A 63,067-nucleotide genomic window follows, 5' to 3' on the forward strand; every position below is an offset into this window, starting at 1 on the left:
CTATAAATCTTCTTTAGAAAAAATAAATGATATTACTCAGAAAACACTCTTATTGCTTTTCCCTGAGTGACACTTTTTTTTATTTAATCTAAATGTTACTGATCGATATTTCAATTTCCCTTTCTTTTATTTCATTTTACTGTTATCTCGTTATTCTGAGTACACAATGAGACCTGTTGCCTTTCAAGCTCACACAATGGTAACCTTGAGATGCAACTATAACATTCAAACCATAGACAAGCGGAAAAATGTAGAGCAGGGTAAACAAAATGGTTTGCAGCAAGTCATCTTCAAGTCAAGTGTGGATGTTTAACATGATCTTATTATCAAGTCTTCAAAGAGCCTGAACGAACACGCGCATGTGCTGCTGTGACTAAAACCAGCAGGAGTTGTGATGCTTTTAGCCGCCACTGCTTCATGGTTTGTGTTCAATAGGAAGTCTAACACAAAGTGACATCATGGCTGCAGGTGAAGCTTAGACAGAGAGAGGACTTTGTGAGCAAAGTTAATCACATGAGCAGCGGCTCACACATCTGTCAGGTTAATGAGACAACGCCCGAGGAATGATGATGAGTTTACATGCAGCTGTAGGGAGGTTGTCTCCTGTTTTATAATCAACAGGGTTGTCGCATCTCCTGGCTAATTTTATGTTTGGGTAATGCCTTCATGATTAATACATTATTTGACAACACAAACAATGTGCTGTGTTTCTTTAAAGTTAGTTTGTATGTTGGTATCAAGAGACAAAGATCACACTTTGCATCACATCTAGAACTGCCAGGTTTCACGAGAAATGGAAAAAAAGGTGAAGGGAGAATAACTGATGATCCCATGTGGTGTTCCGATCGATACCCCGCATGGCCAGAAGACAGTGATGGACACTTAAGGATCTCCGCATATAGACCAATATGTGAAAAGGTGAGTCTACAGAGTCATTTTTATGTGATAACATCTCCAGGTTGGTCAATTCCCCTCCATTTAAATATAGCATTTGTGCTGTGAAAATCTGCTAAAGTGAGATTACTGTAAATATTTTCATGTCATCACATCTTCCCCCAGGAAGCCATGCATTTAGATGCATTTATAATTAGTGAAAGTGTAATCTGCGTGCTGTGAACTATAGTGAGATGTTTTAAAATGCCATTATGTTGCTTTAACTGGAAAAGTAATAAAAAAAAAAAATAAAAAAAAAACAAACAAACATATAAAACTCTTCATGTTGAAACCATTGCTTAAAATTAAAATGCCATTTTCATAATCATTTCTGGCAACTTGCTGCTGTGCCATCTTACCACTCCAATCTTCCCATTCACAAAGTAATAGGCAGACAATTTCTTCAGTAAATGTCAAAATTATCATTCAAGTACTGCAGGGAACTGGTTTTATGAGACATTAAGGAGATTTTTTTTTAATTAACATGAAAAATACAGTTTTTTCCCTCTGTACTAGTATAATAATCATAAAGTTTGTATATACATTTACTCCATCACAGGGATAAAAGAAAAGCCATACCTAAATATAGTGTTGGCATGGCAAAAAAAAAAAAAAAATTAAATTGAAGGGTTAAATAATCATTTGTTAACCCCAGACGGAGATTGCTGTGTTGTACTAGTACTGGTTTATTTTTATTATTATTATTAGGCCTTGGTGCTCGACTGGGGCAGTAGGATGGATGCTGACCCATGTCCAGTGACACAGCAGGGCATCCTGCCTGGCTCCCTGGGGCCTCTGCTCCATGACTGTGAGGTGCTCTTGCAAAGGCGTTCCTCTGCTGGGTAGATACATAGTCATCCCTGTGCTGGTCTGGCTGAAATTTGTGCTCTGGGGCAGCTTCTGGTTTCCACTTATCACCGATCACAATTATTCCTGAAATTTTACACCTTTATTGACTGAACTGCTGAGACAGTCACCATGTTGTCCTGTGGGTTTAATCAGTAATTAGAGTTCTTGGGGTTGTTTTCATTTTGTTTTTCTCATGCGCGCTGTTGTAGTGAGTGAAAATGTTCCCGCATGTCAGAGTTGTTTGAGGGGCCCCAATGATCGTTTGTTTTTCTTGCAGATACCAAAGGTCATTTTTCTGTTTCCATTTTGGTGTAGCCTCCAATTTCTTTTATTTTTCCGTAGTGTTTAAACAGCCAATGATGTTGCTTAACATCGGCAATCTCATTTTTCTTCTCATTTTGATTTTCTCCTTTGAAAAATGCCACTTTTTAAAATCTTCTGGTGTGGAAGCATAGAAAAAACTTCTAGCAGTAGCCCTATAGCATTGACAACACCTTTCTAGAAACTTGTTACATCCGTCTGCTAGTCTCAGACCTTTCATTTCTTCGGGTTAAGATTTTGTAAGTTTTCAAAGGTCATTTTATATTAGAAGATTTCCAAGTTTTTTCAGTGGTATATTTATGAAAATTTACAGCTGACCAATTTTTATACAACCATTCCTTTGTGGAGTCATCATTAGAGCGATCCATCGATATGTATGTGACCTGGCAGTATCTATATGAATCCATAAAGACTTATAAATATCCAGTTTCTTTGCAAAATATTCATGCAATGTTTCTACAAAATATAAATAAAACAAAAATTGTACACTGCATTAAGTACAATTTTAAGCCTATCAGCATACTCCACAGTAACTCGGAGCCCAAGCCCAGTTCTTGGAGAGCTACTATCCAGCTAGATGCATTCCTTCTCCAACATACCTGAATGAATTGAATGATTCATCACCAGACCTCTGTAGAGCTGAATGACATGCAGATGAGAGAATTCATCCCTTTGATTGGCTGGAGTTGGACAACCTGCTCAAACTCATCTCAAATTGTGGTTACTATGGTAACTAAATGTTCATCGAATTTTACTTTGTACCTTTTTTTTACCCCTTTTCTTTTTTTTGTAAATAGCTTACCTTGAAACAAATATTTTTTATTTTGTGAGAAGAGTAATAATGATGGTAAAATGTGTTTCTGGAGAGACAAATTTACAACAAATGACCTGTAGTGCTGTTAATCCTCTGCTGAAGAGCTGCACCACCACCAGACCTACAATCTGCTTAAAGAAAAAAAGAAAAAAAAAAAGTAATCAAACTTTTTTTTTTTTTAAATAAAACCCTAGGCGTGTAATGCACAAGCTAAAAAACTACTGGATGTTATCAATTCTCCAAAATAACACAAGAGCACACGATTTCCCAAATTAATCAGGGCTGCTGTAGGTGAGGTATATTAAACATCTCACACTGCTTCACATTTGGTTCCCTTGCGTGAAATTATATCACGATGACAAAGAGAAACATCATGCATTGAACGGAAATGTACCATTGTGTCAGTATCATATCTACTCATGGATAAGAATTTGATTCATGTAGTCACATATGGAGGAAAAAATAGTGTTAGAAAATTAAAGCTTAGGATTTTTTTTCTTTTGTCATATTCACATTCAAATTGATATCACCCTTCTGTGTGTGCAATGCTAATGAACATTGCAGCATTTACAAGTTCCAGATTGCAATACATTCCCCAAGGGGCAACAAAAGCCTCACAATAGTTACACTGGTGCATACAGATTCCCTCTGTACATCAGCTCCTGTATGAGACTCAGGATCAAATGTTACCATTAGGTCTCGGATTAAATTTCAAGCCCCTTCAGATAACATGCCATCCTTAATACCTCAGGTCCATGTAATGAGCACAGAAAGGGAATAGATCACACCAAAGTGAGCAAGCCAGTTCATGAGTAAAAAAAAATTGTAAATCCATCTTCAGATGCCCATGATCTTAAGAAAAGACAAGCTGTGTCAAATGCAGTCATGCTCTACCAAATATTAAATATCAATGGTCTCTTGCTGACAGCAGCCCAGCTGCACCCCGTTAGCCAGTTGCCTTATTATAGTGAAGAAATCCTCTCCATGTCAAGATCCATGCCTGGATTTAAAAAGCTCATTTATTTCCAGGTATGTACAGTTCTGATTCTCCAGTAATAAAATGTGTGTAAACGTATACAATTTAACAACATCCAGTCACTAATTTGCAAAAACATTTAAGGTTTACCTTCAGAGAATACATTCATATTCTTACAATTTAGAGCAAATGCTACAGTATCTAATTAGTATCTCTTAAAATGTGGAGGAAAAGGGGCGGTTACAGCTCTATACCCCCGTAGAGAGCAGCCTGTTGCCGTGCCACAACAGTAAAATAGATTCCTGACTTTTAAGCAGCGACTTTTTATTTATTTTATACAAATTATTAAGCAGAGGAGGCTCACAAGAGAAGCGAAGAAATATATCTTGACCATGTATGCTTTAAATAATTGCATTGGCACTATGTGTCAATTTTCCAAGACAGAGTACAAGACAGCTGTCCCGCAGCAGTTTTTTTTTAAATATTCATCCCCCCCGTTACCATTCATCTCTACTGCTGCCTGCGAATATAGTAACATTGTTTTTTAGCAGATTGGCATCACACAGACTAAACATGGGAGGCTAGAAAGGTGGAAACCTTGACTTATTTTAATGTTGATTCATAAAAAGTTGAACTCAAGCCTGCTAGGTTAAATTTACACCAGTAAAAAGGTGGATATGAAACAGAAACTTATAAAGATCCAACACAGAATATGTGCCAGCCCTAACCTCCACAGTGAGGGCCAACATTTCATTTTTTACATATATTACAACAGAGATCAGGCATCTCTAAAGTAACACTCCAGGTCGTCTGTCACTTCAGTCAAATGTTGGGAGGTGTTTGCCACTTCTGCCTCTCGAGCTGTGGTGGATCCTCTGGCAACAGAACTTTCTTGGACGTCTGTCTCTCGCTTTATGTCCTTGACTCCGCCCAAAACTTTCTGGCTCTCTATGAAGTACTGGTTGGGGTGGCTGAGTGAGAAGGAGACATCTTCAACCTGCTCAGGGAAATGAGAAACCACAGCAAATGAAGGTGAAGAGAGGATAATAACTGTCAGCTGTCAAAAATTTGCCAGGTTGATTAACTGATTGGATGTAATGTCACCTTTTATGAGATGATCATTTAACATTTCTGTCATACGCAATGATGAGGAATGGTTTGCTGAATTTTTCAAATTATGGTTTTTTTTATACTGACAAATGAATAAAAACCAATGAATCCATTAAGAGATTACAGATAAATGCTCTTTCTACTTTGTCTGACTTTGAGAAAGTTTTTTTTTAACATTTTATGATTAATAAGTTGTGAAGAACAGCAGCATCTTTCATGAAATAAACCAAGGTCAGTGAGAAAAGATCTATTGTAGTGTATGTTGTGCAGGAGCTTGACAGTAAGTAATACTTAAATAACACTGAAATGCTTCATTTGGATGCAATTTGTCTGATGGTTTGACTTCTACCTTATTGTCTTCTAGTGTAATAGTGCAGTGGCTCTGTAGGGGTGGCTTGGCTATTAATGAATTCTAACCACTTGATTGTTCATTTTTCCTGATGAAGACCTGGACTCTACATGCAGCATACTGTGCAAAATCATTGCCTGTCTCAGCAGTCAGCATAATAGAAACAAGGTCATTTCAATGTGCACATGTTCTAAGACCTAAAAAAAAATAATTTGCTTGGTTGGATTGCATGGAGTAAATTAATAACTGTAAGGAAATAAATGAACCACAAACTATTAGTTAGGGCTTAATATGCAGCCATCCAAGCAGCCCAGAGTTAAAACTATTTCTCAAAAGGGGACTTTAGCACAGATGTTAATACCAAGACAGACCATGCTCATGTCAGAATGACACCAGCTGTGTAAGAAATACATATCGAAAGGGCATTTCTGTTCTCTTACAAAAAGTTACTTTTACCAATCCAGCAATTTCTATTTCAAAACTTTTTGTCATTAATATTAATATACAAAAGTAGTAAATCTATCGAATCATTTCAGCTCATTCTGACACCCTAAAATCAAGCTGAGCAAATGGGATCAAGTGAAATCTGCTCACAGACCAGAAAATTCAAAAATGATTAGATGACAAATATCTGCATGCATTCAGGTGTGTGTACCACGCGACAGCGCATGGCTTGCATCTGCAGCAACTACAAGAAGAAATGACATTTTGTCAAATGGGATGATAATTTACGCATCGTAAGAAAAACTGATTCATTTGTTTATGTAATAGAGACTGGGATGCCACAGTAAACTTATAAAAATGTAGTATTTATGACAGGCAACTAATGATGGATGTAATGACAGGTGTGGGTCTCTCTTGAGCCTTCATGCATAAGTTGTAACCTCCTGCCTGTGGCACAGCAGCTCCAGCTCCAGTTCCAGTACCCCCACCTCCCACCCCTAAAGAAATGTACACTTACATTGTGAGTAAGCTCAAAGTATTTCTGGCATGCCAGCTGGTAGTGCATTCCTTTCACAAGCTCCAGGATCTGGAACAGAGGGTAGGAAATAGTACAAGCAAGTTCAACTGTTATAGTTTGACCTATTTACAGATGACTCCGACAGCAACTTGGGATGTAGCAAACATTTACTGAGAATTATTTTAACTAGAATGTGGTCAACTACCTTCAAATTGCACACTTCATAAATCATACCGACAGCAGAAAATATATTGGTGCGGAAACCTCTGGAAATGTAATGAAAACAGATGACATCTATCTTTAGGCTAATTTAAATATTAATACCAAGCATCAACACTTTGTATAATAACCCCACAGTTCATCTAAATTACAGGATTATTTACTTCTTTAAGATGTGTGGGGATGAATTGTTGAGGCTTTAGTTACTGCAACTCCTTGTGGAAGTCAACCCATCTTTCACACAGACAACAAAGTAGCATGTTTAGAGCAATTACACATCTGTGGTGTCTGCAGCTGCTCTTCGATGCATCTACAACCATTTTAACTGCAGCTTTCTGGATATTCAGAGTCATCAATCTGTTGAAAAACAAATCGTAAGTTTTCAATATTTATCAAACCAGAAACTCTAAGTCTGCTTTATGGTTTCTTTGTTCAGTGTCATAATATCACCAGTGTGCTCCACTGGCATAATATCGGAAACGAGCTATGCACCCTCTCAGGCAGATTTTCCAGTTTATATTCTAATATTTGTTTTTATTTGGTGGAAACTAGGAAAAAGATTCACATAACTTTTCAACAACAAGTCAGTATAATCTGAAATAAGTGAATAATTACAGTGTGCCCAATAAGAACAATGAGAAAAAAGACAAGTGGTTCAGGGACTGCATTCATATAGCTTTTATAGTCTTCGTGATCACTCAAGGTTGTTGTTGAATGTTATGTTTCCAGATTTTAATTACAATGCCTTTCCACTGTTATTGTTAGTCAATATTTGGCCCGACTTTTATTACCACCATATGAAGACGGCTTTGCTTTAAAAAAAAAAAAAACTGTTTTAACATTGTTAACAACCATTTGGCACAGATTTATTTAATATATAAGCAAATTGTCATGACTTTGAGGAATGCTGGACAAATATAAAATACATATACAGTCAGAAGCAGATAATGATGGTTAAAAGGATGTTTAACCACTGAACATCATCAGGGTTCCACCAACCTGGCTGATTCCAGCAGGAGACACTTTGTAGAACTGAAGCTTCTGCTTCAGCAGCTCTGGTTCACTGTGTCGGAACGGACATCCTACCAGAAGACATAACATTTGTAAAAAATAAATAAATAAAATAAAAAGACATTTGGGCTGCATGTAGCAGAAACTAATAAACTGACCAACAGATAATTGTTTCAGCATTTCCTAGCAAATACCTTTCAAACAAATCCACTCAATCCAACTGAGCCGTTTACATAGCTGCTTCCTCCAACAACAGTTAACTTACCATGATAGTCGCCTTGGCTCGGTGGGTTCGATAAAATCACTTTCATGCAACTGTAAGGTGTGTAGTCTGCTCGCTTGCCTTCTTTGCCAAACATGTGGCGGACGCCGTAGGCATATGCTTTGTCAAACTAAAGAGAGGAAGAAGGAGACACGGGAGGAGGCATTAGTGAGGGTGAGAGCATTAGAGGGACAAGGTTGGGGTGAAAAGAGACATCGTCATACATCATGTCACTTTTGACAGGGTGTTTTCCTCAATGACATATAGAGCTATTAGAGAGAACCTGCTGTAGAGGTGTCACCACACTTGATATGGCTGAATTACAGATACTTTAATAGGGCCATCCTTCTATGTGCTTTAGCCCTCTCATCCTGTGGAGTATTTTGACACAGCATAAAGAGTGTGTTTTAAATCAAGAAATAAATGCTGATCATCCTTACAAAATCCAACAGTTTCAAGGATTGTTGTTTCATTTCCTCTAAAATACTGCACTGTTCTTTAAATTTTAAAAGCCATTGAGAGATATTTTCAAATAATATGCAGTCAGTGATATTAAATTAATACAAGAGTTTGGATATTTAAAAAAGGCAACTTGGTGAGGAAAAAAACATGCATCATGGCAAAAAGTAGGGTAAGTAATCATACATAAAGTGGGTGGCTGATGCTTTTAAACTGATGTTATCAATGTTAAGGCAAGTTAATGGGAGGCCAGTCAAGTGCAGATTCATAGCCACCTTTTTTTGTTTTCTGAAAAACATTTTGAATTGTTCATCACCAAAACATTTATCAGTGTTAAGTTTCTTGTTTGATACGTGTGTCACATACAGTGATCTACAAGCACTGCATTATTTCTGAGTCAGTTATTGATCGCTACATTTCTAATACTGCACTTTAGTTCAGTCCATCTTTTATCTCCAAATTTGAGAGGCAACAAACTAGTTGGGTCACAGTAATAGCATTAGATACACAAGGCTTTTGCCTACAGATTTCATATCTTATCCTAATTCAGTGGTTTTATGTCACATATCTGAGTCTTCTATAATTAAAAAAAAATTTAAACCACAGATCAAGAAAACAGTGTTGGTATTAATACTGCTGCAAATGAGAATCTACTTACATAGAGTACAACTAGAAGCCTCTCTCGTGGCAACTCTTTAATGATTAGAATCAGAAGAACAAGAAGCAATCATTGTGTACATGGCTGCAGCAGGATGATAGTAGAGACAAAGCTCTACTGCAGCATCATGTAAACTAACCTGAAATTTATTTTAAAAATCTTTTGTGCATGCAAGCAAAAAAAGACACTAAATGAAAACTTGTGATTTTCTCCCATTTTCTTTTTTAAAAGAAACTCCTTTAAATTAGATGTGTTCTGTTTGTAGATGGATAACACTATGATCCAGCATTTTATGTTTTATTTTCTGCCTCTGGGCCAAGAATGCCTCCAATCACAGGTGTAAAAATGAATCCTAAATTATACCAGCAATCAATACCACTCAATTCTTGCATTGATTGGTAGTGTAATATGTTTGCTTGGATTTATACTAACCCATAAAAACACAAAAGTCGCACAACAAAAACACACAACTGATTGCAGCATTGCTTGACAATAACTGTACTGTAATGTTTAATAAAAAAAATAAATTAAAAAAAAGCCCATTTAATCCAAGGAGTAGGGAGAGATCACTAAACTTTAACTGTTTCAGTTTTATGTTTTAAAAGGCTGTGAAAATTGAAAAATATTTCAAATATACCATACCCACAGGGTGAGAGAAATACATTTACTGGCCAGTGCATTCCTCAATGTCTATGCTTGCAGTTCCGTCTGCTTCTTTAAACTGAGGATGTGCAGATCAGCATCAACACACATTATGGATTAAAACCCCAAAAAATTAAAACAATCTCTTCAATCTTGTTATTAAGAAATATTTATTATTTATTACATGGAGTAGAGCTGGGCTATTCTGGTCCTCAAGGGCTCCCATCCTGCAAATGGAGGGGTTTCCCTTACTGGAACACAGCTGACTCAAATCAATGGGTAATTAGCAGAGTTTGATGTTAATTAGCAGATTTGTTCAAAGCTGATGTGTGTCAGGTGTGTTACAGCGGGATAACTCCAATCACTTGCAGGACTGTGGCTCTCAAGGACAGAAGCTGCCCACCCTGACATAGGCTGACTTAATTTAAACCTCTATGTGAGACTCCTTACAATGACCAGCTGCGACGCAAAAACAACAAAGTCAATAATACAAGTGATTTCAAAGGATAAATTTACTGAACTAATCATCAAGCATTCAGAACCAAAAGTCACCTCATACTTTTTTTTTTTTTTTTTTAATGGGGGTCATTTTCAACATTTTAAGCAGCGAACAACTTTTATGATATAGTAATTCTGCGAGGTCATTAAAAAGTACTTTAGTGACCGTGCCTTTAAAAAATAAAAAAATACACCCAGACTGCTCCAACAGTGGCAGAACACACTCACCATGACTGCACCCACCATATCACATTAATGTTGCAATAAAACCCTTGAACTTGCTAATGGGACAAGCTGCGGTGGCAATTTAAAACCCCATCAAATCTTCTTTAAGGACAATAAATCAAATATTAATTATGTAGTGCTTCTAGGGATTCAAGAGGCCATTCCTTAATATAGGACCTCCTTACTCTATTAAAACAAAACATGGAACTCCACTGGCACTAAAGTGTTTTTAATATGTATTATGTGAAATAATGTGGACATAAAAGACATCCTAAAGTGATCCGAAGACAAAGATGATGGCATTAAACTTTCAACTCACCCAGGCGGTGCTAAGCTTTAAGCATTGTTATGAATAACAGATCTTGTCTACCTAATGTAACCCTTTTAAAAGACGTACTCATTCTTTTAATCAACTATATTTCAAATTGTACATTATAGATAATGCTGGATTTGCAAGTTGCCATAAAAAAACAAGTTCCCAAAAATCAGATTACAAACACTTGCACACACACGCACTAAGTATGCATTGAAGTGCCACAGATTAATCTCTTTGCTACACATCTTTTGTTCCAAAGGGTATATCTTTGCAGCACATACCAACACACGTGATATTCATTAAATCAGGGACAGAGACACAGGGAAATGGGACACAGTCCAGGATATGCATGCATGTGTGTGTGTGAACTTGGCATATCTTCTTGGGGTCTGTCCACATGGTGACTAATTCTCCAACAGATCTAACATGTAATACCATTTGAGAACTCTTTATAACAATATGACATGATACAATATGATGACAATAAAAAAACAGGAAACAAAGTTTTATGGCAAAAAATTTCTCTTGAAAACTTCTCTTGGTTAAAAGTTTGCTTTCTGTAATGAAATCCATTTTCACATTTCACAAATGGAAGAGCGCAGATGAAGATGAATTCAATTAACTTCCCTTTTGTGGTTGTGGTGTAGTTAGTGCTGCCTCACTGTCACACTGTCATGCATGACTGGGACACCCGACTTGCGAAGAGCAACAACGTTCATTTGCAACACCTGTGATTTCTTGCAATGCCACGAAACATCTGCTGTGCAAAAGGACTACTACAGCTCAATGAACACTGGATTTGTATGGATGCCACCAACAAATTAACTTTTAAATATATGTCATAACAAGTAACCCTTTTTTACAAATATGTTATCGAACCAAATGCAGCAAGGTTACTTGGATATTCAGCAAAAAAAGCCCTGAAAGTTAAACTTTTTGGTCAGATAATGATGTCATGACAGTATTGTATTAATTGCACCGAGACTAAGCAACACAACAACAAATTCACCTGTTTTATATCCAGAGCACCACTGGAGAAGTTGTGGGCTTTGCTTAACAAAAATATATACATAGCAGCATTAGGGAAAAAATAAAATAAAAAATAAATAAAAATCACTTGTAATTTGTGTCTAACAGGAGCATTAAAGTGTCACTGAATGACTTTATGGCTCTAGTTCTGTGAAAAATGGTGTCACTTAGTGGAAATTAATTAACCTAAAGTTAACATCTGTAAAACAAGTAGTTCAGCAGCAGTCCTACCCAAAGGCATAACACTTTGGCAATGTCTGACAAATACACATTCCTCCAAATGAATGAGCCAACTTCTATGGAAAGACAAATGAATGGATCAAGTTGATTTCATCAATTTTCTCTATTCCTCTCGTCTAATATTACATTGCTTCTTCCTTTGGGCCTCCCTTTTGGCATCGCTGCTTCCCATCTTCTTCCTCTGTGCCTGCCGCATACTAATGAGCAGGCTTTGTGCAGCATGCCACAAAGTGCAGTCCCTGACACAACACATATATCACTGTGAAAGCTGCGAGCTGGTCAGCCCCGTTCCGCTGCCTTTACTGCAGAACAAGAGCAGACTTTTCTGTAGAACCCATCACAATTTTTCTGGAAGCTTGTACACTAACTAAGACAACTCAGGAATGTGGCAAGATATAGGGATGTAACATCATAAACCACAGTTTTTATGAACTTTACTGAAGGCAAAAAAACAAAAACATAAATAATAACACTACAGTAGACGACATTGCATTATTTGTTACCAACACCCTTGTGACTTTTTTCTTTAATGCCTCTGTGATGGATTTTGTGCTGTAATAACGGTACAAAAGAATTTAAAATTTGAGAAACTACAAATACTTTAAATGTCAGTGCTGCCACAAGATAAATCACACACACAAAAAAAACAACAAATAAATAAAAAATGAAGGAAAGCATGACTCAAAAATAATTATCTGTCTTAGGTCTTTTCCTGCCATCAAAGCTGATGCAACAGCCAATATATATGACTTATATTTGTTTTCTTCCTATTCAGTAAAACAGTTGTGTGTTGGTTCAGGTTCCTTCACATCAAATTTCCTATTTATTTAGAAGTATTTGTCACTTACTTTACAGAATACAATATCAATACCACACCTGCTTCCTATGCATAATGGAGGCTTGTTCCCACCACATATGTGGCCAACCTTACAACTCGAGTTGAACCTATACTCATGTATTAGGTGTCTTGGCAGGACTTATCTGCACTTAACCTGAACCAATGGTGCTGATCCCTGGTCCTCGAGGCCTTCCAAATCTTAGATGTTTCCTTGATCCAACAGACCGGATTCAAATTAAATGGATCCACCAATATATCAAATTCAGCAATTGTTTTGGTGATGAACAGGGAAACATTTAAAACTTGCAGGATGAGGGCCATGGTTCCCCTAAACTGCCTTAGACCAAGCTAATATGGTATCCTTTGAAAAGTTGTGAAAACTGCAATGCAATGATGTCTGAGCCATAAATGGATATGCCCCTGCATCTAAAGTATGAACATTAAAACATGTATTTTGTCTATATGGCTGTGGGATAAAACAGCTTACTTTAAAATAAACTATTCCACTCTTGGTAGTGGAAAAGTGGACCAGTTTTACACTCACTGCAGTTTTGAAGAGTGCATGGGAGTTTGTCCAAGTGTACGTGTGCTTTGGAGACTCCAGGAAGTTGTATCCCTCAGTAAGTTCTGTGGGAGTAGGCTTGGAGTACCAGACCCCAGAGTTTTTGATCCATAAAATTTGGTGCAAAGTTTAGTTCATAATACTGGCAGTAAGTTGGACCACTTTTTGGTGGGGGCTGCACTCCGCTAAGGCTGCCCTTTGTCCCAGATTCGGTTCACAACTTTTATGGACAGAATTTATGGCACAGCCGGGTTATTGAGGGGGTCCAATTTGATGGCTCCATGACTTTTGCAGATGATGTGGTTCTATTGGCTTGATCTGACCATAGACTCCAGCTCTCACTGGAATGATTCGAAGCTGTGGTTCAAGTAGCTGGGATGAAAATCATCAGCTCAAAATCTGAAACAACAGGCTAGAAAAGGGTGGAGTTTCTTTTCCATATCTCACGGTCTTATATATTCCAAGTTCTATTGTTAAATCTATTCTAGGCCCTTGAATGACAGCAATAATATCACAGATCCTCAAAAGTCTATAATAAATATTATAAATTTAGCAGACCTCTTAATAATAGTGTCAGATCAGTAGTCTATCAGTAGATACCTAAACCCCAATCTGATGAAAATGGCTTGGGAGCATCCCGAGTATCAAATGAGATATACACAGCATTAAAGAGTTAAAAGCAAGCATTTTCTCATCCTTAGGACTAGGATTAGGTTTGTGCTTTTTGTTTTCAAGGTCAACAATTATTGAAAAGAAAAAAATAGACATGGTTTGCAATAACAATAATATAAAAAAAAAAACAAAAAAAAAAAAACAAAAACCTGTTCTACTGTTATGCTTTATAACTCAAAGACAATAAATGGTTGTTGTTAGCTCATGCACTTCATGGAACAATATAGCACATAATAGTTACAGTTCTGGTTAGTTCAAGCTTTTATTCAGTTGTGTATGATGGTTAAAGGCCCCAACAAGTCCAGTATTAATGGATAGACACTGCTTGGGGTTTAATGCAGGGGACAGTTTATTCAGGTCCATGTTTCCAGACAGATTACAGACAGGACCATTTTAAGTTACTTGACCTCCTGACTGAACTGCAGCTGTGGCAACAGCGGTCAGTGCAGGTTAATTTCCTCAGTCACATTGCCTGTTTCACAGCTGGGTTAAACTGAACTTCTGCAGTAACAGCTGTGTCATGAACCTCTAAAATATATTGTCAGAGAGATATCAAGGCATGGGATGTATTTTCAGCAGCACAGGCATTGATAAATTGATCACTGAAAGGAACACCACAGGAATATTACAAGCTATGGCTAAACTACTCTCCTCAGTTGAATTTAATTACAAAAGTGGATGGATTGTGTAATAGTTTGCATGATGATTTATTCATTTTAAAGATGAGCATGAATTGTTTTGATTGCGTTTTGGGACAGTTCTAGGCAAGTTCTGGGAGAATGGTGAAAATAGTTTGAAGCCCTGTATTTATAGGCTGTTTTATGCATCTGAAAGGAATTTCAACTATAGACACAGAGACAAAAACTGCCGAGGGTTGGTTTCTATGACCATTGCAGCTCTGGGTCTTTTGTTTTTCCACTTGTGTCTAAAGTACAAGGTAGATGTGGCAAATTAAATCTACCGGTATTGAGTTGTGATGCTATTCCCCAACGCTTGTGTACTGGTCATACACCAGCTCACAGCAATCATACCGGGAAGTGTAACTTAGCTTCATTCACTAAAAATATGGTCATGGTAAACATTTCTTCAGGTTACGGAAGTTCGTATCTGTGCCTTTGAAAAGGAAATCTGCAGTGGAACAGTATGGGATCAATGATTTATTGCCATGATTCAGTGTTTATATTTAAGGGGTCATTATTGCTGATCCCTCTTCTCATTTTTCATCTGAGCTGCTCCACCACAGCATCTAGCAGTGTATGTCATGTCCCTAGCTGAGTAAAGCAAGTTTTAATGTCAAAGTATGAACAGAGTGACACATTCCTCACATTCTGGGTGCTTTTACTAGGAAAATTATGCAAAACAAACTAATTACCATAAAATCATTTCCTCTTCTTTTGATAACTGGTCTCCTGTCCTTTAATTATAAAAAAAAAAAAAAGATAACTAATGCAAAAATGTCTAGAGGGGCCTTCACTGTAGTATTTACACTTCACATTTTAACTAACAACTATTGCTTTGTACAATTTGTGAACTTTAAATGTGACATCACTAAGACAGAAAGGCAGGAAAATGTCTTGATGACTGATTTGTGGCTGTATGAAGAATGAATTTACTTTCTAGAATTAAAAGTGCATATTAAACTTTAAAGAATGACTTATCAAAGATATAGTAACCTGACATGCTTTTCCGAAGTTGCAGCACTAAAATGTACTATAAATAAGGAACAAAAACAACTCAGACACAAATATGCAATAAAGTCTGAAACTCTAATCAAAAGATATGCAAAACGGTCTTTAGTGTATAGCATACTTCCAAAACAAAAGCCACTGCAATCAAATCATTTTCCATTTATCAAAAGGAAATCATTTTTATGGTGACATTTACAAGCTTAGACTTCTGATCTGTGGATGAGAGCAAAACTAGGAGAGACACATTTGAAGATATTAAATGACTGAATAGAGGAAATAAATCTTAATACTCTACTTATGGATGTGGAACATGCTGTCATTCTCAACAGGACTGATTATCTTATGAAAATGTCCAAGCTTGTTTCTATCTACTTTTTTTTTTTATTTATTTATTTTTTTTTATTTTATTTAAATGAGGTACTTCAAGAGTTAATATTATTCCTTCATAATAAACAGAGTATGAAACTATTCTCTTTACTATTCCATTACATTTCAATCACTTGTTACCACTGCCTCCATTTCATATGAATAGTGCTCATTTCTGTGAGGACTATTTTAATGTCTGTACTGTGTCTGTGTCCTGTTGGGAGACATAACATGTTAAGCTTTTACCACTGAGGTCTTAATTGGCCTCATATCAGAGCTGTGAGCACACAATGGCACTAATAAACGTTTTTTCAGGTAAATCAGATTTCATGGAGCTACTCAGTCACCAATTTTAAAAAAACAAAAAACAAAAAAAAAACTACCACCCACTCAAGATCTGAACAGCTTTTCGACATCAATGAATCATGAATGTCATTCAGACATAAGTAAAATGGTAAAGGTTACAAGCACTTTATGTAATTTTGTGTTTCGGGGTGTTTCAGCTTCAGTCTACATTACCTTGTCTGCATCCACTTTGCCTTTTACAAACTCCGACCTCCAGAACTGCAGTGCTTGCTCCAGAGAGAGGCCGATACCCTTGAGAAATAGACCATACTGCATCCGACCACCATGCCGTAGATGATGATTCTCTCTAAGAGACTGGTGGAGCTGCCTCATGCACAGTGGGAATGACTTTCCTGAAAGCTAAAAGTAAGCTGTAAATAACTAGTAATATATAATAAACATCATGAAAAACATTTAATTTAAAATACATATAAAATATACATTATCTGTACACTGGGTGACTCAAGTTACCATTTAATACTAATCACAATCTAAAATGTCATTGTAGCCAATATATCCAACAAGACATAAGTGCAACTTACTGAATCGATTTGTTCCAACGAGATTTTCCCCACATTCTTCTGGATGCTGTAATCTTGTCCCACATATGCGTGGCTGAAAGCAGATATGAAAGCATTAACACTGCTCTTTAGTAATTAACGCAGTTTTAAATGTAAATGGGATCTCAGTTAAATGGAAGCAATGTTTTAACAGGTCTCTGCTGATAATGTATTTGAACAATGAGAACAGAGTTCAACCTCTAATATCTCATGTCATGTTAAACTTTAGACCCACTAGTTGTTGACATGAGATTTCCAAGATGAATACAACTCACAGAGTCGCAAATGGCTGTGCTTTTCTTATGTTTCCCCTACCCACTGAGATGATTGACCTTCCACGGATGTCAACAATCTGCCCATTAATCCCCAGCAATAATCTGACATCACCACCTGGATCACCATGGACGTTTTCATATTCATGTCACGCAAATAACTCACATGCTGCTGAGTCACTATGCTCAGCTACTCAAGCTGAAATTAAGTTTCTATTATGCAACCCATCAAACCAAATAATTATTTATTTTCATGTTAAAATAAATAAACAGTTACAGTTTTCACAAATGTTGTGCCAATTAAGAGTAACATAAGAACAAATGTCTTTCTTATCCTATATCAGCTGCTTATATTGCAAGTCAAGGTGTGGCAACAATATAGAAAAACAAAAAGCTCCAGCTAACAATTACATTATTGATTTTTTTTCCATATCTAATCAGAGGCTAATTGTTCATTCAAATTTAAATCTGCAAATTTGCACAAGTGCTCGTATTTTATGAGCAGATACTGCTTATAACCTCCCTTACATTTAAATTCATCACCATGCGTCACTGAGCAATACAGTACCGTCTGATGTCCTGTGACTTTTGGGACTATCCAAATGTGTCCAGAGACACTAATTGGTATTTCTTGGAAATTAATAATAAACTAAGAGGCTGCAGAAAAATCTGCACTTCTGCATTCATCTAAGATGCAAAACTCATCCAAACCTTTGATTAATATTCAGTTTACTGTTGGAGGAAAAGCAAATATTTACAATTGAAAGACAACCTGTTTTTGCTCTTAGTATGTCAGGATCCTGAGTCGTTTCAGAGCACAGCGTACCACTTAGCATTATCTTCAACATGAGGGTAGTCCATCAGGCTTCAACAGCCAATTTAGACAGCTCTTTTTTTCTCTCATTGATTTCACATTCTTATTTATTTGCATTAAAGCTCCCCTACAAAGGCATATATACTGCCTTTTGTAATGGGGGAAAAAGACAAAAGGGTAAACACTTTTGCAAATCACTAAATTATCTCTAAGACGCTTTACTCATGACTTTGTTTTTGTAAAGGGAAAAAAAACTATAACAAAAAGAATTTTGCTCAAGCCTAATAACACAGGACATGAGCTCTAGTCTCACAACTGACAACTTGGGAACTTTTTTTTCTTTTTATTGCTCTGCCATCCATCTAACCTTCAAATACACACTTGAAGTTCTTTTCATCTCCACAGCCAACAAGATGGTAGCACAGAGTAATATGTACCCCAGATTGAAGACTGATGCTAAATACATACATTATATGAAAAATAAAAGGATTATTTCAAGAGTATTTCATGCCAGCATTATATTTGCAGGGTCACACAAAACGGTTCATTTTACTGTCACTTATGTTTTGGTTTCAATCATTTCAAACTTGGTCAATATGATAGCCCGATATTGTATTCAGCAAATGGTTTTCTTTAGTATAAATATTTGCCCCGTAAAATGCCTTAAAATTCAATTTTCAGTTCAGCAATAAAACCACCCACAAAAAACATTTTTTTTTATTTTTATTTTTTTAAAGATTTCAAATCAATGAAGAAGCTAGGTGGTGGCATTTCAAAGCCTCGTGAATCCTGTTTGAAATGACTAAATTAATGCCTTTGTAACGACTCTTAATCCCTCCTGTGTGGCACTCTAAAGAACGAAGCTTCCTCAGTAATTTACTCAAAGATAAAAGATTTAGAGGAAGACCCCTCATTCTGATTAGATCATTACAACATTATACCCTCTTAAAGCCAATTATAATAAATATACACTGAGAATGATCAGTAGGTGCATCATACATCTATTTTTTTTGTTCACATAATGGCCAAATAACGACATGAAAATTGTAGTAATTGAGAAACTTGTCGAATATTTTGCACAAAAATCATGTTAATCAGCTAAATTGATTAAAAGACTTAAACACATGGCAGTGCCACAGTGCTTCATTTTTATATCCCGATTATGAAAATGGAGCTTTGTTTGAACTTGGTTACTGCTAAGTAAAGCAAAGAGTATGATACTTAAAGTCTGAACATAAAGTAGTCTTGACTAGGTTGATTCTGAAAAATCATAATTCTTAAATGCTCTTTGATGCTAAAGCTTTTCTCTTTTTCAACGAGTGATTAGTCAGTGGCGGCAAAATTCTTTATCCTGCTGCTTACCTGAGGTGGTTAAGAAGCGGCTGCAGGCGTTTATCAGAATGCACTGCTGGCAGCGAGCGAGCTGTCAACTGCAGAAGAGATGGGCATCACATGAGTAACGGCACACAGTCATGGACAAAAGATTAGAACAATTTAACACTACAGGTCATGTGCAACCAAATCGCTTCCAGGAAAGCATTAATACAATCTTTTAGCTATCAATACAAATATTTTTGAGCAATTAATACAAATTATTGGAAGCATTTTACCAAAAAGGTTTGCAGCACAGTTACTTTTTAATTAACCTGATTATGAACAGACTTCAAACTCAAGAAAATTCTTGCTCAAGATGCCTCACCACCTTAAACACTTAAATGGCTGTAAAAGGATTTATAATCACAATATGTAGAAACACATAAAAGAACTGCACAAAGCAGACAATTGGCTTGGTGTTTGAAAGACTGAAAATACAGTAATTCAAGCATTGAACTCAAAAAGCTGGAAGGCAACATCCTAAAGCATTTACACCATATAAAACAGCTGTCATGTTAGACAACCCACATCTACTTCGGGCTTTGACTTCATTTCCTGTCTCAGTCTGAAATCTGCATGTCAAATCTAAAGATGAATATACACAAAAGATTTGTCGCTTTGTAAATGTGAGTAAAAGAACTCAGACCCCTTCGAGGTCTGCTTTACAAATTTACTATCTCAGTTCCAATGAAGTTGGGATGCTGTGTGAAACAAATATAAAAAATAAAAGTGGATTTTCAAATCCTTTTTAAATGTACATTCAGTTGAATACAGCAAATACAAGACATTTATTGATAAAACTAATCAACCTTTGTTTTGTTTTTTAAATATTCATTTTGGATTTGATATCTGAAATGTGTTGCAAAGAAGATGGGACAGGTTTACCACAGTGTTTCATCACCTTTCCTTTTAAACAGCCCTCGATTAGCGTTCAGGGATTGACGACAGAAACTGCTGAAGATTTGTAGGTTAAACTCTTTCCCATTCTTGCTTGTACAACTTAAGTTTTCTAGGGGGTCTCCGTTATGATAATTTGCACTTTATGATCCGCCAAATATTTTCAATAGAAAACAGGTCTGGACAGCAGACCAACCAGTCTAGTCCCAGCACTCTTTTACGATGAAACCACACTGTTGTAATGTACAGAAAGAGTCATGGCATTGTCCATGATAAAATATGTCCCTTAGATGGCAGCATATGTTGCTCCAAACCTTTATGTACCCTTCAGTATTAATAAAGCCTTAACAGATGTGTAAGGTACCCATGCCTCATGTCATGGGTACTAACACATCCCCACACCCAATCACAGATGCAGACTTTTTAGATTCACACCAATAGCAATCCAGATAGTCCTTTAACTCTTGGCCTGGAGGATATGACATGATTTAAAAAAAATAATAATAATAATAATTTGAAATGTCAACTCATCAGACCACATCCCTCCCTTACTGTCTTTAGTGAATGAAAAACAATCACAGTAACACAATGGCACAGTTAAAAAAAAAAAAAAAGTTTTATAAAAATGATTCCATCCAGTTGGTGGTCCAGATAATTACCTTGAAATGTGAGAACAGAACAACAGGACCAAGTTGTCATTTTTATTCTGTTGTCCCTTTTAATTTGGACAAGCTGGTCTTTTTAGTACCATGACAAAAGATGCACATTTAGACTCAAGCTAATCATATGTACCAGGCGTGCTATGCTAACGTTAGTGCAGATCCGACTGCACTACCACACAGTGTGTCAAACCATGACTGTAGTGTAGGGTGGATTCTACATCTAGATTTGATAAAAGAAGCAGACTCAGTCTGTCTACAATTGCAGGTCTCGCTCTGTTTCGAGTTAATCAAATACAAGAAGCGAACTACAAAAAAAAAAAAAAAAAAAAGTCACTACTTGCATTTATTATTGCATTGTGGGTAAATGCATAGCAATCACATTAAGGGTCCTCTGCCCCATCTGTAGTTCAGACTGCGGCTATTGTTGCAGTGTATTTCTGCAATATACCTGCATTAGACAAGAAAAAAAAAAAACAAAAAAAAAAAACAAAGAAATGTTTAGCTCAAGTAGAGGAAACGGTTTTCTTCTTCCTGCAGGTCTTGTTCTGTCTTTTGCTAAATACCAGTTCAGCGCCACCTTTGGTGAGAATGGGAATATATTATTCTAATGGTTTGGCTCATTTGACCAAAGTGCAGCATGAACGCAATCTCAGCCCGCATGGATACACCCCCCTACAAGTGAGCCAAGTCAAGCAGACTATCCTGATGTGAATGCACCCTTGGCACCCTTAAGTGTCAAGTCTCTTGGCATGAAATCTCAGATTAGAAGCTAGATTTAAAAAAGAGGCTTCCATAAATCTGGTAATCATGCACTTCAATTTGCCAGAAGAGAGTTTTAGATGTGGTGTTTAATTGTCAAAAAGTTTAAGACCAGTGTGTAAGTAGAGGCTGCTCAGCCATGATTACATGCATTCCTGGAAAATACACACAGTAAAACAGACTTCTCAGTAAAGGCTAAGTTGCATACAGCATTACATCACCATTGTAAAAACGACGACTGAGAATCCTCCATGCACCAAGTAATCATCCGACAGTTCCAGGATAGACTGAAAGTCCACATTTTGTGTTTCTACTGACAACTTTTTTATTTGTACTATGCTATAATAGTTTACCAAAGTAGGACACTAGGCTATTGCAGGCCTCTATAAAATATTAAATGGAATACTTTGTATATATTTTCTTGAAAATACATACAAACAAACCAGCAGGTTAAACAATGACCTTATGCAAGACTGATCCACTCTGAGAAAAAATGAGAACTGTTCTTTATGTGCATGCATGATGAGTGCAATTGTAATGTAATCTGGTGCACTTAACAAGTTGGGTTCACTTTTGATAATTTTTTTTTGCCAGCTGTGAATTTGAAATAATTTTATCAATGATTTTACTGAACAGTGATTAATGTATATACTTTAAAAATCAAGATCAGGGAATTTAATGACATCTAATGAAAGAAATTAGAAAACTTTGACCAAACTAATAATCTTTCCATAAGCAAAACAATAGAGTCATTAAGAAAAAGGCATAGGACCTGCTTTTCAGTCAATGATTGGCCTGTGTCCTAAGTAGCATGAATGTGCAAAAAAGTGCAGCATCTCTAAATAAAAATGTGTCTGAAGAAATCCAGACAACTATTCTTATTTTAACATGACTGTACATTAATGAAGACAGACATGAAAATTAGATTTCAGTAAACTTAAAGTTTAAATCCATGTAAAAAAAAAAAAAAAAAAAAGATGAAATTCCTATCCAATTTAAATTATTTGAAAGTCTTTTCGTGTTTTTCTTTTCTTTTTCATACTGGTTAATGTTTCAGTCATAGCCTCTCTTTGAAGGGCTCTCTTGGCCAACTACAGGGCATTTAACTATGAAAACAATTCTATTCATACACATTTTACACTGCCACTGCCTTTGGTTGTTGATCATACTCTTGCCAGTTCAGCAGTCACAAGTCCTCACTGTGACTAAACTAAACTATAGTTGTCTCTCCACATAAAAATGACCTTCGGTTCCAAAATCACCATGTTTCATGTCTCCTTTGGGCATTCGGGGCATTACACAAGCACTCTGTTGCTGTGCCATCACAGCCCGCCTGCTGCGGAAAAATAAAATCATGCCTTTAGGGACAATAAGGTCCCTCTGACTAGTTTTTGCCAAATTTTCCTCCAGTTGTGTGTCATGTGTGGACACTTAGTCCCCTCAACTGACTTCAGCATTTCTCCAGTGTCCCTCAGGGCACCGATGACAACAGCTTACATTTAACTAACTTCCCATTAACACAAAGTGAATTTGAATGAAATTTATGTACATAATGAAACAACTGAAGAACATAATGCAAGTTGAAAGGGTGTTGAAGGGATTACAATCTCTGGAACATTTTCAGTATAAAACTGTTGCTAAATATACATGTTACAAAGGATTTCTCACTCCTGGTCATCAAGGCCTGCCCTACTTTAGTTGTTTCTTTGCTTCAACACGCCTGGCTGGAATTAATGGCTCATAAACAGGTTTGTTAAAAAAAACAACAAAAAAAAAAACAACTTGAGCTGACCCTGGTGAGGAGGTTGTTTATCTGAATATGTTAATGTGTTGGAGCACGGGAGCATCTCAAATATGCTGGACCACTGAACAACAAAGTAAACATGATATTTTCATGTTTTTCCCAAAGACACCTTTTGATTAGGGATCTGCATGCCTAATAGATTGTTGGAAATGCTGAATGAAGTCAAGAGTCTGGCTGCAGAGCTTCCCTGTGGGAATAGTTCCAGTGTATGCTCCACTCTAATCCCACCTCCACCATAGAGCTATAAGAAAAACTTTTCTTCACCCACTCTACTCCTCCCTCGTCCAATGCAATTAGATGAAGGCAGCTTGCCAACCATCAATATAGATGCAGATGCACAGCAGAAGATGACAAAAAAAAAAAAAGACTAAGATAAAGTGATACACTGGAGGTTCTACACAAGTGTAGAGCTGTTACCCAAATAAAAAAAAAGAAAAAGAAAAAAAAGAAAAGGGGGAACCTTATAAAAGGTACATGGTAGGGCTGGCCGATTAATTGGATTTTAATCTCAATTACGATCTGGGTTTTCAACGATCATAAAAATAAAATAGTGCAATTTTTTTTTCTCTTTGCAGTTTCCTCTCCCACTTCTCAAGTACACATACTTAGTGGGCAGATCATCCTGAGTTATCAACATTTTACACATTAAATACAAGGATCCTGAGCTGTAGAGAAATAGAGCAAGAACAAGTGAGAAAAAAGTCCAGCGTGTGTAATGCACAGACAGTAGAGGAAGTTACCTGTAAGAAATTGCCTGTCTAGTGGGGAATAGGTTTAATCCCAACTCCTTTAGCCATCTACCTATTGTACAAGGACACTAGAGCCAGCAAAATATTTAAATAAAAAACACTTGTGGAAAACACATTAAACAAACAACATCTCACAAATGATGACAGTTTCCCTTTGGAGAAAAATTTCATTACAGATGATGTCACAACTAATTGATTTTGAAATGCCTGACAAGTCAACTTAAAAAAAAAAATCACCTAAAATGCTCATCCCTACCTCTGATTTATCCTGCTGTTATTACACAACTTTTATCATTCATCCAAAAAAGCAAAAAGCTACAAATACTTACTGCAAGAGCTTTAGAAAGCCTTGTGCGGAAATCATTTAGAACAATGGTCACAATGTCCTGGTGAGGGATGTATGCATAGCCTGCTTTGAGGTACACTTTTCTTGTTCGCACTAGATCAAGGGCATCTTGAAACGGAACCTAAAAACAAACATGTCAAAAGCAAAAATTAATATTTAATAAATGTTACGAAATTTATATATGGTAAGTGTGAAGGCCGTCCTTTTTGAGCTTACATTTTATATAGAGTTTAAATTTAAATTACAATTAGTAGAAGGATTTTAGCTATTTCATCAATGTTAAATTACAGTACAAATGGGGACAAGTTTCAAAAAAACACTTTCAGGACTGCTGCAATATGTCTCCTTAGTGCTAACAAGCATCGGTTGTTAAAAGTTTTCTGAAATGTGTTTGACATAATAATCAAAATACTGAATTTATTTGTGACATGTTTTGTGGATTCTGACAGTTTAATTAAATACAGTGCCGAGTGATTTACAATTCATAATTCTATTTCTAGTCTTGTGGATCAAACATAGTACATCAACTTATCCTGACAGGTTTGAATGTCAGTGTAATTCTTTAGCAGTAAGGGGAGACTAATGTTGAGTGGTAATCCAGCATTTGAAAGAGAATAAATTCTCCAATAGTTTGATTCAAACTGCCTCAGGGAGGAAGATTTGCTCATTTATATAAATCTGTATTTAGGAAGGTACGGCTCTGAAGAAAGGGGAGAAATAAAACAGTTAAGCAGCCACATCAGCTTCAATTCAACATAGTATACAAAGTCCTTTTTCAATGAGTTCACTGACCTGTTTGGCTGAGAATACATGGCAAGAGAGTAATCAAAGGTTACCAGAAATAAAAGTACATTCTTTGATTTTCCAATATTTAGTTGTTTTGTTTCCAGTGTTTGGCACTAAGCAACTGTGAAACCCTGACGTGGGAAAACATCCAAATTATGCTGAAAAAGGCTTCAAGCAATCATTAAACCTGTCACAGATTAGTTCATAGAACTGTAAAGGGAAAAGTCAGTAATTCAGCAGTATACAAAACATTTAACTTAATATACAACGTCTGCATTTCTTGCTTATGTAACTAGATGAAGGGCATATAAACAATTTAAAAATAAAAAATAGGTTAATATTGCATATCTACTCATTTTTCAGGGGAATAAGATTTGACGCTGTCATCAGTCTCAACATGCCGACCAAAAGTAACTCACTTTGTAAAAGTCGTTATTCTCCACAGTGATTCCACTGACAGCGTAACTGGAGTTGACAAGTTTGTCCAGCAGCTCCTTCTTCTCCTTACTGCTGATCTGAAAGGTTATTGATATATTTCAGTCAGACATTTCAAAGCCTGGACTGTCAAGTTTAAATATATTGGAACAATGGGGGAGCAAAAATTACCAGATAAACAAAATGTGTTTTCTCACATAGTGACGATTAACATGTTAAATTCATTTTAAACAGCTTATGTTTAAACTTTGCTGCTCTGCTCATCTTATTAATCCCCATTTCATAAAAATCTATCCACATTTTTCTTAATGTAGTCTACAGACATCTTAAAGGAAAACATTTATTGCAATAAACTGTATTGCATGTTTTCCTATGCAAGATTAGCATTCACATATTACTGTGATTCATACAAACAGGATTTATGCCCATTTATCACACCTGAGTGGTGAGATTTATTAAAGTAAAAACCCAAAAGATATAAGAGGAATATTTGGAATCAATATTCTGAAGAGGCCTTGATACTCAGGGATCATGTTTCTGTGATCAAACAGCGCCCCCTGGTGGAAATACAACTGAACACCTTTGCCTGAACAGAGCTGGCATACATCTCTTGTTACTCCGCAGTTGAATTTTAATAATCCTGCACATCAGAAATCCAAACATGTGTTGTTTCACTCTTTACTTTTCCTTTTCTTCTTTTACTTTTTTTCCAAAAAATGTTTCTGTGTGAGCTTCTTTGGCAAAGGTTTGCAAATCATTCTAGTTTCCCTGCAAAGCTTTTAAAAGAAAGTAATGTATTGCACAGATTTTATAATTTGCAACATAATCAGATACTAATTTTGCAAAGAAAGAAAACATGCTCAGTATAAAGGTAAAATATCAGGAATGACAAATGTAAATAAGCTACATGTGGGGGAAAAAAGGTAAGCATTGTAGGGAGAACTAATCTTTATGTAGTGCCAAATAATCTTCAGTGTTTTTCTGTGGTGAGGTTACTGCAATAATGTAGAAGAGGGAATTTTAAAAACATACCGCATCATACTGAAGATTATTCCTGTGAAGAAATTCCAGCTTTTGTTTTGGATCCAGCTCATTAAAGCGGTAGCGGAAAAGATCCACTTCCTGTTGTATAAACCAGCGCCTTAAATCTTCCCTTGAGGATATTAATGGAGATAAACAGTCACATCGGCAGAATCTGAAAATCTCACTTTAAACATGTTTAAATATAATGCAATCCACTAACTTACGTCTGGCAGTAGGCTAGTCTGAGAATGAAGTGGGAGATGTGGTCTTTTCTTCGTTTCTCAGTTTCACTTGGTCCATTCTGAGATTTTCTGTCATCCTAAATTTACAAAGAAGGTGCATTATTTAAATTAAATACTCCAAGAAAAAAATAAATAAATAAAACACCATATAATAGAATCCCTTAATTATAGGTTTTGGTTATTTGTCAAATAGATAGCTCCGATTGAGAGCACTGCTAGTTGTGCAGCTGTGTGTCTGCATCAGTCTATGTGACACCCAATTAGATCTTAGATGTTAATTTAGCCGCATTACATTTCAGCAAATACTATGCTTCTAAAGACAGCATACCAAATGGACTAACTACAGTCATGCATCACTGCATGGTGCACATATATATCTAAGAAGGTAGAAGTGAGATAACAATGAAGGTTATTACACTTTATTTTTTCTAAGGAAACCTTTATTTTATATTTGATTTATATTCCTCAAAAACCCTCAGCTGTTCGTTTTTAAATGAATTTATCACAAATAGGCTTCCATGCTGATTTTGCAAATTGGACACAAAGTATTGGTGGTGTATTTCTCTGCAGAGACTGCCGTCTGCCCTCCACCTGCATCATCTTTGCTGTGCTCACTATTAGTGAGATTTAACATCTTGGTGTTCTCCCTTCAAAGTCTCTCTGCATTTGTGTCAATGTAAATCCTGCCATGTAAAACTGTTGCACTGCTGCGTTCTAACTTTGTTTGCATTAGAGTAGTGTAAGCATACTTACAATGTCCGATCTGTAAGGAAAATTCAGGTTCTTCAATTCATTTTCAAGCTTCCTTAAGTACTGCTCAGACGTTTTTAGATAGCTTACTCCCAAATTCTCAACAGTCTTCAACACTGCATTGACAGGAAAAAAGAAAACCATTAAAAAAAAAAACTAGCCCTTAAAAATAATAATCTCAACATGTTTAAATGTGTCTGAAAAGACAAGAGACAATACATACAGCTAAATTTACTACAGAATGCTATACTATCACATGCATTTTATTGTCGTCAAGTGGATGAGACTAGAATACTACCTTATTTTCTAGAACAAAAATAAAGTATTGAAATGACATACATTTTAATCTTTCCACAGCAAATGTCTCAAATTCAGAGAGAGAAATGTTTTCAAGAGGCGGCTGTCCATAGAACTGCAGGGACTGGGTGTAGGCCTCTGTCTGGGGGTTTGCACCAAGCTTCCTCCTTCTGCCAGAAAACAGCATGGCTCCTGGTGATCAGAGAAAGGAAAATTTAACATACTAATAGCTTATTTCATTCTGAATACGCACACAAAAAGGTACAAACACCCACAGCTTCATCATTAACTATTATCATTATGATTCCAACATACTTTGCTTTATAGGCATGTGGGAAATACAATCTAGTACACAAAACTCATGTCAACTTTCACATGCTTATAAACACGGATACGGTTCAATATGACAAAGTAAATAAATGCCACTTTAAAAAGATAGCTAGAATTGCTACACACTATCTGGTGCACATGACGCAGAGCACACTATATGTATAACTTTGCAAGTGTGGCATATATGATAGCATCATATGCCCTGCAACAACGCAAAGAATTCTGCCTGAAGTCAGAAACTCTACGTAGCTAGCTCGCGTGCAATAATTAACTGCGTTAACGACGTCAACGCTTAACTTAGGCATTTTATTACACAAGCTACTAGAACAACGCTTAAAATGTTTATTTAACCTCATATTACCAAATAAACGAAGAGCGGTGGCCTCTGAATTCAATCCCGCCAAACAAAGTGGGCTGTTCAACAGACGCGGGTAAAGGATGACGATCGACCCAAATCAGGAAGTGAAACGGCGACGTACAAAGGAGAGCGCTCGTTTAGTTTCTCAGGCCAACCCGTTGACTCGTTCTTTAATTGTTACTTTCGTGAAAACACACAAAACATACGTTTCATTTTTCATTGACTAATACAACTAGTTGTTTTGATTAGATACCCTTGTTTAAATAAACTCTGTGACGTTCTTATTTTTATGCACCCTTTTCACTACCGATCAGTAATCAAATGGACCAAGATTGCGCGGAAGTTTATCTATTGTATAACCAACGCATTCCTGCCTGAAGACTGAAAAATGTATTTTTATAGCGTGGCAAGGCGGAAGTATTAGGTCTTTATGGATAGAATTGCTTTCTTTTTTTCTTTCTTTTTTTTAAATTTGTACTAATTCAATGTTGCTGCGTTTAAATAATTTTAGGCTTTGCACGTTTCAGTCAAAATACATTTTTAATTAATGGCAAGATACATGAACTATAAAGGCACAATTTTCCTAAGAACAGGGAAATTGCACTGTGATCCACAATTTAAAATCAGTTCAATTTAGTTAAACTAAAAGTTTACATTTCAAACTGGAGAGCAAATGTATGAACAATTTGCCTTATAGTCCTTTTATTTAGTACAAACAAAAGAGGCCGCTTGTCAAACAAGCTCTATTTAAATGAATGCTTCACAAACTTTATTCATTCAAACTTTTATTTATATATCTATCAGACTTGATATATCAACTCGAATAAAGCCCTTTAAAAACAACCACAGCTGAAACAAAGTGCTGTACATAATCAGTCAAAGCAACACAGGAAAATCAAACAAATTAACAGGGAAATATAAAAAAAATCTGATCCATGTTTTTAAAACAGTTTCAAAACAAAAAACAATTTTACAAGAATAGACAGATAACAGCAAATAGAACCAAAAATTAAAACAAACCATAGCACACTAAAACAGAACCTGAGTCTCATGCGTATTTTAAAGCCAATTAATAAAAATGGGGTTTAAGCATACAATAAAAAATATCAGGCTTTTTGAATTTTGTTTAATAATTTGTTGCATTGTATTGGTTGTCTACACATGTTTAGCAAGGCCCACTATAAATTCATTACCCTAATGTCTAATTTTCAAACATCCAACCTAATTACACATTTTGAGTGTCAAGGAACTTTATTCCAAGTAACTTGTCATTACTTTTTTGTCTTAAATTATATTGTATTGTATTGTATTGTATTGTGACATGGATCACTCTGGGGCTGAAATAAAGAATAAAGTAAGTAAGTGATTATGTAGATGTGATGTATGTAGTCATTTTCTAGGATAAGTCATAAACATTTAACATGCGATTGAAGGTAGTGAAGTATCAGCGAACGGTCGTTATAACATGACGAAAACTAAGGGTTGGCGGCCGTGAGAACTACAAATGATCCCAACTCTCCGCAGGTAAAACGTGGAGCGGACTCTTGCCTTGTGCACTCTTTGGCTCTGCTGCTTAGCAACAAACATTAGCGAGCTAGCGGTTGCCTAGTGGGCTAACCATTCCCTACATACCTAGCAGAAGATTAGCTGGCGAATACACAGCAATGCATTTCCATATCATGGCATAAATGCCATGGGATGTACTTTAGTTATTGACATTAAACTATTCTTTATTTCCCCGGCATTTCAAAAACCGAATTCCAAGAATCATTGTATGGAAACCAGTTACATAGAAAGCAGGAGATTTTCTCTGGAGAAAGTGGCTAACCTTAGCCAGGCAACCTTAGCACCGGAGTCATTGGCGTCTCCACTGGCCACAGAAAGAACCACGGGGAGGATGTAGATTTTTGCCTCTGGGATACCTTATCTGATACTGACGAATGATTTGTAAAGTGGTTGTAAAGGTAAGAAACGGCCCACTACAGTGAGTTTGCTTGTCCTCCATCCACCTACATCAGGATGCATTTACGTCAGTTAGCTTAGATTGACAACACCGGCAGCTGCTCGGTACTTCCAGACCCTCCGGTCTGCTATTCAACAGGTCGGATCTTAACCAAAAGAAGGAAGTCACAATTTATGTGTTGGCGAGGAAAATTTGACTGAAAAGAAGATTTACTACTTTATTTATTTGTCATCAGCTTTGATACTCCTACACTACAGCAATACTTGACATTCGCTTCGCGGACAGCAGTTACATTGAATGTTAACATATTTTGATAAATGTGGCCTAAATTATTCTCCATAACGTTACACACCTTGAGGCCTCGATAAAGTAGCGGTGAATGTTTCAACATGTCACACCGTAGGGTGAGAGTTGTATTGTCTTATGCATCTAGAAGTAAACTATCTTGGCTGCCATATTTTACATGTTAGCTCCAAAGTTATATGAATGGTGAATCACACAGTAGGTGGATAAGTGTCATGACCAGAAGATCCACAGTATGATATAGCTGGTACTTCTCATGGCAGTTGTTACATGTGGTTATGTGTATGGTAAAAATACTATTGGAAAGCTCAGATTAATTGTATTAATTAGTTTCTTTTCACACTGTTTTTTTTTTTTTTTTTTTTTTTTTTTTTTTTTTTTTTTAGAAAATGTGAGTTATGTGCATATTTATATTGATTGATATATAGTAAATTGTGTCCAATCTTACTGTGTCAGGAAGTTGTTCAGCCCTTCTTCAAAATTTAAATATTTTTAAATTGTTTTGCATAGACCAGTCATTGGTGTAAGCATTGAGGTCCATAACCCCTCAGTTTGTTTAATTTACTGTAATATTAAGGCAAAAAAAAACTCACCTCAGATATAAGACTGCGCATGTAAAACCTAGCTTGTGAATCACAGTTTACATTTAACAGAGGAGGTTTTTAGTTTTCACATCTATTAACATTAATATTAAGATGAAATCTAAATCTAATACATAGTTTTTTGTCAAAAATACAAACTTAACATGGAAGAAAGAGCATCCTGCTTTATATTAAGCCATCTTTTGCCTGCATCTTATGCATATTGTATCACTCAGTTATAGATGCTGAATGATAATACCTTCTCCTGCCACACATATTGTGACTCAAATGCAGACAGGCTGTCGGACAACACAGTCACGCAGCAGGTTGCAGCGTTCACTGAGAACAGCTTTGTAACAATATGTTGTTTAGCATTGCACTCAGTCACTGCACACATACACCCATGGAGGACCAATAGCCATGTGGAGTTAGCTCTTTTAGGCATTAATAGAAGGACAAACATTCCGCATGGCTGCCTCAGTCTGTTTAGCTGTAAAATTTACAACAGCTTAGCATACATGCATAATAAATTTAAAGATAATTATAGCCATTGAGGGAGGCAAGGGAAAAAGCCTTTAAATATAGTCTGAAACAGAACATTAGCCTTTGTAAAAGGTCTACTCTGTGATATTGGTTTCAAATTCTGACTTATTTGAGCTTTAACATGTCTTTGAAGGGGTAGTTCTTATATCCTAGCATTTGTGTCAAACCAATGATACCTTTAAGGAGGTCTTCATGTCTGTGCTTTGGAAAAAATGTCCATCTGAGGGTGCTGAGAACAGTGATTGGGAAGCTAAATATTAAATAAGCAGAACATGGAACTATCAGTTTGCTTTGTATTAGGGATTCATTAGATTTTTTTAATTATATTTGTTGAACTTTAACACGTTCTTTTGACTTCCTCAGGATGTGTTTTTCTTCATGGAATTTAAACGTGCATCAAAGATTTTTTTTGTATTTTTCATTTTACACTTTCAGCTTGTTTATATGATCGAGTATCATCGCTGAAACTCCAAAGTGCAACTGAAAAAAAACAGCCTGACATTGCCACCATGTTGGAAGAGGACATGGAGGTGGCCATCAAAGTGGTCGTTGTTGGCAACGGAGCTGTTGGCAAGTCCAGCATGATCCAGCGTTACTGCAAGGGCATTTTCACCAAGGACTACAAAAAGACAATCGGAGTTGACTTCCTGGAGAGGCAGATTGTGTAAGGAACTTGTTTTTGTTTTTTGCATTATATTTAAAGTCCCTGCAGAGCTCTGGGCTGTTAAGCCACACAGTTTAACTCTGTCTGTTTCAGCTTATGCCAAAGCTGATGATCAACAGCTTGAAACTTCATTAGTACTAAAAAAAAAAAAAAAAAATCATATATGTGCATGTCTCCATGTAGTGTATATAGGAATTGTGTGCTTGGGAGGTTATATTGATGTCAAGTGACTTTACAGTGGCATAATCCTCCATCCTTACTTGCTCACTTCACCACCATAGTGTGAATGATGAAGAGGTCCGACTAATGCTGTGGGACACAGCTGGGCAGGAGGAGTTTGATGCTATTACCAAAGCATACTATCGAGGTAAGAGCCCATCACTGTAATGTACATGTAATAAACAACATGTCTTCGGTCACTAACTTCCCCCCTGATCCCTGATTGCAGTCTTTTCTTTCCTAGTCGGATTTTGTTGTGTGTCTTCAAGCGTGTCTTTGATTCCAGGTGCCCAGGCATGTGTGCTGGTTTTCTCCACCACAGACAGGGAGTCATTTCAGGCTATTGATAACTGGCGGGAGAAAGTGGAAGCAGAGGTTGGAGATATTCCTACAGTCCTGGTGCAAAACAAAATTGACCTCCTGGAAGAGACGTCAATAAAAAAGTAAGAAGCAGATTTCCTGGAATCAAGAAGCACTTGACAATGGAAGACAAATGTTAACACAAGCAGCATAACTTAGGAGAATCGCTGTTCTTTCTTGTTTTGCAGTGAGGAGGCAGAAGCGTTGGCTAAAAGACTCAAGCTGAGATTTTATCGCGCTTCTGTGAAAGAGGATCTTAATGTCAATGAGGGTGGGTGATGTGGACCACTGGTCCAATGCAATAAATGACTCCCTGAATTTTAATATCAGCATTTTTTTTTCTTTGCAGTTTTTAAGTACTTAGCTGAGAAATATCTTCAGAGACTCAAACAGCAAACAGCAGAAGAGACAGAGGTGGTCCATACAACAAGCAATAAAATAGGTAAGCAATATAGAGAAAATGTTTGAAGTGATTTCCTTAAAGGTTATGCTGGTGATCTTTTTTCCTTTTTTTCCCCAAAGGTGTCTTCAATACCACTAGTAGTAATGTCTGTAGTCAGAGCTCCAGCAACGGCAGAGAAGTCATCACTTTGCGACCCAACAAGCAAAGAACCAAGAAGAGTAAAAACCCATTTGGAGGCTGCACCCTACTCTAAAAAAAGAAAATTATTTCATTTTAGTGATTGATTTTCATGTTTAAGGCTAGATTGGTCATTGTACTCCCCGGAGGTAGTCACAATTAGAGACCAAAGTCCACACAGACTGGGGAATACTACATAACACAACTAACCTGAAGTTCATTTGCATACTAAGTTTTTTGATGATTGTATTTTTATTGACTTATCCTCAGTTCTTCATTCATAATCTTTTTACACGCCCAGTCCTCCGTGTGGTTGCCTTAAGAAATGGTAACAGCTGCAGCTACAGTATGTTGTTATTAATCATTTGTCTGTGAGTGCCGGTTTCCTCTCATTGCTGAGGTTTTCTAATCTTACTTGATATAAAAACTCATCAAAATGTGTTACGGCGAATATTGCACTCTGAAAACATTTTCTCCCGTACATTATTTTTCCACTCAGTGCCGTGTTAGATGCGTTAGCTGTGTTATGTGTTTTCATGGATTGTAAAAGATATACAGACTATTTTGTACCATATTTTTCTAAAGTTGAACAGAATATGGTTCAAATTACACTGTTTATCCCTAAAAGATCCAGAGATAAATGTCTCTGCATAAGTATTTTTGTACTAAGCACAACAGCGTTGAGTGATATTATGTGCCAAACTTCCTCTTACTGAGCTATGATTGAATATTAACACTGTAACATGAAATTTCTAGAATGTGCTTCTCTGTGTAACCAAATATCAATAACTTCTTGCTGAAAAAATATCCTTTTTTTTTTTTACCCGTTTGTTAAACAAGTTCAGATAATAAGCATCTTATTATCTTAGTTACAATCATAAAGTTACAGTCAGACATTACTCAATATTTTATTGAAGCTATTTACATTTGTCTTTTTCTGCATTTAAATTCTGCTTTTGTTTTCTTTGGTACAGCTGTTGAAACTTATTCTAGTTTCTTAGTGGAATAACTTTTCAGTTCATAAGACACTAAACAAGGTACAAACTTCATCCTTTCTTTTATGTTTACATGGGCTGTGTCGGATATTCTAAGTTTTTTTTTTTGATTGTGAAGAAAGAGTGAGGCTTCAAAGCTGAAAAAAAACGAGCTCGCTGCTCAGTGACATCTGCGTCTGTGGAGTAAAATCTAAGAGAATAGAAGACCTTCAGAACTAGATTTTACTATCTTGAAGTGCTCGTTTGTGCCTAAATATGCAAGAAATGTTTTCTTATCACACGAGAGCACAAAAAATAGATCTCCCAAACCAATACTAGTTGTGAATTGTATGTTTTATGCCTTGTTTGCCTCAAATCTTTTCCCTTCTCTCTTCAAAGCTCAGTACCTGAAAGAAATTGGTTGAGTAAGCACAGCAAAATACGTTGTGATGTGGAAAAGTCTGAAAACTGTCTGAAAATACAAAAAAAATGTCCTTCATAGTTGCAACTCTTTAGTATTTTTACATTGAAGAAAACTACAAAACAGATTACATATTAATGCATGCTTCTGTTTTTATACAAAGTAAAAACAACTTGATCTTCAATCTGTTACTAAGATAGTTTTATCCATTTTTATTTTCACTTTGTTGTGAACATCTGAAAAGGTGCTTAAAATGTGTTTTGCAATTACATCATTGGTACGAACTGCGTCCCAGTTCAGGCCTTTTTTTCCCCCTCCAAGGTCTCTGTGAACTGTATGTTTTGGGGGAAAACGAGAAAACTGGTATAACTTTAATGCATGCAAGCATTTTTTCCACATCAGTGAATGTTTAGCCATGGTTGCAATGCCTTGTCTATGTTTACACTGACAACTAGAAAGCATTTTATTCCAACTCTTTGTTTCTTTAAAGCTGCCTGCACAGTGAACCTGTAAATGATTACTACTTAAGCTTTCTCCTCTTTGTTTACTTTATCATTTTGCATTTTGACTGAACGCATTTAACGCACTTTATCAATAAGATGACATTTCATATTAAAGAATCCTCAGCTGAAATTAACCATACATGCGTGCTTTTACTCAGGTGTAATAATTTTTGTCTTTTTACTCAGTTTTCTTTCACATTACTTCATAAACCAGTTTTGACATTTAGACTGACATGTATGCTTTTATTCTGATGATTACATACTTTATGTATCACAACTTGAGGTGTGCCAGACCTTTTGATTGGGAGGCAGTATTTGATGGCAATCTGATCAATAAAACTTTTTCCTTGGCATCCATTGTGTCATTTTTATACTGAAAATTCATGTCAGAATCACTTTGCTGAGTTTAGATTTAATCAGTTTGTTGCTGGAAGATGGGATTTCCTATGTCTGTTAGCAGTTCTGCCAGCAACTAAGATGAGTGTTGAGATGCAGTCATTCTCGCAGAAACATTAGTTTTACAATGATCTCTAAGCTTTGTTCAGAAGTGCCACTCTAATGAAGCTTGTCTTCAGTTGATGGAAGTTTTCTCAAACTTCACTAAGTTGTGGTCCTGAACTGTGTCCATCACTTAACTGGACATTAGTGCAATCTAGTACATGGATTTAGTAACAAGGTTTGGCAAAACTATTTAGTTTGCATTCCAGACAGGATTTAGTCTGCGAACAAATTTCCAAGAACTTTTAGCACCATGTCTAAAACAAATCCAATAATCTGACCCTGTTTGTGATATCCAATATAAGTTTGATAGTTTTTTTAATTGTAGACATACAACTTTTAAAACATAGAACTCGAACATGTTAGTTTTTAATTTTAATTTATGTTTTCTTTGTATCTGATACTAACATGTCTTTATTGAGTTATCTAGTGGTTTTTTGTTTGTTTGTTTGTTCTAAAGGGACATGTGCTCAACTGTTGAGCTACACACACCCCACAAACCAAGTTTGAGCAGGTCTGTTTACCTCTGGTGCATCACCTTTCAACATTGTTCTTAAGTTTAGCAACTGAGAAGAATAAATTCAGTCTGCTTTTTGATTCCAGCTCTTCCAACAGTTGTGTGCTTTCCTTTGATTGTTTAACATGGATAAGGTCCCACATGTTGTCAGTGAATGACAGGTGTAGATTTAAAACCTGTCACATGATGTTATACAAAGCTTTAAAAACGTTCCTGGATCCAAAAGGTGATGTGGATCACCACCAAAATTAAATCAGCTCTTCCTTTTCACATTTCCAACAACTCCTGAAAATTTCATGAAAATCCAACCATAACTTATTGAGTTATCCTAAACACAAACAGACAAACAAACAGATAAATGCCAGGTAAAACATGACCTTGGCAGAGGTAATTAGCAAACTTAAAACATCTGATGGAACTTGTGCTGAAAAGAACTTTTTGTTCATTTCATTGAAATGTGGATGTGAAAGTGACGTACTGATCACAGACAATGATGTTTTGAAATTTGCTGATCTCATGCAATGATTTTCAATCCCAATTTTAATACTGGATTTAAATGGCATGTTACATAATGTCATAACCCTTTTGGAAGCAGGGTTGAGTATAAAGATTGTACTCATCTATATTCTTGCAAAAAAAAAAAAAAAAACTGAAAACCAACCAACAGCTTTGCCACTGATAATAATTCAGCAGAGTTTCTGAGTTTTCTTTCACAGTATTAATAGAGTAATGTCAAGAATAACAGCAAGTTACCTATGACATATATAAAACTTAACACATTTCATACAATGTTTTTATTAGCACATAAAAACCACATTGTGAAAGCATGGACTCACACACAGCTTTATGTGATGAGTGTTCTCCCAGAGGTAGTGTATGCACTTCCATAATAATCCATTCCTCCACTTAACCTAAAAGGTTAGGCAAAAAAAAAAAACTAAGACAATCCATCAGTAGATTCAGTGTGCGTCAACTCGAAAAAACCAGTGTGAGCAATCTGATCCTGGTATACAACAGTAATCATTGGTTGTAGTTGGATAAATTAGTACATATAAAACAGTAAAATATCTTTTAGTGGTTATTAATGCTGTTGCATAATCAAAGTTTGTCACCTATTCATTAAATGCCCTAAATTGATTGTTGATGTTATACTTCCTTGAAAACTGTACTTTAGCCTATAATTGAAATAATTTTCAACTTTAGTTCAGTATATTATTAAATATGCATAGTATATTGCAATACAGATTATCCAATCTAAATGAAGTTAATCCATCTAAAAGGTTTTGTTTGTTTTGCTTTAAGGTTTAGTATTATTATACATTTTCATTACTACTTGCTGCTACATTGAGACTCCTATACACTGCAAAAAATCCAACTTGTATTGGTTGGCCTGAAACAGTCATTTAAGTAGGTAAAACTTGAAAATATGTATTAATGGCATTTAAAGCAATAATGTTAGTAATCACAACAAAACAAGCAAGTTGTTTGCCCCAAAACAATAAGGTGAGTCGTTAAAAATGATAACTTTAAGTTGGAGTTCAATACAAGAGACAACAGTTCTGCTAACTTTAATTTATTTGTTGTAAAATGCGGGAAAACCAACTTTTTGAGTTTGCAATTTTCACTTGAAGTCTCACTTGCCTCGAATTTAGAGTTGAGTAAACTCAAACGCAAAACTTAAAATATTTAGTTTAGCTGTCCAACTTAAAATTTTGTTGCCTTGACATTATAAGTTCACCCAACTTTTTCTTTTTTATAGTGTAGAAGCATTAATAAATGTTCGTAGAATAACATCTATTCTATGTGAGGTTAGTGGTATTAAAGACACACTTTGTGTTTAAGGTCAAACATTTTAATGACTCCCATTGGCTTTATTGTCGTCAAGTTTTTGGTGATCCATAATCTTGATGTTCTTTTCAGCGTTTTCAACGTTCCTCAGCAAAGTCTCCAGCCTCCGCTTGATATTTTTCTGGTCCTCCAAAGCACAGCTTATCACTATAGCCTGAAACTTCTGGTCAATGGGGACGGGCGGCGCTTCCGTCACACAGGCTGCGTGCAAGGCCAGCAGCTGCAGCCGACCACTTTCCATGTCATCCAGTAACTTCTTCACTATTTCATCTATGATGGATGTTGCCTTGCGCAGCGCCTCCTCCTGCTGGGAGTTTCTGATCGTACCAACAGAGATCTCCACAGACAGAGTCCGGCCCATCAGACGGTTTGCGGTCAAACTCAACTCCTCTCTCTCTCCTAAAAGACACAAGAAATTAAAGCTGCATCTTTAAATAAAAACAATTATTTCCCCATTCAATAATTTATGCAGCTGTAAGAGTCAAGACGATTGATCATTTTGGTTGTTTGTCAATCAAAAGAGTTACCGGTCTGATTCCTAAGGTTTATGTAAGATTCCTTGTGCAAAACATTGAAAGCCACTTCGCATGTGTCTTTTGCTTTCAAGTCAGATTGAAGCATTTGTTAAATCAACACAAGTTACTCAGTTTATCTCATGTAAGAGTGAGGGATCTCAAATGTTTCAGCAAACTATATGAAGTCTTTATGTAAATGTTGGTACTCATTCCGCATCATATAAGCAATATACTGTATTTAGGTGAATACAGCTGATTAATACATAATAAATCCAGATTCAGGCCCAAATTAATGCAGTTATTGGACATTAGTAAAGCCTTGCTCTACAGATATGTACTAGTAAAACATATGCACATCAGATTGTTTCCAGGCAGCTGCCAAAACAAATGAACACATGCAGAATATTTGCTTTATGACCTAGTAACTAGTACACACTATTAAATAATGTATATCCATTACTGAAGATAAAAAAAAAAGACTGCTGTGCTGAAGAATGGAAGGCTTGCTGAGAAAGCAAAAACTGGAATACATGTTATCATAGTAAGATTGTAACTGCTTATCTAAGCGTTAAGTGTGGACTTGATAATGGTCAGTCGGATAGAGAGAAAGTCAGTCTGGGTGGAGCACTTGAATCTGTTGGCTTGGTGTTTTCAAACCTCCCAGTTTCCTGAGTATTACCAGCATATGCACAAAGCAGCGCCCATAGGATAACCTCACAGGATCACAATGTCACAGTGACATCAGAGCTACAGGAAAACAAAAATATTTCTAAACATGCTACAACCACACTACTGTCAATACTGATTTTCACAGGCATTAAGCAGCGGGCGACTTTTGCTCTTATATAAGTTGTGAGAATTAGCAGCCTCACCCGCACAGATGTTACGCATTTCTTGACTGTTCTGTATGGACTGAATCATTTCCAGGATGCACTCCCTTTCCTGCTCCATGGCAGATGCTGCTTCGCGTAAACCCTCCACCCTGACACAGGCACACAAAGAAATAAATCATCAACGTTACTCAGCACTGAAACCAAAACATTTCACTGGAAAAAGAAGCGATGTTCCCGGGATGAATGTTCAAGATACACACTGTTTATTTAAAAAAAAAAAAAAAAGACACCTCTGCTATTTCCTCCATTCTGCCTAGAAGTGTGTTTATGACACCTCAACAGCCAGATTTGACTTACGGCAAATCTTTACCAGCTGTTCAAGTGAAGCGCACATGGTAAGCCATGTTACTTAACCCTACCTTACTTCCAGCTGATCCAAACTTTCCAGGAGTTGCCCCGCGCGATCTGCCATGGACAAAGTCCTGCTGAACTTGCTGCAGACAGCTTCGTTCATCTTCGCTTGTATTTTCGCCTGAGCCATGATGGTGATTGCTTGTTTATTACAATCCGTCTCCGCGAGTTAATCCTATGTGAGACCAGCACTCTGAGCTGCCCAGCTGACTGTAATTCCTCCGGCTACAGCAGCGCCCCAGGGACAACATTTCCAAACATGGGCTGCAACCGCCTTCACTCACTTCACATAGAAGTTTCCCGAGGAGCCTGGACTTGTGGTTCCCAACATGGGGTCGGCGGACCCTCGAGTGGTCCAAGACATCACTTACTGGGAACCCCAAAATACTTAAAGCTGTTTTGTAAAATAAACATTTTTAACAGCTGAAATGCAGCAATGTTTCTTTCAACAACATTTATGTATTGGAGAATCAGAGGACTACGACATTGCAGTCAAGTATCCCGTTTTGGCTGGGAAACTACCGTGTTTTTCCCCTTTCCCCGACGTCGTCCTGTATTTTAATTTTCCCATATTTTTATATAGGGAGGAAAAAACGAGGAGAGAAACCCCCCGCCCCTGCGAAGAATAAACACACATCAGCAAATATAGCAGCCCCCACCCTAATTTGACTCATTTAAAAGCCAGCTACATGTCATAAAATCACCAAAGTAAAAATAAATTGAAATAATAAAAAGAAGAAAAGAGACAAAAACTATGTGCCCCTTTATCACACCTACTTTTTTCATTGTCCACTATTTTACAACATATTCAACATGAAATAATACTTCACCAGAAGAAAATTACCATTTATTCAAGTACTGCGAGGCATCCAACAACCCAGCTTACTGGTAGTAAACATGTAACCAAACTGATACAGTTCTTCAAATTTCTTTTGGTCAGTTTTACCCGTTTCACTAAAACACAACATTCCTTCAGTTTTGTCCTAATATTTTTAAGTTATAACAATTATCCCATTTTTAAAAATCTCCTTTGAAATGTGTTTGGCTGTGCTATTGTATGGGCTTTGAACATGACTTGTAAATGCAGCATTCCACTAATTCCTGGATTTTTAATTTTTCTAACATGCAAAAAGTTTTCTGAATTCATTATATGATTCCCTACGAATGAGTCGCTTTTGTAAAATAACCTGCATTTTTCCAGACCTGTGTACCAGGTGAGATACAGAACGATTAGACTTAGACTACATCAACAGTGCTTGCTTATTTAACAAGTCCATCATTTCCCTTTGACATTTTTTTTGTGTTTACCTATTGAATTGTTAACTCAAAATCACCCCTAGGAAATTTAACTCTGAGTTTAATGCCTTTTGTTTTGATGGGAACATCTGTGTCAATTTTGGCAAGATTTAGTGAATCAAACCACTATTATTAGCAATATTCATTCTCTTTTCACCATTTTAATTACCTGTGTAAAGTTCTCTCCAGAGTAAAGCAAAACTGTATCATCAGCAAACAGAATGCAGTTTGGAAGTTGAAAAACATTGACTTGATCATTTAAACATATAAATAGTTTGGGACAGAGTACTGACCCTTGAGGAATGCCACTTGTAATATTGTTGAGTTCTGATTTCATATTTCTAATACTACTTCCTGCCTGTTAGGTAACTTCTCACCAACTGATGTGCCAAACCCCAGATACCATATTTGCTCAATTTTTCCAGCAGAACGGTGTGATCTATGATATTGAACACTTTTTGTAAGGTCATGAGATGGCAGGTTTTCATTTAAAAATGAACAATAGTTTGATAAACTTATAAAGTGGGTGTGATGTTAAACATGAAATCAGACTAAGCTGAGACTTCAGGATTTTCAAGTCCTCGTAATAACTTTGTTTTGTTTAGAGTCCACTGTTTAAACAATAAAGAAAAAGTTCTAACAATTACAACAGTATTATAAAGATAGTACATAATTATTCTACAGTCATTTAGCAGACGCTCCAAAGTCCCTTAATGTGTTAAGATTGTGGTCTAGTTTGTCTAATTATGTTCAAATTGTATGTTTTTCTTTCAAATAAATGACTTTATAATGGAGAATATATCCATCAAAACAAACTAATCAAATACTAGTTAGATCCAAGCTGCAAGCCTCCAGCCACAAAGACACATTCCCTATTTACAGTATGTCTTCTACTGCTACTGAATATGAGCTGTAATAATTTACCCCCAGTCCACTATCTAATAACTATTAGTCTTCCATTGTATGACTAGCTGATATCCAGTCTTACAAAAACCACTAGTCTTTAAAAAAAATAAAAAATAAAAAAATCACTTATAATTCATAATTTGCTTTACTTGCTGTAAAAAGGAACTTCTTTTCCCACTATTTTATGCCAGAAGTAATATATTGAATTTTGTTTTTAAAATACAAGTACACCTACTAAAAAAGTAAAAAAAAAAAAAAAAAGAATCAGTTCAGTTGTCTGCGGCCGTGATTTTACTTTAAGAGCAACTGGAGTTAGAACATTTGAAAAATAAACTACAACCACTTTCCAGGGTACAAGACTTTAATTGTAACAACATGAAGAAATGACATCATCCTGTTCCCTGAAAGCTGTCCACAATCCACCCACCCCACTGTGTGAGTTGTGTGGTCCTCTGTGTATTTTATTTGTTTAGTTTTTCTTCTTTCTTCTTTATTGGTTATTTATTTACTTTCGTTTTACCTGTTTTTATTATTTTAACATTATTTCATTTTATTTTTATTTTGTGATATTCGACTCTGTGCAGCACTTTGGCGACATTCTGTTTTTAAAAATGTGCTTTATAAATAAAGTGGATAGGATTGGACAATGTGCAATAATCACAACTTTTTCAGGTAATTTGTCATCAACTATTTTTGACCAGACTGCAGGACAGAAAATTAGCTAAAAATCGCACCTCTTTAGCTCCATTTACAAAAAAACAAAAAACAAAAACATGCCAATATCTGTCTCTCAAGTGCAAAGGGAAGATGAATCAATTTTGCCGGAGATGCAGTTGTCTGTCAGTCTGTGTAAGGGGTTGCACTTGGTTAACAACTTTTTAATAAAGAACAAGCTGTGTCCACTCTAAAAGTCTCAAGGAACAGTATGTACTGGGGAAATCAGATTGTCGTTTTCACTGCACTCAAAGCCTGCATGTTAGCAGGTGATACAAGTGCCCTACCAGTTTAAAAAGGGCTCAAGATAGCTCTCACAAACTAAGAGCATACAGCTGTTGAATGAATTACTGTTGTCATTCTACAAGAGTGAAATGTCTAAGCTAGAGTAAAGATTTATTTTGTGCAACAAAGCACCGAACAGATCCCGAAAATACTTTTTTTTTTTTAGATTCATACTCCAGGGCATCGTTTATTCTGAGATCCCCATTATGTTTATTTATTATAGTTTCTATAGCATCCAGCATTAAAGTCTCATTTACACTTTTGGTTTCCGAGCAGCACAGAAGAATGATCCCTTAAAGTCTGTCATGAAACCAGAAACCTGAATTGGAGACGTAGCACTGTGGTCACAAGGTCAACTGAGGCATCTCACAGTGTCACCGATGCCATCTATAGCACACGTGTCAACACGCTGCAGTGTTTAGTGTTTAAAACAACCTCAAAGTAACGTGCGATCTGCCTACTACAGTTGTATTTCTGTGACTTGCTTTGCAAAAGAAGAGAAACGGATCTACAGTAAAATTACCACCAGTTTTTATTCTTTAATCTGAGTATAATAACCCAGTATAAAATCTTATTTAACATCCAATGAACAGCATGTCACAAAAAATACAAAGTACTTAGAACTCCAGAAGACTTCTTTTGAGGGCTTCCTCCAGCTCTGTGGAAATAAACAGAAGCACAGGATGAGGAAATGTACAACACAAGGACAAAGTAAAAAACTATCATAACAATACAACATGTCATAATTTCTTTTATACTTATGGTGCCCATGTTTAACAAGCTTAGGTTTATAAATGTATATTTTTTACAGCTTCCACATTCTTCACCATAATTTTCATCTTGACAAGAGATGAAAATTATGGTAAATTTTCATTGTTTTTTTTTTTTTGTATTCCACAAAAAAAAAGTACATTTTAAAGTCTGTGTCACAATCTGAATTTTAATTATGCTCTTTCTTTCTTCTGGTCACAACTGATAATCCTTTCTCAGTTTAATCTAATTCCTGCTTTATTCCTGTTTTCTGCAAGCACTATAACCAATTTAAATTTATTTAAATTTACATTTCACTTCTTCCAACCAAGAAGAATGCAGCCAGCCACAATAAAACTCACACACACATCATCTGATCTCACAATATGTAATTAAACAAGTCAGAAATGAATGTTATAGCAATGGAAAATGGTAATGTGATGCAGTGAAACTGCCCTCTGCCCTCCATCAAACTGCTTCCCTGTTTAGATGCGTTTTCCTCCCCAACAATAGAAGTAAACAGCTCCTTTAGCTCGGTCCAACAAGCGATCCCCACTCATCAGCACCACACAGAGCATGTATTTCCAAGACTCTGTTTTCCTCAGCTGAATAGCATGTTTATTTTTCCCCATCGGTTAGAATACACACTAATGTATGAAACTTGTTCCATGTGCATTATAAACATACCTGCTGACTCTCTCGCTTCTTCTGCACTCAGTGACAGCACGCGCTTCATTTCGTCATCCGATTCATCTGTAAGATCAGTTTTTAAAAATTGAGCTGAAGACTTTCTCAACACTTAAACCTCGAACATTTCTTTTCTTGCTTCAAGAATCCGAAAGAAAAAAAACAGTGACTGGTTATTTGTACTAAGTGTAGCTTACATTCACCTGCTTCTTTCTCATTGTTGGTCCGATTCAGACTCAGAAGCTTTGCCAGCGATTTATCTTCCACTTCTGGAAGTATAAAAACCAGAATGAGATGCTGCAGTAACGTAAACAAATAAAATATGTTTCATTTGATTACCCTCATCATCTGGCTTGATCTGCACAGCATTTATTATTGTTACAGCAGTAGGTTCTGCTTTCAAGTCCTTCCTGCGGGTCCTGGAGTTCATGCAGGGTTCCAGGGTACAGTGCTGGGAATGATAGTGTTTATGGAAACTTGGCACATCCTTAAAACTCTCCTGACATGCTTTACATTCTACATCAAAGGTCTTGTCCAGATTCAAGGCTGCGTGTTTTGTGTGGATGTGAGTCTTCATCTGTGCATATGATGCCACGGAAACGCAGCACGGAACACACAAATACTGACATTTTCCTTCAACGGCGAGATTTCTCATGCATCGTGTGTAAGTAGCTTTCATTTCCTTGCTGCCTTCTGAGCCCATGCATGGGCACGTAAGCTGATGGATTCCTTCGGCAGCAGAGGGCTGAACGACTTCTGTATCATCCATGCAGTAGTAGTCTTTACTGTGAAGACTGTTGTAGTGCTCCATGAACTCGGCCTCAGATTCGAACTGCATGCTGTCACACAAGCCGCAGAAATGGAAACTCTTTATCTGCCCGCCGTGCTCGTTCGCACAGTGTCTCCGCACGGTGGATTCTTTAAAGAACTTTTGAGGACAGTGTCCACAGATGAATCTCTGGAAGCTGTGACTCCTCGTGTCACTGCAGTGCTTGTGGACGGCCGCTTCGGAGTGGAAGACGTCTTCACACATCCTGCACATCCACGAGTGACCCGCTGTGGAAGAGCACGTCTCCACCACGTTCTGCTGGACTTTGGACACAGAGAACAGGGTGACTTCACTGCTTGTGGAAGGCTTGGCATCGAGAACTGTGGCAAGATTATCGGGCACGTCTCGCTCAGTGATGTAGGTGTGTCCGCTGTGAGAGTCGGACACGTGCGACAGGATGTCTTCATACCGCGGCATTTCCACTTTGCACTTGCGGCAGAATAGCAAGATGTTGGAGAGGTGTGCGCCGCCGTGGAAACGGCTCATATGCAGGCGGGCAATTGAAGACTCTCCCATGTGTTTGCCACACACACCACACTGATGGAAAATCTGGTTCACAGCCAGGAGATGCTTACTGGCTGTACTCTCCTCCGAGAACTGCAGACCACACTCGCAGAACCAAGCTGTAGTCCTGCTGCTGCTGGCATTCACAGCGGAACTTAGTCTCTGCCTTTTAGCAGGAGATCCTTCACGACCACTTCTCTTGTTTCTTCGCTGAGAAGATATGTCCAGGTCAGAAGACCGTCTTTTCTCCTGTACGTCCAATGCCCTCTGTGTGTACTGAGTTTCACTGAAACTGCCGTATTGAACAAGCGCTTTCGCCATTGATTGATTGACCTCAACATCATGCTGCGTTGATTCTTTGTGTCTTTCTATTTCAGCCTGGTTGAAGAAGATTTTAGAGCAGAGACGACACTGTCCTCGCACTTGCAGCCGTTTCATTACTTCCACTATTGTTTTGTCAGCCTTGGCCACAGCACAGCCGTGTCTGCAGAGCACACTGAAAGGAGAAATTAGGAAATAAATAACCAAAAAAACAGCTCCACAAAACATCCATGTATGTTAACATGAATATATATAAATTACAATGAAACCTACTTGAAGTGAGCTTGAGCTGTCTGATGTGAGATCAGCACTTTGTGACATAAAGAGCATCGGACAGTGAACGCTACATCCTTGCACAGAGCGACGAGACGATTCTTAACACGCTGTGGGACAGGAATTGGCTGTGCTGCTCCTCTGCTCTCTTTTAACAAAACATAAATAAAAAGCACAGTAAAAGTTAAACAGTGTTTTGATCATATAGTGCTGTAGCCGCCGTGACTCAGGTGTGACTTGCCTTTTTTACCTCACACCGTACACTGTAAACCGTTGGGACCAGCGTTAATGCAAATACATATGTAATCATACATTTGTCATATGGCTTTATAAAAACTGTTTCTACACTACAAATATATAGTTTTAATGATTATCTAGAGCAGTGGTGGGATACGCTGGTCTTTGAAGGCTGCAGTCCAACAGATTTTCGATGTTTCTCTGTTCCAACACTCCTGACTGAAATAAAATGGATCCAACAGCTTTTTCATTTTAGTTCTGCAGAGTAACTTGTTCATTTGGATCAGGCGTGCTGAAGCAGAGAAACACCTACAACTTGCAGAATTGTGGCCTTTGAGAATCAAGGTTATCCACCACCTCTCCAGAGTGTGAAAACAAATTTCAATAAGCCTTACCGTTCATGAGGAGGGATTCTGTGAAGTGATTTTTGGCTGACATGTGCTGAAGACACTCATCTCGGAGGTTGAAGAGGAGGTAGCAGGAAGGGCAGGCGAAACACACAATCTGCTGATAAGTCTGATTCATGCTGTGTCCATCAGGACTGGGGGAGGATACCTAGTGACCAGAAACGACTAAATTAAAGTTTATACCACTACACATCAGTTACGATCATTGCTAATTATTCTAAGTAAGATCATTCGCATGACATAGCGAGAAAAAAATCTTGCAACCTTTGACTCAACGTGTGTCTTCCAAGCTTCTTTGGTTGGATAATGTTGGTTACAGGCAACACAAGCAAAGAGCTCAGATGGACTTCCTCTGAGATTGATTGCTGGATCACAAGGAGAGTGATCAAATCTGCACACAAGGCAATTTGGTAAACAACCCAGAAATATCCAAACCAGTAAAAAGCAAAAACAGCGACAGCATAAAAACGGAGAATGAGATGAAATTACCTTTTTAGGTGCCCATCAAGGAGGGAAGCGTTGTCGTAAATACGACCACAGTTAATCACTGGACACGTGTGTCTTGTTGACATACCTTTGGGGAATGAAGCAGGTGTGTGCCGTCTTCCTGAACCAGCACTTATCACACCAGGTTTAAGACCTAAATGAACACAAAATTCTAAGATCTACTTATATGTAATCTTTAACATGGCAGACATCATATTTAAAAGATTATAAAAATCATTTACAAAAAAAATCAAAGTGTGCTGAAATACAGTGTTTGTAGCTGCACAAAAGAGCATGATTATAGAAATATTAATGGAATTTGAAGTAGTCCTGCTCACTCAGCTCAAACCTGTGGTTGTAAATGACAATATCAGTTGTAAAAATCACATGCTGATCAAAATTAAAAAATTTACCTGGCATCTTCAACCACATGTCTACACAGCGCTTCGCTTCTTGATTAATCCCACTTGTAGAACTAACAGCCAACTCCTGCTGTCCATGAGCTTTTTGTAAGATTTGTTTTTCCTGAAAAGAAAAAAAAAAAAGAATATTTACATTCCATTTATCCTAACTTGTTTGTGTACATTGAAAAACAAAATGAGTTGTTACAATTTCAAAGTGTTTTATAGTAGTACTTTAAATGATAAATGATTTAATATCATCTCAAGTGCATACAGGATTTTTTGTTTTTTCCCCCAGTACTGCAGGTTGCAAAGTGGTTTTTCTTTTTTATTTTCCTTTTCTGTCCACAAAGAGGCACTGTTGCTACTTTTAGGCTCAATTGGCATTGCCACAATAAACCCATGAAAAAATACAACATAAAGATAAATCCAGCAGATACAAAATTTGTATTCAAAATAAACACAACAGTTTCTCAGGTCTACGTGTATATAATCTCTGTTAACATGGCAGGAAAATGTCTTCTGCAGCTACACAATATAAAGACAAATCCAGCAAATACAACATTCATATACAAAATATTATTATCATTATCCTGTTATTGTAATTCAAAAGATCCCACAGAATACTGAAACTTGTTGTTTTTAGCATTGATGAATTTATGCTTAATATAAGCAACTATATGAAGTGATTAGTGTTGTCTCAGCCCTGAATACAATATACATCTACTTTTATCTTCTTGTTTATTTTTATGGCTTAAAAAATATTTTTACAAAGATTTTGTCTTTCTTTAATGCAAAACAAAACATCCAAATGAAGACAGTGAGACAGCACATTAAAAACAGGCAATAAATGATGAAAGCCTCTTTTTGTAAAAATAAATAAATAAATGAAATAAAAAAAAAAAAAAACCTTGAATGCTCGACATTTAGCAGCTCTTTCCTTTTTCTCTTGAGCCACCTGGTGTGCCAGTTTGTCAAGTGTAGATACAACTCGTGCTTTGTGTTGGGTGATTTTATCTTCAAGCTGCAATTAAGAAAGTAGAGGTCAAATTTTGAGAAGACTATAGACTGGGATCGACACTGTCTTGTAAAGAGATGACCTGTGCAACCACTAACCGTGACTGCTGATGATGAACATCCCTCATCCTCACTGTCACTCAGCAGATCAATACATTCCAATACTGGTCTAAGAGGACCTTCCTGAAGTAAAAACAAGAAAATACACAAAGTCCAGACTGAGTTGGACTCTGACCTTCAGCACATGCAATTTGAATTAAATAACAGATATTACAGCTTCAGTAGAAAGCATGTGAAATCAGTCTTTTAGACACAGTGATCCAAGTTTAAGGATATTGAAAAGATGTATGGTAGATAAACGTAAACAAATTCATTCAGTTGGTCATTTTTTTTTTTCTTCTAGACCCACTCTAGAGGCTGAAGCAGGTCAGCTGCCATTAGAAGCAAATGCACCCTGGACAGGTCACCAGCCTATACTACTAAAACAAACATGACAAAATGATAATGTATGGACAACTTATACCAAAAGACATAAGTAGATGTTTTTTGTCATCCCTAGTTATACTGCAGACACCTTGAAATATTGCTTTAAATGCCTTAGGTTTAATCATCAAGAAATTAAAAAGGCAAAGTCGGATTATTATATTACATAGTGTACAGTTATTATTAGTAGTATTTTTTTTATTATCATTATTATGATGCAGGTTTGCAAGGCAGGTTCAAAATTGAAAAATAATATGTTGAATCTCACAGTATGAATAGCTGAAAATGTTTAACTTTCCATGCATTAATTCAATTCAATTCAACTTTATTTGTACAGCGCCACTTCACAACAATGTTGTCACAGGGCACTTTACATACATAGTTTACATTATGACTGGTAAACTTGCAAGTCTGCAAACCACAATTTAAAATAAGGCAGAGAAAACTGAGCTGATCATTATTTGCTACAATAGCACAGCCTACAAATCAATGATTTAAATCAAACTAATTTTTAATTCAGTATAATTTTAGGCAACATTAAGCTGATGCACACAATTAGCTTAACTATTATAAAGACACAAACGTGTTATCTTTTGCAGTTTTAAAAGACAAAGTGTACTTACTGATACAAACTCAACTTCTTCCAACTCATCTTCCTCTGCTTCATTTGGGGAAGACATTGTTTTTCTGAGGAGAAACAACAACTTTATGTAAATTTCTAAGCTGCAAGGGTAACTAAAATAAAACCTTAAATATGAGATTCGTGTGAACATATTAAAAACTTATCATTTATTTATCAATGTAAAATTCAGATGAGTTTTTGTCAGATAATGAAACACATGACTAGATTACAATACAAAACTTCAAAGTAATGTAGTCAAATACAATCTCTGTAAAATTGGGAATATTTTCTTCCTCGCTTATGGAAGAGAGATTTCACATCAGTATTGTTGTAATACGCCCTGTCACCACTACGGGCAGACTTGAGCTCAAAACTGCTCTGGTCACGCGAAGAAGTAGTTACCCGCCAAGGTGTAACGTTTGAGGACCGCATTATATTTTACGTAAAAATGCCTTTAACTGTATCTTGACACGAGTCATATTTCAATTACTCAACTTAGCGTCAACGCTAGAGATCATGTTGATAAACAACACGTCCAGGTGTTATCTAATGTGTTTTCTTACCAACAATAAAGATTTTCAACTTTACAGCAGCTAAATCTCTACCAGCAATCAAGGCTGTTGCCAAACATAGGTTTCCTAGTAAGCTAACGTTTAGCTAGCGAGCCGATGTCTGCTGATGCAACGGCTGCACTCTGCTGAACGAATATCCAAGATATGCCTAAATGTGTTTTTGCAAGAATCATATAATTAGTAGACAAATTAAACTAAGCATTTCTTTACCCTTTCCTGTTCAGCCCTTCCTTGACAGTGTTGACTTACAGCAATCCCAAACCAACGTGAACGCAGCTAGTCTAGTTCTCAGTCGCAACGTCATTTGTAGTCGATGCGCTTCTTTTCTTCGCGGAGTATGCCGGAAAGACGGGGTTCTTGGCTTGTTACATAGAACAAACGGAGAACTCTCCGCCCGTCTGCTTATACTTTATACGGACAATAAGGAAATAATGCCGAGCATTGTATGTCCCAGTTTTTGGAAAGAATTGAATCTCAGCTGTTAGAACTACGAATGGAAAAATATTTCATTGCTCATCAATAGTAGATGGTAATGTGAACCATTAGGAGTAGAAAAATCACATTTTGCAAAGCACACACACATACCTTATTTATCTAAAACGTTTATATTAAATAACAATGAAAAATAACTAAATCAATATATTCTTTGCTCTATACAAGTAATTGCAACTATGTCTCTCTTAGTTAGATTCAGTCCCTCCTTGGAGAAGAACAAAACTGTTTTGATTGCTTGATTGATTTCAGCTGTAATACAAGAGAACTGAACTGTATACATGCGCATTTTTTCCAGCGTTGTGTAATTTGTGTAATGAAATTAAATGAAAAATAATAAAGTATTTTTCATTTAATTTCATGGAGCATTCTTAACTGTTTTATACACCTAGAATATATGCATTATAAACAAAAAAAATAATGAAACTTTAAAGTGTAAAAAAATTTAAATTAAAATGTTTTTTCTTTTTCATGAAGGTTGGGGTTAATGTTAAATTAACAAACAAAAACACCAAACCAAAACACTTACTAATGCAGAAAATAATAAATTGGTAATATTTTCAACCATTTTTTCTCAAGCTATTTGTCATGTACAGAATGTAGGTTCTTGTATGCAAATACTGTACTGTAAGTTAGTAACAGCTCCCTCACCCACTCTGCCGAGTATTACCTCTGCACCAACCACTCCAGATATGAAAAAAAAGGGGAATCATGGTAAAACTAATTTAACCTACACTAATGTAAATTAAGCCAAACCCCATGTATGTTGTGTTAAAAAAAAACACACACACACAATAATAAACCTACTGAAGCTGTGGTAAAAAATGAGCAACATCTTTTGTAGTATTCTGTTGAAAAAAGGTTTTAGAAGCCGAGAATCTGTGTTTAAAGCAGAATCCATTAAATAGCAGGACTAAAGAAACATCTGAAACCCAGATAGTCATATGTATATATACTTTTCATATAACATGTACATGTACATAAATATGACTGTGAATATAGTCTTCTGTAAGATTACTTTGTTTAACAATAAAGTCAGGCTGATATTGTATGCAGTTGCATCAGAATTTAGTCTCTAAATAAAATTATCTATATATGATAAATACAACAGAGTAAAGTACAGGGTGTCCATAAAGTATCTGTACAATAAAAGCAAGCTATTACAAAGACCAGTGATGACATATATCAATAAAATTTCTTCCATGTTCTCAGTGTTTATCAAAGTTTTAAATAACATTTCATTGGTGTATTTCAGGTACATTTTTACAGAAAAAGCTCCCATTTAACAATAATGGCTTCTCCTCAGGCAGATACATGTATATTGTGGTTCATTGAAACAAAATTGAATATACACAGTCAGCTAAATTACAGGAATAATTATGGATGAAATTTGCCATCATGTCCTTCAATTTATGCATGGATGGCACAATAAATTTATGCAGGGACAGTGGCAGGAGGAGCAGACATCCAAGAACATCAGAGGGAAACAGATAGAGGTAAATAAAATCAAACAAATAGACTTAAATAAGTGTTCTTCCTTTTGTAATCTTTTCCAGAGAAGGAAGCAGACAATCAATTTGTTTTTTTAAATAAACTTGTTAAATTGAGAAGAGACTTCATAAATATCTTATAGCCAACACTGTTGATGGATTACTACTGTATGACCAAATGGGAAAAAAAGTTTATTTTAAGAAAGTTTTCGCTGGATATCCAAAAAACAACATTAAATAAGTGCAGCTCATCCAGAACGCTGCAGGACTAAGAGGTCTGAACACATCACACCAGTTTTAAAAACTTTACACTGGCTTCCAGTATGGCACAGGATAAAAACCTTGCTGATTATTTACAAATCACAGAAAGTTTTAGGCCCAGAATACATTTCTGATATGTTTAGAGAATATAAAAAAGCAGAGCTCTTGGATCCAAAGATTCAGGTCAACTAGATCAGACTCCAGACTAAACATGGAAAAGCAGCATTTAACTGTTATTCTGCAAACAACTGGAACAAACTGCCAGTGGAGTTTTTAAATTAAACTCTGACCAAGTATAGACACCTTCAAATCAAGGTAAAAACATGTTTTTGTCTGATGCATCAAATCTGCCCAGTAACTTTTAACTGATCTTGCTTTTAATTATTTCAATTTATGATTTTATTGTGATTTTAGCTTTTGTTGTTTTTAATGTTTCTTTACGCCATCTGTAATGTTTTTAATGTTTTGTGTAAAGCACTTTGAACTGTCTTGTACGTGAAAGCTGCTATACAAATAAACATGCCTTGGCAACACAATATAGGCTACATGTTGACAAATATTGATGTTTGGCCCTTTTGAATTAAACTTGTATGATTAGTTTTAAAAAATGTCTTAATTCATCCAAATGTTATGTAACCAGTGTTGGTTACACACTCTAATCCTGAGCACCCAGCCCAAATATACAGAGCATGTAGGATATAGGAACATTATAAAGAGCCTATAGTTGGTTCTAACTTACCCATAAACTACCTCAGAGGACTTCCACATACACATGTGTAGGCTACAACATGAGTGAGTGTAGACTGCTATTGCAGCATTATCTGTCGGGCAGGCCACTCTGCAGCACATTTACTGCGATGCTGCCTGGCATGAATCTGCTGACTGCTGCCCCTGGTAAAAATAAATAAATAAAACATGCGTCTCTGCTGAGTCATGCGTTGTATCTCGCAATAATGATTTCAGCAGCCCGGGCTGTCCTTTGTGAACCTACAGGCTTTCCACGTTGCACTATGTGATGCTTCACGTATGTCAGCGAGAGTCTTGATCCTCATCTCGAGCTTTCGGCGGTGAAACAGGCAGGAGACGACTAGCTGTCTGAGGCTGTGGGATCTGTCCTATTTCTCGTCTTATGATGATCGCTGCGGCGTTTCTGGTCCTGCTGAGGCCATACAGTATTCAATGTGTGCTGCTGTTATTGCTGCTTTTGCTCGGAACTATTGCGACGATTTTGTTTTTCTGCTGCTGGCACCGCAGGCTCCGTAATGGAAAGCATCCAATGAAATCTGTTCTCTCCGGCGGGCGCTCCAAGAGCCGCGGTGAGTAGCGAAGGCCAGCCGCATCCCCTCATCCTGACAGCTCAAGGCTTCATGTAATGGATGTGTTCATAGTCTGTTTCTGTTACCTGTTCTACAGCAGCAGGCAAAGTTAGCAGGCATGTTTATTCCGGGATGTCAGATGGAATAAACAAGACTTTTGGATTGTTACTGTGCATAAACATAGTTATCTTCAGTTAGCCTAAAATATGTTGAGATATACTGTCTTCAACCTGAGATATAAAGAATCTGACATACCACACTTAATGATAAATGATTAACCACAGGGTCTCATTGTAACATCTGTTATCTGTCCTGTAGTTGGTCTCCGAACGCATCATTTTCGATCAGAGGTAAGGATGAACTTTCTCCCACAAAGATTATGTCTTTGATGGAATAAAGTTTTTACGCTGTTTATGGAAATATCAAGTGCATTATTTTTTTTAGTTATAAAACTAAACAAATGCGTCACCCTTAAACCTCCTTCCTTAGACTTTTATCCAGGACTGCATGACTATTTTAGGAACTATAATGTGCGCAATGCGCATGTGTTATCAATAAATAATAGGTGAATTTGCAGTTTCATCCTATAATAATTCTTAATTGAAAAAAAAAAAACTTTCTGGGGATCACATTGCTTTATGTATGTATGTATGTAAATCAGCTGAAATCTTTTTTTTTCCCATTTTCATGATCCAGAGGGATTAACAGGCATCATATTTCATGACGTGTGCGTCAAGCTTTATTCCGTGCTCTTCCGTTTGTCGCATCTTGATTTCAAAATAAACCAAAGCTTTTTATGATCCGGTTTATTTCAAATACACGAAAATGCTTTATAATGAGAACTAGAATTATATTGTTATGCGAAAAGCTGTCTCAGTGGACTGAGTCCACTTGCAGTAGTGAAGCCTGCTGGAGCAACTACAGCAAACCTTTATGTGTCCAATTATTTATTGAAGGTACAAATTGTTCTTTCAGCTTCATTCCTGTAGTTACTCACATGGAATTAGCTTGTTTGATTTCCCATGGTTTTGAAGATACAAAAGCTAAAGCTGCTCTCGGTTGTAGGTCGTGTTATTGAACCACAGGATACTGAACCCCCACTGACTCAGAGCTGCTGAAGGGATTCAGTTTCATTTCCAATGATGCTACAGCAAGACTCTTGAACATTAATGACCTAAAACAATATTCTAAATGATCACATGCCATAATAAATGTGCCTTTATGGAAAAACATTTATACTGTAAGGCAGACTATTATATCAAAAGTTTGTCTTGTGTATTTGCATGACCAGCAGAGTAAAACATAAGGTCACATCTGTTTAGAAAACACATCCATCCATCCATTTTCTTAACTGCTTAGTTCAATTCAGGGTCGTGGGAAGCTTGAGCCTATCCCAGCAATCATTGGGCGAGAGGCAGGGTACACCCTGGACCGTTCGCCTGTCCATTACAGAGTGTTTTTTTTAAAAAAAAAACAGCAAACAGAATCCCATCATTTTTATCCATAATGTATTCACACATAAAAACTATTAGACACATATTGGTTATTCAATAAAATAATATGCAACTATCTTTAATAGAGCATCAGTACAGTTGTGTTTGTTTTGTTATAGACAAAATATGTTTAGAAATATGTTTAAATTCTTCACATAAATATTATTTTCTTTCATAGCACCAGCTTGACTTCTGTTCGTGTTTCCCAGGGTTTCAGGCACAGTCCACGTCACATAAGAAGGAGCATACACACCCGAGTGACAGAAGAAAAACCCAGTCTGGTTGAGGTTCCCGAAAGTGAACCTGAATCATCATCAACTGTGAGAAAACGCAAAGTGAAGAAGAGAGTCCTGCCCGAGTTTTACCAGTCTGTTCAAGTCACCCCTACACGTAAAGCTGTAGGTATTCTCAGCCTCTAATTGTAACCTTGACTTACAATGATAACAATGTGATGCTGTGTTTGCATTTTACCCTCCACTGGGACGTTCATGTGTCTTTGTAGTTGGTCAAGATTTACAGTCCTATGTATGCTGAGCAGGCCTGATTTTGCTGTTAAGTTTGCTTTGTTTATAGGTTTAAAAGTAAATGTGCTCAAGATGTGTTGCTTAGATGTTGGTAAACAGGACACATGAATTAGCAAGTTTAGCAAAATAAAAAAAATCAAGTTCACTGTAAATTGATGGGATATTTATGACCCCATCCAATCCCACTGCACTAAAACACTCAAATTGGATGCAAATACAAACATACGAATTGAGTGTTTCTAACCCAGACGTCCTACACAGTCCCACAGGTTTTCAATGTTTCCCTGCTTCAACACATCAGATTCTGATTAAATCAAGTTCTGCTCAGTGAGTCAATTATCTGTATCAGGTGTGTTAAAACAGGGAAAAACAACTAAAAACGGTCATTATTTGTGATTTTGCATGGTGACATCTTGAATCTCAGATTATGCAGACCTATTTTCAGAGTCTTTGATATCTGTTTGCTTGCCTCTGTCATTCTCTTCATGTTGACGTGTCCTCAGGCTCTGAGTTTTAATCCTTCAGATTTTCATTTGTGCATCTTTGCTTTATGTTACCGAGAAGGTTATACTGCAGAGTGTCTCCCATCTGTAGTAGAAATAAGTAAACAGAAGAGTAAGACAGTAAAACACTTTCAGTGGGAATTACAATCAGGTTGATCTAAACATAGTTTTGGGAACATTAAGTTAAAATGAAGTTCCTCGATTTGTTGAGATTTACTTTGCTTTGCTGATCTAATTGGAGAATATTTCTTTCCACCCCCAGAGAAAGAATTCTGATATCACATTCACAAAACCACCACATGTGAATGTTTGAATATGCCTAATCTTAAACGTTATTATGACATCCAGAGTGCACGACTCCCCCTGTATTACCCCAAAGTCTGAATGCTTTCTGCATTCAGACTGGACTGTCATATCTTGTGTGATGTTGGAACTTAGAAACTGTTCAAAAGAACTTATTGATCCCTGCAATCCTATTTTTACCCAAGAGATAGCCTGAGAAAACAGAGACAGATCTGGTTTTTTTTTTATATTTGCAGTGGTCAGCAACAAGAGGCATTATGGCTTGATGTGTAGCTGGTGTTCATGACCAAAAACACACAAACAAAAAACACTTCTAATGCTTTATCTGCATTTTTATGTTTTAAGTGACAAACCATAAGACTGGCAGTGAGATGAAAATACATTAAATAAGATAATTGTTGTTCTAATGATACAAAAGGCATATGGACTTGACATTAGCTTTTTGAGCCATATTTGAATTTTGTTCAAACCTAAAGAGCTAAAAGTGAGCAGATTTTATAATGTCAATGTTCAACATAGATTAGAATCAGCCCACCATGCATCATTTATGATATATTTACATGTGTTGCCCTCACCAGACTGAGCAAAGTGAATTATTTACAAAGGCTGTCTTATCTTGATGCAACCATATTAATTGTATAGCCGACTGTATGTGTTTTCAAATCAGCAGATAAATAACCTAAAGCAGCATAGAGAAATAAATGTTACTTCCTTTCACAGGAGGTCAAGCAGATGCTATTGTGTCTTTATGGCTTTTAGAAAAAAGCATGTTGGCTACAACAGTAATGTATAATGGCTTATAGGTTTGAACTGAATAGATCTGCTCATAACATCAAATGCACCTAAAAATCTGCATCTCTTTTCTACATGATATTAAATTCAACAACATATAAGCAAAGACTGGATAAAGAAAACAGGATAGACAACTGATGGAGAGAATTGGCCTTTTATTACTTAATAAATCTCTGAACTGTTCTTGTCCCATGTTTGCTTCATAAAATAAAGAGCAACTTCTAGGAATATACATGTATTTCTAACTCTTAATTGATAAGAACTTTCCTTGAATGCTGTTTTTCTCATTTATTTATTTATTTATTTTTATTAAAAAACTGATCCAGCAAGGGAATTAAATGGGCATCACTAAGCTGAGTTTTATCCTGATGAAAAGTGATGTAACTATGAAATGGCTGCTAATTTTAACACCATGCTGCTTTTAACAGTTCCACTGCTTCTATTGTAAACCAAATCCTCCTTGGTGGCTCTGTAGATATGATGTCCTCTGCATGAACATTTTGTGCAGCAGTTTAGAGCTTTTAATAACATCAAGACAATTTACAGTAATCCATTCTTGTTATGGCATTCAGAACCGTAGAAGTCTCCTTCCTAATAGTATCATGAACTAAGCTTAATGCAGGTATTTTGCACCCCACCCATCCTCTGTATTTGCTTTGTTGCTCAATATCAGGAGTGTCAGGGAACAGCAGGAAATTGCAACAGAAAACTTACCCAGCCTCTGAATAATTGTGGATAATAACCTATGGAAAGTGGATTCTTGCATCAGCAGTGATCCTCTCATAAGTGGCACTATATTAATTTAGCATAAACAAAGATATTTTAAGCCTGCTGTCTCTACCAAACACATTATTAGTGCAAACTTTCACAGATCCAGTGGATGCCTAATGTGCATGTGTACAAATCTGTGGGAGCCTGTTATTTGTCAGCTGCTGCCTTTGTGTGGTGATGGCGCTCTAACACCGCCGTCACGCCTGGAGCTGCTGATGTTGGATATGACGCGGAGACACATAACAGTCTGCTCTCCCAGCACGGTTCAGCTCTGCCTCGACAGCACACAGCGCGCCATCCCTCCACATCTCTGGAGATCTGACATCACCCCTGGTGTTTAATGCGCCCATAAGGGAGAGACGCGTAACCGGAGCATCTATCAAAGGGCGTGGCACCTTGCAAATATGTGACCAGAGGGTGAAAACTAACAGAACCCACATTGGATTTCTTTTCTTTTCTTTTTCCTTCCAGCTGATTGGTCTCCATGTTTACACTGGTAAGTCTTATTCCCCACCTGGCGGGGGAGCCAGACACTATTGCTGTCAGCGATTGCTTTTATTTGGCTCAATCTTTTTATTGTCATGGGTCACCAGGAGCTCACACCAAACATGCGCTCACATTACGCACCTTGACCTGCCGTGGTGAGAAGAAAATGTTCCCCGCTGAGCTGCGCGCTCATTCATCTCGCTTCTTCTTTTTCTGCGCGTAATCAAGACATTGTTCAATTTCTTTTGTCTCACAGAGCTCCAGTTCGGGGAACCCTTCCCTACACTGCTCCATGTCTTCCTCGGCGGATATCTCGGACGAGGATGATTATAGTGTTAAATCTGGATCGGCATCACCGGCACCAGGGGACACTTTACCTTGGAACCTTCCCAGACATGAGCGATCCAAGAGGAAAATCCAGGGAGGATCTGTACTGGATCCAGCGGAGAGAGCTGTGCTCAGGATCGCAGGTGAGGGGCTCTCACCTTGTTTTCTAAGTTAGAATGTAAAAGAAAAACAATGATCTGGTGTCAGAAAGGTGTTGAGTTTGTGGAGATGGCGTGATATAGGATAATAATTTAAGTATCTTAATAGTAGGGGTCTGTAATCTGAGGATTTGTGGCACGTGTGATGGTATTTTGCTCTGGTGTGATGTTATAAGAACGATTCATATGAGTATTTTACCTTGAGCCATATTGATACTTTTGATTTTGGTAGGGTATTTTTCATTCTTGACCATATCCATAGGTTATAACAAGGAAACAAAGACACATTTAACGTGCACTCTAAACACATGATATATTAACTTAGAAGAAAAAAAAAGTAAGGTCAGTGTGAGAAAGACTGGCAAAGGTCATGTTTATTTGAACGTGATGACATGCAAGGAAATTGGCAACTTTTATAGGACTTTAAGTGCTTTATAATGATACTTTGACAATTAAATGTGATAAAATCCCAGGCATTAGAAATACCCCCTCTTGACTTGTGGGTTGAAGTTCTCAATGAAAGCTCGCGAGAATTTGCATTTCAGGGAATACAGCTGATGCAAATAACAGTGAACAGTAAACATTCAACAAAAATTCAAATTTCAATAGCAGGATGTGAATATAATTTTTTTAGGAATGTTTTGGCCTCACAGAAGTGAATTCACTCCGGTCGAGCAGAAAAACGGGTGTAAATTGATTTCAGCTTCTCTTCTATGTAGTTTTATCCTCAGTATGGGTCTGTTTGTCTTGATAAAAGGAACATTTTTTTGCAGAACAGCGTGTCCGGCAGTCCTTCCTATCAAGCTCAAGAGGAAGCGTCTCCGATTGGTTAGAGTGCAGACAAGGGCGGGTTTTAGGGCGTTTCCTTTGGTACAACAACAGCGCAGATCACTCTCAGTCTTCAGTACATAGACATGCATATAAACGCACGCACACACATGTACACACACGCATGCTGTGTCCCTGCTCGTCGCTGGTGAATGTCCAGTCTGTGAAGCCCGGGTTATGGCTCAGCACGCGCCGCGGGCTTATGTGCTCTCGGACGAACAGGAATACCTTCAAGCTTATGAGGATGTATTGGAAAAATACAAAGGTAGGAGTCAATGCTGAGTGGATATGCTTTTTTAGACGATGAAGAAATTAGCCGGTTGCTGCTTTGACAGTTCAATAAATCTCAGCCTGCCCCCTCTTCCTCTCTGGTGACTGGCTTTTCTCTGTGTCTATCCCTGCTGTGGAAAAAAAAAAAAAAAAAAAAGATTTCCTGCATGACATCACATTTAGGCTGAATTTAACTAGCTGAGACAAAGGCTTTATTATGATGTTCATCATGATTGTCGTTTATCTTAAATTGGAGGATTATTTCTCTTGTTTACATGGTAAATTATTTCCAGAAGCCAGATAACTGTGTTCGACTGAATGCTCTAATCAGTATGCACATTGTGTAAATCATATTTTCCAAATGTGTTATTAGAAAGCACCATCAAATGATTTTATAATTCATTGCATAGTAACCTGTGTGGTGTCTGAAGGACATAGCGTGATACAGTGTCATCTCATATCGTTTCTTAATGTCACTTTATGGAGATGTTCCTTTTGTATCAATGGCACTAATTAGAGTAAATCCATCATACACGAGGTCCCCTTTCCCCTGGGTCTTGGTGACAGCCAGGGCTTGACAATATCATCTGCATGTATTCTCAGACCAAGCCTATGGAGATCCAGTGGGACTGAATTCAAACTGACAGCTGCGGTTTTAACTCTTTGTGTCTCCTCATCACTGTGGCACACAAGAGTAAAACCACGGGACAGTCACAAATGCTGTGCACCGTTGTGAAATACTCATTGCAAGTGTGCATGCTCCCTCAGCTGTTGAGTATTTTAGCCAGCGAGCCAGTCAGCTGTGGTACAAGGCTTAAACGCCCTGACTGGACTCTAATGGGATCATATGATGCAGCATCATTAGGAATCTGTAACTGGTGTCTTCAGGCAGAGGAGATGTGACAAACAACAAGCTTAGTTATTATCTGTGTTTTTCAGCCATCTCGGCAACTCTGCACTCAGTTTTTATTAGTTTAAGGGGATACTTGAGTCCCAATCAGCTGTTGCACAAACAATGAATCTAGCAAAGAAGGGTAAGACATTTTTAAAATTTTTAATATGTGTTAATTAGTTCTTAATTTCACAGCTAAGTTAGAAGCTGTATTTTACAGTAATGCCACTTCTTTATGATGTTGTCGGTGTTTATTATATGTGCTGTTTCAAAGTCAAATGATCGGTTGAATTTACTGTGTCTGTTTGACTTATCAATATTTCCTGCACTGAATTATTTGGCTGTATTAAAAATAGAGGCCTTTTATAAAGTTTATAATGTCTCTTTGCACTCCTCTGCGAAAGTCAGTTTCCATTAGCTTTGTACACAGCCAGCTACTTGTGGAAAAAAGAAAGAAAACCCAAAAAAGCGGAGTTTTGATTGCTTAAGCGTGAGTCTTTCCAACATTAATTTGCCAGGAGGTCTGTAAAAAAAAAAAAGCAGACTACTGTACACTTCAGGTGAAAGAGCTTGAGTTTGGGAATTGCAGAGTGCCATTTACACAAAAAGATTCACAAATAGTTTGAATTTTAGGGTCCGCTGTTACTGTTGTGTATTGTATCAAAGAAAAAAAGTGATGTGTAAATGTATCTTGACACTAACTGCTAAAAGTTTGGACACAGTTTCCCAAATAATATAATGCAAAAATGTGTCCAACTCTTGACCGGTGCTGTGACTGTCATTGCTTCTTTAGTCATGAAAATGGCTTGTCATATTTATTTTCATAATCTTTATTTT

At 36.8% G+C, this 63,067-nt stretch overlaps 5 protein-coding genes across 11 annotated transcripts in view; 2 read left to right on the forward strand and 3 right to left on the reverse strand.

The window, feature by feature from the left end:
• Positions 1-4,671: 4,671 nt before the first annotated feature.
• Positions 4,672-28,837, reverse strand: prim2 (DNA primase subunit 2; the record flags this gene model as incomplete). The annotated part of the gene is made up of 14 exons (XM_079248771.1): positions 28,805-28,837; positions 28,156-28,305; positions 27,820-27,932; positions 27,049-27,143; positions 26,834-26,954; positions 25,786-25,881; positions 24,564-24,701; positions 19,352-19,419; positions 16,886-16,958; positions 16,518-16,703; positions 7,809-7,935; positions 7,532-7,614; positions 6,314-6,382; positions 4,672-4,890 (listed from the first exon to the last, which is right to left on the reverse strand). Exons 2-14 carry the CDS (start codon positions 28,298-28,300, stop codon positions 4,672-4,674), a joined length of 1,533 nt encoding a protein of 510 aa, XP_079104897.1. The 5' UTR covers positions 28,301-28,305; positions 28,805-28,837.
• Positions 28,838-30,444: 1,607 nt separating this feature from the next.
• On the forward strand, positions 30,445-36,201 carry rab23 (RAB23, member RAS oncogene family). The gene is made up of 7 exons (XM_079249360.1): positions 30,445-30,765; positions 32,627-32,855; positions 33,137-33,222; positions 33,361-33,517; positions 33,623-33,705; positions 33,784-33,876; positions 33,957-36,201. Exons 2-7 carry the CDS (start codon positions 32,701-32,703, stop codon positions 34,088-34,090), a joined length of 708 nt encoding a protein of 235 aa, XP_079105486.1. The 5' UTR covers positions 30,445-30,765; positions 32,627-32,700; the 3' UTR covers positions 34,091-36,201.
• A 1,331-nt stretch (positions 36,202-37,532) lies between these two features.
• Positions 37,533-40,775, reverse strand: bag2 (BCL2 associated athanogene 2). Its single transcript, XM_079249315.1, has 3 exons — positions 40,543-40,775; positions 40,163-40,272; positions 37,533-39,174 (listed from the first exon to the last, which is right to left on the reverse strand). Exons 1-3 carry the CDS (start codon positions 40,662-40,664, stop codon positions 38,780-38,782), a joined length of 627 nt encoding a protein of 208 aa, XP_079105441.1. The 5' UTR covers positions 40,665-40,775; the 3' UTR covers positions 37,533-38,779.
• Positions 40,776-45,172: 4,397 nt separating this feature from the next.
• On the reverse strand, positions 45,173-50,812 carry znf451 (zinc finger protein 451). The gene is made up of 10 exons (XM_079249354.1): positions 50,754-50,812; positions 49,747-49,830; positions 49,541-49,654; positions 48,643-48,754; positions 48,233-48,383; positions 48,008-48,134; positions 47,732-47,891; positions 47,100-47,247; positions 45,370-47,001; positions 45,173-45,238 (listed from the first exon to the last, which is right to left on the reverse strand). The coding sequence occupies exons 1-9, from the start codon at positions 50,808-50,810 to the stop codon at positions 45,429-45,431; spliced, it is 2,526 nt and encodes an 841-aa protein (XP_079105480.1). The 5' UTR covers positions 50,811-50,812; the 3' UTR covers positions 45,173-45,238; positions 45,370-45,428.
• Positions 50,813-59,895: 9,083 nt separating this feature from the next.
• Positions 59,896-63,067, forward strand: part of dst (dystonin) — an 88,420-nt gene continuing 85,248 nt past the window's right edge. For 4 of the 7 annotated variants that reach the window (XM_079249270.1, XM_079249272.1, XM_079249264.1 and 1 more), the window contains exon 1: positions 61,199-61,333. In XM_079249270.1, coding sequence (XP_079105396.1) covers positions 61,246-61,333 — 88 coding nt within the window. In that variant the 5' untranslated portion in view covers positions 61,199-61,245. Of the gene's footprint in view, positions 59,911-60,011; positions 60,226-61,198; positions 61,334-63,067 lie in introns of those variants that run through there. The other 3 variants (XM_079249268.1, XM_079249269.1, XM_079249271.1) reach the window with 1 other exon arrangement.

The sequence above is a fragment of the Telmatherina bonti genome, assembly GCF_933228915.1.
Source record: "Telmatherina bonti genome assembly, chromosome: 11".
In the NCBI taxonomy this organism is placed as follows: Eukaryota; Metazoa; Chordata; class Actinopteri; order Atheriniformes; family Telmatherinidae; genus Telmatherina; species Telmatherina bonti.

What these genes read in the sequence shown, in the direction of transcription:
- rab23 (XM_079249360.1), top strand. Translation starts at nt 32,701, where the DNA reads ATGTTGGAAGAGGACATGGAGGTGGCCATCAAAGTGGTCGTTGTTGGC. An exon ending in TTCCTGGAGAGGCAGATTGT is followed by an intron (nt 32,856 to 33,136) that starts GTAAGGAACTTG and finishes TCACCACCATAG; the next exon opens with TGTGAATGATGAAGAGGTCC. An exon ending in TACCAAAGCATACTATCGAG is followed by an intron (nt 33,223 to 33,360) that starts GTAAGAGCCCAT and finishes CTTTGATTCCAG; the next exon opens with GTGCCCAGGCATGTGTGCTG.
- znf451 (XM_079249354.1), bottom strand. Translation starts at nt 50,810, where the DNA reads ATGTCTTCCCCAAATGAAGCAGAGGAAGATGAGTTGGAAGAAGTTGAG. An exon ending in AAGAAGTTGAGTTTGTATCA is followed by an intron (nt 49,831 to 50,753) that starts GTAAGTACACTT and finishes TTTTTACTTCAG; the next exon opens with GAAGGTCCTCTTAGACCAGT. An exon ending in AGACACACGTTGAGTCAAAG is followed by an intron (nt 47,892 to 48,007) that starts GTTGCAAGATTT and finishes TCTGGTCACTAG; the next exon opens with GTATCCTCCCCCAGTCCTGA.
- bag2 (XM_079249315.1), bottom strand. Translation starts at nt 40,664, where the DNA reads ATGGCTCAGGCGAAAATACAAGCGAAGATGAACGAAGCTGTCTGCAGC. An exon ending in TTGGATCAGCTGGAAGTAAG is followed by an intron (nt 40,273 to 40,542) that starts GTAGGGTTAAGT and finishes TGCCTGTGTCAG; the next exon opens with GGTGGAGGGTTTACGCGAAG. An exon ending in AATGCGTAACATCTGTGCGG is followed by an intron (nt 39,175 to 40,162) that starts GTGAGGCTGCTA and finishes TGTGTCTTTTAG; the next exon opens with GAGAGAGAGAGGAGTTGAGT.